Source organism: Ursus arctos, unplaced genomic scaffold, assembly GCF_023065955.2.
Source record: "Ursus arctos isolate Adak ecotype North America unplaced genomic scaffold, UrsArc2.0 scaffold_3, whole genome shotgun sequence".
NCBI lineage: Eukaryota > Metazoa > Chordata > Mammalia > Carnivora > Ursidae > Ursus > Ursus arctos.
The window spans coordinates 5,239,584-5,301,106 of record NW_026622985.1 but is presented as its reverse complement, the minus strand read 5'-3'; the positions used below and the strand labels follow the sequence as shown (position 1 = coordinate 5,301,106).

Genomic DNA, 61,523 nt, shown 5'->3' with positions numbered 1-61,523 from the left:
AATACACCAAAAATTTTGCAATTCTGTGTCAGCACTTTGGTTTTCATTTGTATATAGCAGGAAGTGGTTCCCGAACCTCGGATCTTCAGCTAGCCTGCAGGCGGGCTTCTCTGGGTGAGGTGAGGCAGGCTCTGATGTAGACATTAGTGCATAGGACTGATTGGACGGGTCCTTGGGAGCACCTGTGGAGGGGGAGGGATGAAGCAAGACTGGGTGGATGACTCAGTGGCCCCCATGGGAGCTCGGAGCTGGAGCAGCCCAAGTGACTACCACTCCGTATTGGTCAGCCATGGGATACAGCTGCCGTAGCCCGGGGGCCTGCTCTTGGGCAAGGGGGCTCTTGTCAGCCTGGCCAGGGGTGGGGGGATTGGGCCAGGAGCCCTGGCATGCACATGCTGCCAGATCAAACTAGCTGGGGCTCAGCGTGCAGGAGGGCAGGGCGGAGAGTCATCCCACAACCACACCAAAGCTGGCTACTCAGCATCAGGTCTGAACTTAGCAGCTCCCCTAGAGGGACTGCAGCCCTGCCAGACACCCAGGCTTAGCTGGTCCGATGGAGTATTCTAGCACTGGTGTGGTTAATCCAGACATGGCTGTGAACCCACGTCTCTTACGTATATACTGAGTTTACCTGTAGCAGGCATTTGTCTGAGGGCTTAAATGCTGCTCCTGGATCAGCTGCTTCTCCTCATCAGGTGGCCTCTTCTTGCAACTGATCCCGGGGGAGGCCTCAGGTCTCCAACACTCATGGACTGTTACAAAAGCCTCAAGGCTTGCAATAAATGGTGATTCCCACACAGGTAATGCCAATGAAGGTGGTCTCCAGTGACACCATCCAGAGTCTCTGGCCTCCCCCCACCTGCCCACTGTCCCCTCCACCTACCCACTGTCTCCCCCCACCTGCCGTCTCCCCCCACCTGCCCACCATCTCCCCAACCTTCCCACCATTTCCTCCCAGCCCACTGCCTCCCTATACCCACCCTCTACAGAGGGTGCCAGGACTGGCCCAGGACCTACAGAACCTCCAGGAGGGTCACCTGTGGGGCCAGACGAGGCCGGGAGCTCACAGGGGGCTTGTAAAGAGAGCTTGCAAAGAGTAGGTGCCTGAGAAATGCACCATGTCCCAGAGCTGTCAAAGTTCAGGTGAACACAATTAAGGCAAAGTACTGAGGGCAGATTGTCAGGTGTGTGTCTGTGATGGAAGGAGGGGGTGGAGAGGGTGGTTGGGAGAGAGGGTGGAGAGAACGTGAGTTCTTATGTTCTCTCCCTACCTCTCTTTCTGTCCATCATAGACACACAACTGCCAGTATTCCAGGCCATCTGTCTTTTTCTCAGCTGATAGACAATTAATTCTTCCAGAGTCTTCCATACACCACTGCTCCCCTGTTCCCCGACAGGCTGATGGCTGCAGTCCACAGAGCGCCTCGGCTCAACTGTCTACAGGACATTTCTGTTCTCATGCTTTCTGCTCCGCACATGCTTCAAGCTCAGTATGGCCAGCGTGTAGCTCATCATTAAGACTTGGGGGCCCCAGCTGCTCCCCTCTTTTTTCTTGTAGTCAGACCCCCAGGGCTATGCTGCCCAGAGTAATGTTTCCCGAAGCATGGTCCCTGGATAAGCAGCATCTGCGTGTTCCAAATGTAGATTCTGGGCCCATGCAGACTGACAGAATCAGACACTCGGAGTGGGTGAGTCCTGGGTGTTCTCCCCACACTTGGCACACCGGCCTCGGAGAACCACTGGCTCAGAGACTGGAAGATACAGGACTCGGTGAAGACATGCCCCATCCTCCAGAGCCCACAGCTGTTGTGTCCTCCGATTTCTACTGTTATCAGTGAACATTTGCTTACTGTCCTCTTCCCCCACTCGCCAGAGCTCCGGGGTCCCTGATCCAGCCCCTCTCTAACCAGTATCTCCAATATCTGGCGTGGAGTAGGGCCTACGTGCTTTTTGCCGAAATGAGCTGCCGCCGTGATAATGATTCAAATGGTTAACTCAGTGTCAAAGACGTCCCTGTGTGTGGGAAAAATGGGACCATTTCCTGAGGCCCTGCATTTTATTGGGCTCAGCAGCTGTTGGCGAGGGCAGGTGACAATAGCTGGCCATGTCTGGACACCTCTTTAGGGGAGCATGTCCCCGGAGCACGTCCACCTCCTGAATGCGGTGCACGCATTTCCTGGTACAGATTCTGGATATTTATTGAAACCACATTTATACCCATTGAGACACGTCAGGTGCAAGCACGCACTTCGCCCCGGTGCTGGAGGAAATGGCCCGTGTGACCGCAGCACTCAGCGTCCGGGGTCGTGCCTGTGATATTGGTCCCTCACTCTGCACCTGGGGCGGGCCCCGCGAGCCTGGCCCACGCCCAGCTCTGCAGCAAAGCACACCGCACAGCAGCAAACAGAAAACAGCTGAGTGGAACCAGGAGTGAATTCGCTGAAAAATGCTTGAAATCTCTCAACATTTTTTTAAAAATTTCAATGTCATGCTGATTCATTTAATGCACAAACTCATTGCACACTGACTCGGATGCTGACTTATTCGAAGAGGTTACGCCTCTTTCGCCTACCACAGCTGGTTGGACCAAGGGCAGTCACCTGACCCATGGCAGCCAATCGTGGGGCTTGGGTGTGAGGGATGACATCATCGGGTCCCGGGTGTGGGCAGTGGTGTAGCCTGGCGTGACACAGCGCCCCATCCCTCCGGTTCTTGCTTAATAGCATCTGTTTGGGAAATGTGGAGAAACTGACCTGGCTTGCAGAACAGTGTGCCAAGATCATAGGTGAGTAAGCAGTGGAAACCAAATGAAAGAAGACAAGATATCTGCTGGGATGCAAAGACTCCCCCCCCCCCCCCACCAAGGCAGAGGGTGCAGGAACCTGAGGGAGGGCTCCTTTTCCCGCAGCTTCCCAGTCTGGGCCCCCAGGTTTGCTACTTGTCCTCAGGGGAGCTTGAGTGAACCTCTGTTCTCTACAGCTAAGGAAAGTTGGGTTAACCCAGGATCGGGAACTTCCGCTTTGTGTAACAAGTACTTTGAGTAACATACATTTTATTGCCATTTGTAGGAAAGACAACACCGTTATTTGGGTTCAAATCCTGTTCTTTTTTTTTTTTTTTTAAGATTTTATTTATTTATTTGAGAGAAAGAGAGAGAGTAGGGGGCCGGGGAGGGGTAGAGGGAGAAGCAGACTCTCTGCTGAGCAGGGAATCTGATACAGGGCTCAATCCCAGGACCCTGAGATGATGTCCTGAGCAGAATCATAGGCCAGGGCCAAAAACATACCATCAAGAATAAAAATTCAGGGGCGCCTCGGTGGTTCAGGCCATTAGGCATCTGACTCTTGATTTTGGCTCAGGTCATGATTTCAGAATTGTGGGATTGAGCCCATTGTTGGGCTCACACTCAGTGTGGAGTCTGCTTAAGACTCTCTCTCCCTCTCCGTCTGCCCCCCACCCTGCACATGCATGTGAGCTCTCTCTCTTTCTCAAATAAATAAATAAATAAATAAATAAATAAATCTTAAAAAAAAAAAAAAAGAATAAAAATGCAGGGGCACCTGGGCGGCTCAGTCGGTTAAGCCACTGCCTTCGGCTTAGGTCATGAGCTCAGGGTCCTGGGATTGAACACCATATCGGGCTCCCTGCTCAGTGGGGAGTCTGCTTCTGCCTTTCCCTCTGCCCCTCCCTATTGCTTATGCCCTCTCTCTCTTTCTCTCAAATAAATAAATAAAATCTTAAAAAAAATAGAAAAATTTAAAAAAGAATGCAAATGCAGTCCCAAAGAACAAACTTCCAGCTAGCTACCAGAGCCAGCTGACCTGTCCATGCATTGTGGAGGGTGTAGCAATGGGAACCCCAAGAACAGGGACCCCCATGTTTCAGGAAATTCACCACTCTGGATCCTGAGCACATAACCGTCAGGTGACCAGAGGCCCCTTGTCCTTCCCCAGAGATGGGAAAGGCAGCAGCCCCACCGGAGCGGAGGGCTGCCCTCTGTCTCGTACTATGGAAGGGACTCGGTGAGCTGAAGTGCTCACCTGCACCTTGCAGCACCTCCCTGCCCTGCTGTGTCCTAGGCCTTTTGAGGGGAACTCAGCACCCCCAAACAAGAGAAGCAGCTGATAGCTCCCAAAGAAGTGGGTACCTTCTGTTCTGCACCCTCCCACCCCGCAGAGGGCAGTCCTGCCCTGGTCCCCTGCCCCCTGGGGACCCTCTCTTTCCCACGGTTTGCCCTCTCTGCTGTGGAGGAGAGATATATTCATGTAAGTTCGCAGAGAGTTTCTGGGCACAGGTTAAAGTAAGATGGGCTAAGTGTCCACCAGCTAGCTTCAGACGGTCACGGTGCCAAGCACCCCTCAAAGCCTTGAGGGTCATGCCTGGGACCTGGCAGGACACAGGTAGGCAGGCCGTCCCCGAGCCCCGCTGGACACCCCTCCCACCGGTCACCGCACACATTCCCTGTTGTAATTGTGCTGCACACAGCAGGCCTCCCCTCTCACCTACAAGGCCTGTTAGCAAAGTCTAAAAATTGCTCTGATGTCATCGGCTAGTCTGGAAATCATGTTGGCCCTTACTACAAAGTGCTCGCCGAAGGAATCGAGTTCTGAGAGCAAGAACACTGTGTTGTTTAGAAAGTGCTGGCTTCTGTCCCCTGTCAGAACTACCAGGTCGGTATCCAATCTTCATCGTGTACGAGTCACATGAGAAGCTTATTGAAGGGAAAAGTCTGATTCAGTGTTCTTTGTGGACCAGCGTGGAGTAGCATTGTCAAAAATTGCCATCCCTGATTCACAAGAGAAAAAAAAAAAAAAACAGGTTCAGAAATATTGATTGACCTTTCCATAGACTCTCAGAGCTCACCAGGAAACCAGTATTTCAAACTAATTCCTCCAGTCTAAATGCAGAGTCTTCCCCGACCAGAAGATGAAGATATCGAGGTAATGCTGGTCCACTTCACCTTTACTAGAACCTTCTCTGTGGTCAGGACTTAACTTCCATGTATGCTAGAAACCCAATAAGAAATCTATATTTGTTGGGGCACCTGGGTGGCTCAGTCGGTGAAGCGTCTGCCTTCGGCTCAGGTCATGATCCCAGGGTCCTGGGATCGAGTCCTGCATCGGGCTCCCTGCTCAGCGGGGGAGCCTGCTTCTCCCTCTACCTGCCGCTCCCCCTGTTTGTGATCTCTCTCTCTCTCTGTCAAATAAATAAATAAAATCTTAAAAAAGAGAGAAAGCTGCACTTGTTTTGATTCAGTCAAGTATCCTTTAAAGACTTAATAAAAACCAGAAAAAAAAATCTTTTCTCTTTACCCATATTTATTTCTGATGCCCTCCATACCTTTTTGTAGACACACATTTTCATTTGCTGTCATTTTGCTTTTGCCTGAAGGAAGGACTTTTTTCCCCCTGGTACTGTGACTGTTGTGATGAGTGCTTTGAAAACCTTTCCATGTCTGAGAGTTTTTATTTGCCTTCATTTTTGAGAGATGTTTTCACTGGACTTAGAATTCCACAGAGAGTTTTTGTTGTTTTTCTTTTTTTAGTATTTTGAAGAGGTTCCAAAGGTTCCAGACTGGGTGTTTCTTTCCTTTCTTTCTTGTTTAGAAGATATATTTGGTTTATGACATTGCATAAATGTAGGGTGTATGACTGTTGATTTGATGCATTTATATGCTGTAATACAATTGTCACTGTAGCGACAGTCAGCACCTGTGTCGCATCATGTTGTTACTTCTTTTGTGGCGAGAATAATTAAGAACTGGTCTCTGAGCAAGTTTAAGGATTATGATACGATGCTATTGTCTATATTCACTGTACTGTGCATTTGATTTTCAGGATTTGTTTATTGCTAGTTGTAAGTTTTTCCTCTTAAACCATGTCTCTCCTATTCTCCCGCCTCAACCCTGGCAACCACAACTTCACTCTGTTTTTTATGAGTTTGGCTTTTCTAGGGTCCACACCTAAGTAACATCATACAGTATTTGTCTTTCCCTCACTTAGCTCTGGGTCTCTCTCCCTTTCTTTCTTTCTTTCTTTCTTTCTTTCTTTCTTTCTTTCTTTCTTTCTTTCTTTTATTCATTTATTTATTTTAGAGAAAGAGAGAGGGAGCATGCGAGCAGAAGGAGGGGCAGAGTGAGAGGGAGAAAGAATCTCAAGCAGACTCCACACTGAGTGCAGAGCCTGATGCAGGGCTCGATCCCACGACCCTGAGATCGTGACCTGAGCCGAAATCAAGAGTCAGACGCCTAACGGACTGAGACCCCCAAGTGCCCTTCTCTGTGTGTTTCTAACAAGGAATCTAGAGTCTGCTTCTCTGTGCGTGATGTGTCCTTCCTTCTCTACTGCTTTTTAGATTTTTCTTTATCGCTGGCTTTAAGCAATTTGATTATGATGTGTCTTCATGTAATTTTCTTCATGTTTCTTGTGCTTGGGGCTCTTTGAGATTCTTGAGTCTGTAATTTTATCATTCTCGGCAGATTTGAAACATTTTTCGGCCATCAAATATTTTTTCTCCCCTCCCCCCACCTCTCCACCCTGACCCCAATTACACGTGTGTTAGACTTGTGTCGTCTTACAGCTCACGTTTGCCTGCTCTTTCCCCTTTGCCTCAGTCTCTGTGTTTCATTTTAGGTAGGTTCTCTTGTCATGTTTTCAATTTATTCGTTTTCTTATTTGCAAAACTATCTACCCTGCTGTTGTCCTATCTAGAGTTTTCTCATCTCTAGAATTTGATTTGGGTTTTTAAAAATATCTGTTGTGCCATCCATAGCATGCTTGATCTTTTTTATTCCCTTCAACATATGGGATATAGGTTTAATAACCTTTTAATGTTAATGTTAATGTCTTTCAGGTTTTTTTTTTGTACTAATTCTATCATCTGTGTTATTATGGGTCTGTTTCCACTAATTGATTTTTGTCATCATAATGGGATATATTTTTCAGATTCTTTGCAAGGGGGATAATTTTTTATTGGATGCAGACTTTGTAAATTGTATGTAGGTTTTGCATGCTAGATATATTTTTTTAAAAATATTTTCTTTGAGAGAGAGAGAGAGTGAGTGGGAGAGAGAGGGCTGAGCACAGAGCCCGATGTCGGGCACAATCCCATGACCTCGAGATCATGACCTGAGCCAAAATCAAGAGTTGGATGCTTAGCAAGGTGAGCCACCCAGATGCCCTGCATGCTAAATATTTTTTTTCATTCCTATAACCGTGTTTGATCTGTGTTTTGTGATGCCATTAAGTTACTTAGGAACAGTTGAATACTTCTGAGGCTTGGTGGAAAGCTTTCTTAGGTCCAGAGAACTTTTTATCTGAGCAATAGCTCTCTCTCCCCCTTTCTTTCTCTCTTTTTAAGGCAACAAACGTTCTGGAGTACTCTCTCAGTAAACCTGTTCCACTCTGGTTTGGGGGAACATGACCTATTCCTGCCTTTTTATCAACTGCTGGTGGTGTCTCCTCTGTACCGTTCAGGTAGGTCCTTTTACTGGCTTCAGTTCATTTCCTACACGCATGTGTGTTCCGATCAGTATTCAGCTGGGTTCAAGGGAAGCCCTCTGCCAGTCTTCCAGCCACCCCTCCATCTGCAGCACTGTCCTCCCTGGCTCTGTGTTCTATGCACTCAGCTCCAAGTCTCGTCTCGGGGAGACAGCTGGGCTTGGCCTGTGATTTCCCCCCTGCACTGATGCCTGGAAGTTGTCCAGGTGGTGTTCTCTGTCACCTGTGGAGCTCCTCTCATTTGCTCCTCTTCTCAGAGATGACTGTCCTGTGCTGCCTCAAGTTCAACATCGGAAAACCCTTGTTTTGTGTATCTTGTCCAGTTTCTTAGCTTTTTACATGGGTGCATAAATCTGGCTTCTGTTCTTCCATCTTGCCCAGAAGCCCAAAGCCTTGGCTCAGTTGTGCATTCCGGTCAGCAGTGACTGTTTGCATGACCCCAGGCCCCTGTCAGCTGGTTGATGCTTCAGCATTGTGTCCCTCACTCGGGTTCTCAGGACTTGCTGGCTGCTTGTGTGACCCCGCGAGCCATAGGCAGCTAGGAGAAATGCCATGAGCTCAGCTATCTGTACACCCACCATGGTTGTGGTCATGCGCCCACAGGCAGGGCTTCCCCCAGGGACCCCCTGCCCTCCCTGGACATCCTCCCCACGGACACGCTCCCTGAAGCTCGCCAGCAGCACCCATGTTTTGGGTTCAAGCATGCCTATTTGGCTGATTGTTGTAGCTGTCTTATTGCCTTTGAGGTTCAGTCTAGAGAGAGCCAAGGAAGAGAGCCCTGGGGGTAACCCCCCATCCTTCCATCAGACAGTAAGAGAGGGGTTTTTGCTGTATTGCTTCTCTATCCTGTTCCTCCTCAGGCTGTGAGTCATGAGAGGCAGACATGGGCTTCTCCGACATAAGGAGCCCTGCGATCAGAGCCATCCAGTGGTGGTTCTTGCTGGGGTAGACATCCACCTCCCCTCCTCTCCTCTCCTTCTTCTGTTCCAATTTGTACATTTCTACCAATTTCAACTTATTTTGAAATGAATCCAGACTTACACTAAAGTTGCCAAAATCGCATACAGAATTCCCATATCCTCTTCACTCAGCTTCCCTAAAGCTTATATAACCATGGGCCATTTGTCAAAATCACGAAGTGAGCATGGATGCAATACTGCCAGCTAATCCACAGCCTTATTTGAGTTGCAGAAGGTCTCCCACTAATATCCTTTGTCTGGTGCAGGATACAAACCCAGGATCACACACCACACTCACTCGTCATATGCCCTCAGGGCCTATGGCTTGCTGTGTAGCTCATGACCTCAATCCTTTTTGCAGAGCACTGCTGGGTTATTTCCTAGAACGTCCGTCACTTTGGGTTTGTCTGGTGTTTCCTCCTGATGGTTTCAGTGTTGCATTTTTGGCAAAAATAGCACAGAAAAATGATGTTTGTTCTTCTCTGTGGCTCCTGTCTGGAGGCCCATGCTGTCACCATGCCTCGTCACTAGTGATGTTGGCTTGGACCTCTTGATTAAGAGGACGTCAACCGTCTTTCTCCACTGCAAAGTTATTATTTTCCTCTCTGATATCAGTAAGTGGCTTGTGGGAAGTGTCTTCAAGGGTATATAATATTCTGTCTCACACCATCACTGTTTCTCTTCCCCACTTGTGCTCTCACTCTGACTTTCATGTTTTCCTTCGGAAGAGCCTGGCTTCCAAGAGAGAATCTATTCACAAAAGGAACACAGTGGGGGTGGGCTTCATCATGGGTTCTTTTCCCACTGCGTGCCTGCCCTCTGGATACCAAGACCCCTGAGCTCTGTTTGCTCCTGGGCCATGCTGTCCATGCTGCTATCCCATGTGGTCCCCCAAGGGCCAGTTTCCTTTTGACAACCTGCGTCCCCTCTCCCTGGTGTCCCAGGATCAGTCATTCATCCCCTGTCCCCAGCTTTCTCAAAGTCCATGCTCCGCCTACCTCCTTCTTGAATTTTCCTAGGAGTGGAGGCCTGCTCCTGAGCAGGGAATGGAGTCCTCTTCTCTTTCCATTCTATCTCTTCCTTTCTTATTTTGGTGTGGTGGATGGTTGCCCTGTGCATGGCCCCCTGTCCACCTGTCCTATATGTGGGTCCTGTAACTTCCCATGTTAGGAGTCCTGCCCCCAGGAAAGGAGCTCAGACCTATTCTCCCAGGCTCCCTTATAGCTCCAGTGCACACCTGTGAGTCAGGCAGACCTGGGCTCTGGGCTCTGCTGATCCCGTGCATTTGCAGGAGACTGTAAATGGAAGGAGAACAAGAAAAGGCATCAAATCTTCTGTAGACCCCAAGAGAGGGTCACTTCTAGCAGTAGCTAGTGGAGCTCCTGTGGTCTGAGGGTGGTGTCAGTGTGGCACTGGGGGATCCGTGCCCACAGAGGACCAGGAATGGCTGCTGTCTCTGCAGCCACTGAGCTTCCAGACCTGCCTCTCCAGCCTCCCGGAGAATCCATGGGCTACCCGATGTACTGCAGAGTGCCCAGGCTGGCTGCAGTGGGCTCTGTTGGTCATGTATGCCTGATTTCCTTTAAGCCTTCCCATTGAGTCTCAGACCCTTGTTAACAAAATAACACACGCAGACAAATATTAGATTTCTCTCTCTCTTTATCCTTTGCTCCTCCCTTCCTTTCTCCCCTCCTTTCTTAGCTGCCCTGAAATGATTCTGTTCTTCTTCGAAGCACTGTGGATGTTCCTAATGACTAGAAGGAGGTCACACACAAGGAGGTGGGAAAAAGAAAAGCATAGAGATAAATTTTTCAAGGTAGCGTCTCCACTATTGATGGAAAGTAACACGCCGCTGTCCAGCATGTTCCCGCGCGCTGTGTCTCCTGTCCTCCTGAGGACAGTGGGGACCGTCTCCAGCACACTCGCCTCCCTGTCACCCGGAAAGACGGCTCAAGTCCACACAGAGCAGAGAAACCACAGCATGAATGTGTGAGGCTTACGGAAGGCCACAGGCATCTGAGCCGTTGGAACACACAAAATCATAAAATCCGTTGAACTGGAAAATACTCTTCTGCACTTCCATTTGCTTTGGGTGTGTCTAACAGGCGTAGGCGATGCTCTCAAACCTCGAAATAAAACCCTGCCTTAGGATTAGGAGGCCCAGCAGAGAGTGTCGGCTGCCCGACCCACGCTCTGCTCACTTCAGGCTGTGGTACCGCTGCCTCTCAGAGCGTATTCACCCTTCAGTGGGGGCAGCCTCCATCAGCTGCAGGAAAACACCCCAAACAATCACCTTCTCGGACCTTGGACCAGGGGAGGGAAGTAGGAAATCAGGTACAAATCAGAAGACAAAAACAGGTGTCCTTGGAGGAGAATGTGGCCCCTGAGTGTGCACTGGGGGATCTTCACTGTGTGTAACAAATGCCCCGAGGTCATCAGGCAGAGGCTCAGGTCCAGCGGCAGGTGGCTCACCTGCTCCTTTGCCTGCTGCACATGGACCTGCTGACGTCTAAGGACATCAGACCCCGGCCATGGCAATAGAGGCTGTTTTGCTAGGGGTTCCCCAAGGAAGATTCACTCGAAGGCAGTCCGTTCGCTTTTGTCGTCCAGCAAAAGGAGGAGGGACTTTGGTTCCCCTGTCTCTTCAGGTCCTGTGGTTTTCCTCTTGCCACTTATCAGTTTGCATTGGAGGCCACCCCTGAGCAGTAGGGACAGTCACAGAGATGTCTCTGCTTGGATGGTCTCCTAGCTGCCCTGGCTGGTCTACACCTGCTCATCTTCCCAAGCTTACTGGCCAAGGCTTTTTTGCCCTGCCACTCTGGATTGGGACTCTCCTTTGTTATTTTATTTTATTTTATTTTATTTTATTTTATTTTTTATTTGAGAGAGAGAGAGCACAAGCAGGGGGAGCAGCAGAGGGAGAGGGAGAAGCAGGCTGCCTGCTGAGCAGGGAGCCCAATGCGGGACTTGACCCCAGAACCCTGAGATCATGACCTGAGATGAAGGCAGACGCCCAATCGACTGAGCCACCCAGGTGCCCCTAGGTCAGAAATAACAGTCAGTGCTGCACTAGATGGAGAGGTTTTTATTTGTGTGTTTACCCTGAATCATGAAGACCAGTGAGAGACTGTCTTCTTTAGGGCCCATTCCAAATTTCAATGACTTAACATGAAAGAGAGAAGGAATGCCATTTTAACATCTGATATTTCTGGAAGGGACCAACAGTTCCTCAAAGTCTAGCCTAACAACCCAAACCAAAACATCAACAACAAAAAACCCACATGCACAAAAACAGTAACAAGGGGAGGTGGCAGACGTTTACAACCTTATTGCTAATTGTTTTATGGTGTACACGTATGTTATGTCATTGCCTTGCTCGCCCTAAACTTAACACAATGGTACTTGTCCATTGTATCTCAGTCAATTGGGGGGAAAATAAAAAAATACAAGAAAATAACTTCTCCATGCATCAGGCTCCTTTGGGGCCCAGTCATGTCCTCCTAAAGTGCAGGAATCGTGTAGCAAGGGGCACTGCGTGTCTGCCCCCTGTGAGAGAGGGGGTACGGGTGGTCCGCGTACGACCAGCTGTGCAGGTGTGTGCACACTCATAGACTGTGCTCTGGATTCCACCCACGGCAGGGGGTTGGGCAGGAGGAGATCGCCTGGAGCACCACCATAGGGACAGGGCCATCATGTCACTTGAATTAGGGGACAAAACCTCTCTTGGGCTGTTCACAGGACACACTGGAGTTTTAAATAGTGACAAACCATTCAAGCAATAAACACCAAAAACAAAAAGAATTTTGAGCTTTTGGGAAGTTAAAAGAGGCAGCTAAGATAATGTCTTCAGTGATGGTCACACAAGCGACTGGTGTCAGCCACTGCCTTTACTTGCTTGTCCTCCAGACTGCTGGTGCCGGTGTCTAAGGTCAACATTGGGATCAGCTTTAGAAAAAACTGGACCTTCGGGGAGCCTGGGTGGCTCAGTCAGTTAAGCATCTGACTCTTGCTCTTGGCTCAGGTCATGATCTCAGGGTCATGCGATTGAGCCCTGCATTAGGCTCCACATCGCGCCTGGAGTCTGCTTAAGATTCTCTCTCACCTTCTCCCTCTGCCCTTCCCCACCCCTCTTCTCTCTTTAAAAAGAAAAAAAGAAAGAAAAAAATTTGAAAAACGGGACTAAGGAGAAGATTCTTTGGTCAAAACTATCGAAAAGAAGACTAAAAGATTCAAAGTCTGTAATTTCCACCTACATTAAGTTATTTGGGTAAAGCTCTGCTGTCATAAGCAGACTGACTTCATTAAACATAAAGTGCCCCTGAGAATACCTCACAGGTTTGACCACCGGTTTGCTGGGGGAAAAAAGCAGGGATGTTTGGGGCCCTCTGCAGAGCACAGCCCAGGATCAGAAGCTGTTGGTCTTTGTGGAAATTTATTGCAGGACATTTATTGACTTGTGAGATAAATATTGACCAAGTCAAAGTCAAGGTTATTACTTATCTTTGGGAATATAAATCTTGGTCTTCTCAGTGACTCTAAGTCAATATGTGATTTGCTGCATAAATTCCAAAGGAAGAGTTTCACGGGAACATCTGTAAATTTCTCCATCATGACCAGGAGAGTAGCTTTTTAAAACCCCTACTGAAGAAAGATGGGTATCCAGGTCTGCCGGGAACATCTGCTGTTCTCCTCTGAGGAACTCATGGAGCAGCCCAACTTACACTGTGATGGAATCCCTGATTCGTTCACTGGAAGCATAGTCCAGAGGACTGTGTGTTGGCCTCTATTATCACTGATTCCGGGTAAGGAGAATCAAGATTTTCTCATCCCAGGCAAAAGGCGAAATGAGCTCACATATTCCTGACAATGGCTGCCTTTCAGGACAAAAGATAGTTGCATTTTCTTACATGCAATAGAAGAATTCTAGCAAAGTTAAAGGGGTGGAAGGAAGGAAGGAAGGAAGGAAGGAAGGAAGGAAGGAAGGAAGGACGTGAGCAGAGGGTCCTGGTGGCACATGGCAGAGGAGCAGCAAGGGACTTATCCTAGGATTTGGTCCTCCTCTTCCTCTTCAATTGCAATCTGCAAATAAGCATTCGTCATTTACTAGGATGTGCAGAAGTAACAGTCTGAACCAGAACAACTAGTAACTACAGTCTGCACCCAACCCTCTCTACAAACTGGTGAAGATGCAGACACATGGAAAACCATGCTACCTGCCCCCAAGAAGCTCTCGTTCAGGGAGCCCTGGGAGTGGGCAGGTGGAAAGGATATCACTTAGGTCAACGCCAGCAATTGCCATCTCCTCCCGTAAGCTGGATCTCATCATTTTCGACCCCCCTGGGGGACAAATCTGTAAGGGCTGTTGGGTGAGCAGCCTCTCCATGTTCCCAGCATGGCACCTGCAGCACCATTTCTAGTTGGAGGCAGACCATGCGGTCTTTGAGGAGTGCTGCTCAGGAACTTTGTATGATGTCCGTCACATTGTGTGTCTGGTGTTTCTCATGATTATGTTGGGCTGTGTCTGTAATGAATCCCACAGAGGTGAAGTGTCCTCACTGTGTCCTCTCTGGGGAATTGTGTAAAATGAGAAAGATTTTTAGTGCATCTTTATACTAATTTAAGTACCATACATCCCTTTAATAAATTAAAAACAATATTACCTAATGCTTGCAAAGACATGGTGGGACAGGTACATTCATATCTTGCAGGTAATGAGGTGAAAGATTGTACAAATCCACATCTATACAATTATGGATGTTTTGGTCCAGTAATATCAGTTGGGGTTATAACCCAAGGAAATAATGCAAAGCAGGCAGACAAAGCTGTAAGCATCAAAACGCTTATTGCAGTGTGATTATTTAATAGAGAAAGGTAGGAAACTTTTTAAATGTTCCACAAAAGGATCTGGTTAAAAAAATAATAAAACTTTCACTCTTTGAAATATTATATGATTTTTTAAACATACTAAAATGAAGTCACTCAAGGAAGATAAAAAATATTTGTTATGGAAGCTGCATCAGTCAGGATAGGTTAAGTTATCATGCAGTAACAAACAATCCCTAATCTTGATGGCTTAACACAACAAAAGTTAATTTCTTCCTCATAGCACATGCTTACCATGGCGGGGGCTTTGCTGACCAGAGATATTCAGGGACCCAGGCTGACCTAGGCTTCATCTCCACACATGCTTCCCGTTTCTACAGCTGCAAAAAGGCTGTGACCAATCATGTACTAATTTGTATGGCTTCCAGAAGAAAGTGCATATGCCATCTCCCTTCCCAATTCATTTACCAAAGCAGGTCATGTGCCCACTTCTTTTTTTTTTTTAAGATTTTATTTATTTACCTATTAGAAAGAGAGAGAGAGAGAGAGAGCAAGGGGAGGGGCAGATGTAGAGGCAGAGAGAGAATCCCAAGGAGATTCCCCACTGAGTACAGAGCCCAACGCAGATCTCGATCTCATGACCCTGAGATCGTGACCTGAGCCAAAAATCAAGAGTCGGATGCTTAACCGACTGAGCCACCCCAGGTGCCTCAAGTCATATGACCATTTCTAATTTCAAAGGGACAGAGAGGTACAATCCTATTGTAGCCTTGGAAAACACTGGAAACAACTGATGAATAGAATTGATGACAACTAAGGGGGATAAAGTAAAACCTACAAGGAAACAATAACAGACTACGTGCTTCATATAAGAACCTTGCAATAGCACAATTTCAATTCTTTCTTTCTGGCCTTTATAGTATTCTTTTCAAAAAAAGGTTGGTTTTCTTGAGATAGAATTCACAGACCATAAAATCCACCATTTTAGAATATACAAGTCAGTGGGTTTTTCTGGCACATTCACAAAGTTGTGCAGTCCTCACCACCATCTAGTTTCATGACATTTTCAACACCCTAAAAGGAAACCCCATAACCATTGGCAACCACTCCCCATACCCTGTTCTCCCAGTTTGTGGCAACTAATTTACTTTCTATCTCTGTGGTTTTGCCTGTTTGGGAAATTTCATATAAATAGAATCACACAGTACGTGGCCTTTTGTGTTTGGCTTCTTTCATCTGGCATGATGAATCCAAGGTTCATCTCTGCTGTAGCATGCGTCAGTACCTCATTCCTTTTGTGGTCAACTAGTATCCCGTTGTATGGACATACCACAATTTGCTTATCTGGTCATCATTCAGTGGACATTCCCCACCCCACCCCCGCTCTTTTGGCTATTGTAAATCATGCTGCTATAAACATTTGTGTGCAAGCTTTTGTGTGAATAGGTGTTTTCATTTCTTTTGGGTTTACACTTAGGCGTGGCATTACTGAATCATTTGGAATCTCTATGTTTAACTTTTTGAGGAATAGCCAAGCTGTTTTGCAAAGCAGCTGCACCATTTTACATTCCCACCAGCAATGTATGAAGGTTCCAATTTCTCCACATCCTTGCCAGCACTGGTTGTTTTCCATTTTTTTGATGAAGGTCATCCTAATGGATATGAAGTAGTATCTCCTTGTGGTTTTGATTTCCATTTCCCTAATGAATAATGATATTGAGCATCTTTTCATGTGCTTATTGGTCATTTGTATAGTTTCTTTGGAAAAATGTCTATCCCCATCTTTTCCCTATTTTTAAATTGGCTTTGTTGTTATTATTTTTAAGACTTCTTTGTATATTCTGAGATGTCTTTCCCTAGTTTTGGTATCAGGGTAATATTTGTCTCATGGAATGGCTTGGGAAGTGTTCCCTCCTCTTCTATATTTTTGTAAGGACTTGTGAAATATTAGTGTTAATTCTTTTAATGTTTGGTAGATTTCACCAGTGAAGCCATCTGGACTTTAATTTTTGGGAAGTTTCTGACTACTAATTCAATCTGTTTGTTTGTTATAGGCTTATTGGATTTTCTACTTTTGGAGTCAGTCCTGGTAGTTTGTGTCTTTCTAGGAATTTGTCCATTTCATCTAGAATGTCTAATTTGTTGGCATACAGTTGTTCACAGAATTTCCTTGTAATTATTTTTAGTTCTCCAAGGTCAGTAGTAGTATTCCCCCTTTCCTTTATGACTGTAGAAATTCCAGTCTCCTCTCTTTTTTCTTGGTTAGTCTAGCTAGAAGTTTGTCAGTTTTGTTGATCTATTCACAGAAGTAAATTTTGGTTTTGTTGATTTCTCAATTGTTTCCTGCCCTCTGTTTCAGTTATTTCTGCTCCGATCTTCATTCTTTCCTTCCATCTACTTGCTTTGGGTTTAGGTTGCTCTTCATTTTTCCATGTGTTAAGGTGAAAGGTTTGCTCTCTCCCTCTAAACACTGACTTAGCTGCCTCACATAGTTTTGATGTATTGTGTGTTCATTTTCTTTCCTCACGAAGTATTTTCTAATTTCCCTTGTGACTTCTTCTTTGACCCATTAATTATTTAGGAATGTGTTGTCTATTTTCCATGTATTTGTGAATTTCTCAAATTTCCATCTGTTATTCATTTCTAATTGCATTCTATTTTGGTCAGAGAACACACTCCGCATGATTTCAATCCTTTAAATTCTATTTAGATTTATTTTATGGCCTAATATAGGGTCTACCCTGGAGAATGTTTGATGGACACTTGGGTGGAATGTGTATGCTGTGGTGGTTGGGTGGGGCACTCAGCAGATGGCTGTTAGGTCTGGTTGCTCTAGAGTACAGCTCACGTTCTCTGTGTTCTTGTTGATCTTCAGTCAGGTGTCTGATCTACTATTGAAAGTGGGGCAGTAACATCCCCAATTATTACTACTGAGTTGTCTGTTTCTTCCTTGGGTTCTTTCAATCTTTGCTTTGTGTATTATGCGGCTTTTTTGTTAGGCCTCTGTGGTTTATATTTGTTATACCTTCTTGATGGATCTCTTTTTGTTATAAAATGCCCTTTTTGTCTCTAGTGACAATTTTTATCTTAAATTCTATTTTTCTGATATTAGCATTACTGTTCTTAGCTCTTCAAGCTGTCCTTGCCAAACATTTTACTCCTACCTATGTCATAACCCCACAACACATTGTTATTATTTTAGCATATATAGTCAATTATCTTTTAGAAATATTTAAAAATATTAAACAATTTTTAAAAATTTAATTTACCTACATGTTTATTATTTCTGGTGATGTTTATTATTATGTATAGATATATATTTCCATCTAGTATCATTTTTTGGAGGTCTTTATAACTGAAAAGTTTTTAATTTTGTTTCTTTTCACTAATTATCTTTGTTGGGGATAGAATTCTATATTGACAGGTATTTTCTCCATACTTAAGAGCATCATTCCATTGTCTAGCCATTTACGTTTTCCTGACAAGAATTCTGCTGTCATCCTTATCTCTGTTCTTCTTTGTGTAATGTTCTTTTTCCCCTGCCTGCTTTTAAGATTGTTTTTTTCTATATCACTGATGTTAAGCAATCTGGGTATGACGTACCTTGGCTTAGTTATTTTTCATTTTTCTTGTACTTGGAGTTCATCAAGCCTCTTGGATCTGTGGCTTTATAGATACATTGAATTTGGAAATCTTCTGGGATGCCAGAGTGGTTCAATTGGTGAAGTGTCAGACTTTCATGAGCTCAAGGTTGTGAGATCAAGCCCTATGCTGTGCTCTGTGCTGGGACTGTAGCGTGCTTGAGGTTCTCTCTTTCCCTCTCCTTCTGCCCCCTCCCTAAAAAAATTTGGAAATCTTCAGCCAGTCTGTGCCGTCTCTTTGGAGGACTTCAAGGGCACCTATGTTGGCTGCTTGGAATTGTCTTACAGTGCGCTGATACTCCATCTTTTTTTTTTTTTAAGATTTATTTATTTTAGAGAGAGTAAGAAAGAGAGTATGGGGAGTGGGAGAGGGAGAGAAACTCAAGAGGACTCCATGCTGAGTGTGCTACCCAGGAACCTGAGTCGAAACCAAGAGTTGAATGCTCAACTGACTATGCCACCCAAGTACCCCTCCATTCATCTTTTTAAATTATTCTTTTGTCTCTTTGAGTTTTATTTTGGAAATTTTCTACTCACTACTATTTTCTTCTATAATGCCTAATAAACCATTAATTCCATCAGCGTATCATTTATCTCAGATATTATAGTTCACTTGGGCCTTTAAAAGTCTTTTCCATGTCTCTATTCAGCTTTTTGAATATACGGAATACAATTATAACTTTTAATGTCTTGGTCTGCTGATTCTCACGTGTGTGTGTTCCAGTTCAGTTGCCATTGGTTGAATTTTCTTCTCATTATGAGTTGTATTTTCTGGCATCTTTGCATACCTGGAAATCTTGTTTAGGATGCAGACATTATGAATTTCACCTTGTGGAGGACTGGATGTTTTTGTATTGTCATAAATATTCTTCAACTTCATCCTGGGAAGAAATGATGCTATGAAAACTAAAATTATTAAAAACATTTGGTTCCTTCAGTTCTTGTTCTTAAGATTTTTCTTAGGTAGAACCAGGGCCATCTTTAACTGGGAGCTAATTTTTTCCTATTATTGGGTATTGTACCCAATGCCCCATGAGTCTTGAGGTTTCAGATCTGGCTTGGGGGAGCAGACACTGTCCTTTTCCCTGTGTGAGTGCCAGGTAGTGTTCCCTATAATTGTGTAAGGGTTCCTACCCTGGCCTCAGGTAATCTCTTCCCTGCATTCACTCATCAGTGCTTGTGAGTTCTCCCTCCCTCTTTTGTCTCTCCCTCCTTCACTCCGTCCTATGAATGCCTTGCAGCTCTGTCTCCTCCAACTAGGGAGTCTTCTGGCACCAGGGTCCCTCCCTGTGTGCTATAATTTTAGGGCTCATCTGGTTTGTTTCCTGTGTCCACCCCCACCTGAAGCCTGCCTATGTGCTGTTCTTTGCGTTTGCTCAGATAACCCTATATTCTACCAATGTTCCATTTTTCGTAGCAAAAGTCATGGATGGTGAGTTTGTCTTTTGCAACAGAAAGTCCTAAGGTCAGTGGGGATGGGGTGTCCTGAAGAGTGAGCACCTACTCAAAGGTAGGGAGTCTGTTTCAGTGGAGAGAATTACTCCTTTTCCTTCCAAAGCCCCAAGCAAGTGGCAGGTGTCTGTCTAGAGAACAGGTATTGCTCTTTGGTTTCCATAGATCAGTTCCAGTGAGTAAGATGAAGCTTTGTTTACTGTCATGTCCCCACCCCAGCCACACTCAAATAAGCAGTGAAAACCCCTAGACCTTCGTCATCAGTTGAGGCAAATTATAAACTTCTAAGCGTGTGGCTTCTCATAGATGCCACATTTCCCTTGTATAATGAGCCTGCAGTTTGTGGCAAAGAATGACTTAAGAACAAGTGAACTCACTGTCTAAAAGGAGAATTTTTATCACTATCAATTGCTCTCTGACTGACAGGGCTGTTATTTTGTTCAGGATGAGAAAGAGCTAAAGTACAGAGAGCAAACCTAGAAATAAACACAGCCCGCCTAATGGCAAGGTTTTGTGTCGCCAAAGTCAAAGAGCTTAAGCCCCTAGTTAAAAAACCTCATATACTCCTGCCCCTTTCTCAGTGAGTTTTATCATCCAGGTCAATGTGAAGGACAGCCACTGTGCCATCACAGCTGGGGTCAGCTGGGTAGGGCTGGGCTGAGGGGCAACCATAATGCAATGCTGTCCGTGCAACAGAGGAGCTCAGAATTGAACGGAAGATGCTGCAAACAAAGCATTAGGATTCCACGTGACGAGCCCTCCCATAGAGGGGATATATATGGCTTCATGCACACAGACAGAGGGCCAATTGATTCTGTGGGCAGGAATCACAGAGGTGACGTTTGAGGTCAATGTTGCAGGATATGTGGGGGTTGCCACACAGAATAGGAGAGTAAAACATGGCTCTTCAGAAACAACGTGGAGTGTGGGGAGAGCTATCCTGAGATCAGTCAGTAACCAGTGACCTAGCCTGGTTAGAATGAGGGTATGGGGGGTGGGCTCTGGGAGGATAGCCTGGAGCAGGGGGCTGGGTCACAGAGCATTCCTGCTGGCAGTGGTGAGGAGAGGGAATGTCTCGTAAGACTTTTAAGTAGTAACTCATATAACCAGGCCTAAGATTTAGCAAATAATTCTGGCAGCAATGTGGAAGACGTATTTGGAACATACAAAACAGCAAGAGATCCGGTAGCAGGCTGCTGTAGGAATCCAGGCGAGGTGTGCGGACGTGACTTTGAGGGGCGGTCTGTACTTCTTTGAGGGGTGGTTTTGTAAAGGCAAGAGGAAGTTGAACAAGTTTTCCTTTTTATATGTTTGCCCTACTGTGAATTTCATATTGTTACCGGTTAAATTCATAGAGGCAGCAGCAGAAGGCACATTGCAGATGGCGGAGATATTTTTCACAGCTTTTACGGTGGATAACAATATACTTGACATTTTTCTCATTAGATGTGAGCTTTGCTGTATGATTACACATGCTAGGCATCTGTGGTCTAAAATTACAAATGTGAAAAGCAACAGCTCAAATGTTTCAGTCAATAAATATACAGGAGACAGTCAACATGAAACAACTCCTTCATATGCCATCTTCGAGGAAGACATGAGTTGACATCAACAACATTTTTGGCAATGGCTTTGCCTTCCTACTAAGGCAAGTCCCAGACTGCTAATTACCCCTGAGATTCCAATAGAAGTGAGTGGCTTCCATTAGGAAATCTCAAGGCTGAGGGCTGGCAGGGCTGGGGAGGGAATGCAGGTTTTTATGGTGGCAATTAGGGGATTTCCAAATGGAGTCAGAGAGGGGTAGAATTTCACTTGGCAGTCCAGACATCATGGAGACATGTGTAAGCTCAGCGGACAAGTCCAGTGACACCAGGCAGCAAAAATGCTTGTCTTTTTGATGGAGGCCAGGCTCATCAATGTGCCTGCGTGTGAGTGTGTGCACGTGTGTGCATGTAAGTGCAAACTGCACTCTGCCGAGGGAGAAGATGAGGATTCGTGAGTCACAACTCTCTTCTCACAGACTGAGAAGATGGAGAACTTTTCTCCTTCCTCAACTGCTCTGCTCCATGGGCAGGGCCACTAAGGCTGGGCAGGACAGATCAATTAGTGATGTCTGCCATGGGTACAGAATACTGGCACATTGGGACCACTGCCCCTGTGCCATTTAACCACACCTACACAAACAGTCACTGTGAAGGTGCAAATTCTAACAGATCAAAGAGGATTCAAACATGAATAATGAGAATGAGTGAAAGAGTAAGTCCCTGATGAAGAAATTCTTCTGATGTCATGGAATAAGGATGAAGCTTTTTATCACACTGGGTGGGTCTGTGCGTTGCAGAGAAGATATAACATGATGTGTTCAATGTATGATGATGGGGGGTGGTCCCAGTGGAGTCTGGATGGTGGAGGCAGGGGTCACATGTCCATGCAGGGGAGGCAGTTCTGGATGTATGAAATTCAGCAATAGATATTGCGACTGCAAGACCAGACTTGCAGCAAGGAGATTCACAACCCTATGCACAAACACAGCCCTATTTCTTGATATGGATTTCATCTCTTTTTGAGCGTGAGAGCCACCAGGCTGCTTAGAAACCCAAATTACCCAGCATCATTGTCACATGGGGCTGTGTTAGTCTGCTGGGACTGCCCTAACAATGTTCCACAGACCAGTCGGCTCAAAAAACATCTATTGTCTCACAGTTGTGGAAGATAGAAGTCTGAGATCCAGCTGTTGGCTCAGCTGGTTCCTCCTAAGGCCTCTCCTGGGCATACAGATGGCCGTCTTCTCCCTGTGTCCTCTTGTGGTCATCCCTCTGTGTTTGTGTCCAGATCTCCTCTTCTTATAAGGACACTAGTCAGACTGGAGTAGAGCTCAATCTAATGACCTCATTTTAACTACCTCTGTAAAGATCCTATTTCTTAAGACAGTCACATTCTGAGGTACTGGGGGTTGGCCCTTTAACACATGAATTTGGGGGGAACACAATGTAGCCCATAGCAGTGACCCAGGGCCCTCACAGGAGGCCCAATGTTTCATCTCCCAGAGCTTATTCAGGATGTCCATGTCGCTGCAACCCTGGCTATTCTCCCCTATCTGGGGGTTAAGACTCTAGTCCTGAGATCTCTGGTAGTGTCCCCATCACTGGCAGAATGCAGCTGCCTGTCATGGGCTCTCATGACCCCTGGCAATCAGCCAGTAATGGAGACACATGTTGGCCTGACCTGCAGTTTATGCTGTGCCTAGGGCGGCAGGTGGGGATCACAGAACCACTCTTCTCCTCGGCACATTCACATGAAAATTCGGGCATCTCAGAGAGAAGGGGTGGGGTCTTCCAGACAGGGTGGGTGTTAAAAGCAGCATAGGCATGGCCCTCCAACCTGACCTCACTCACTTGTGTCTCTCATCCCATTTGACCCAAGAAGAAGAGTCTAGCCAGTCAGAGAATAGCGGTGGTGAGATCCTAACAGCCTTTATAGCATATTTTTAATGGCTTAAAATTTCTGCTCATGAGTGGCTCCACCTTTATCTTGTGGTTGGCTCCCTGAGGCAGGGCTTAATTTAGCCTGTGACCAAACGGATAATCTTGGGTTTGTCAGCTCCTGAGGTCTCAACTGGAAAGTGAATTGTGAAGCCCAATTTTGTCCCCTAACCTACCTTTCAAGGGAGCCCCATACTTTCAATAAGCAAGTTAATAATGTGCTGCACTTTTACTCAGATCAGTGAGACCCCAAGAGCGTAAGAAAGGAAAGGGGTGGAATTTGCTCGCCAAAGTCCAAATTGAATCTCCAACCATTCTGTATTTTATAAGCTGCTGTAAGGATTAAATTAAATAACAAATGTGAAGTGCCTAGAACTTGTCAAAGCTGGCGGAAGGTTGATGTTGAGCCGTCAGTCCTTCCCTCTGTCCCATCCAAGAAGACCTCTTTGGCGCTCTTTAGGCCCTGCTTACAGCTTTCTTTGTTCGGGGACTGCCCAAAATGAGGAAGTGTTAGCTCAGAGGAAGAAGAGTCTTGGCTGTGAAATCCCAGATGTGATTGACAGGAGACCACCTATGGTGGGACTCCAGCATGGGTGCCATGCCCAAAATGTGTATTGCAGAAAACATGGAGGATGGGGCTGAGAGATGGGGTCAGAATGAGTGCTCTTTCAGGTTCAAACATGCTCACTTATTGTCTGTTCTCTACACTGCAACAGAGTGGTCCCATTACATTGCCAGTTACAGCATGTCTTTTCCTGCTAAAAACCCTCTGGTGGCATCCCTTCATATTGAGGTGAAGCAAAAGTCTTTACAATGGCCCATAAATCCCTTCCTGACCTCATACCCCTTGATTTCTCTGACTTTGCCCCTCACATTGCTGTGCCTTGAGTGTGCCCGGCAAGCTCCCCTGCTTAGCTTCCACCCTTGCTCTTCCCTCATCTTTTGATTTCTCTTGTCAGTAATGGCACACTTGCTCGCTTACTTGGACATCATTAAATAGAACCATGGAATACCATATGATTTCACTGATACGTGGAATTTAGGAAACAAAACAGATGAACATAGAGGAAGGGAAGGAAAAATAAAAGGAGATAAAAATAGAAAGGGAGGCAAACCATAAGAGACTCTTAACTCTAGGAAACAAACTGAGGGTTGCTGGAGGGGAGGTGGGTGGGAGGATGGGGTAACTGGGTGATGGACATTAAGGAGGGCACTTGATATAATGAGCACTGGGTGTTATATGCAACTGATGAATTACTAAACTCTATCCCTGAAATTAGTAATATGCAATATGTTAACCAAATTGAATTTAAACAAAAAATAATTTAAAAAAGAACTGTGAAAGTGGAGCTACTTGGTAGGAATACAGTGGAACTACCATTAAAACAGGTAGTCCCTTGGATCGAGCGTGTGTATCATATGTATGTGATGCGTGTGAAGGAAAGTTCACAATGACTTAACCAGTGCATGCGGAAAACAAGGGATGAGTCTCTCTTTTGACCACTATGTTCCCATTGTCAGCACAAAGCCTGGCATGTCATAGATAATCAATACTCATCAAATGAATACATGTTAAAAATCAGAGTCTACCACTCATGTAAAAATTTTCAGTAAGCTAGCAATAGAGGGGAACTTCCTCAACTTGATAAAGAATATCTATGAAAAAACCTAGAACTAAAACAACAATAACAACAACAACAAAACCTATAGTTAGCTTCATGCTTCGTGGTGAGAAACTCAGAGTTTTCTCACTAAGATGAGGCACAAAATAAGTGCCTTTTCAACATTGTACTGGAAATCCTAGCTAATGCAGTAAGACAAGAAAAGGAAATAAAAGATACATAGATTGGGAAGGAACACATAAAACTGTCTTTGTTCATAGATGATATGATTGTCTATGTAGAAAATCTGGAAGAATCAGCAACAGCAACAAAAACCTCTTGGAACTAATAAGTGGTTATAGCAAAGTTGCAGGATGCAAGGTTAATATACAAAAGTCAATTACTTTTCCTAGATACCAACAATAAACAGAATTTGAAATTAAAAACACAATGGCATTCATAGTAGCACCCCCAAATGAAATACTTAGATATGAATCTAACAAAATATGTATAAGATCTATATGAGGAAAAGTACAAAATTCTGATGAATAAAATAAAAAAAATTAAATAGAGAGAATTCATGTTTATGGATAGGGAGACTCAATACTTTTAAGATACCACCTCTTCCCAACTTGTTCTATAGATTCAATACAATCACAATCAAAATCCTACCAAGTTATTTTGTAGATATCAACAAACTGATTCTAAAGTTTATATGGAGAGATATACCATGTGGTAAGGTTTATGTGGATGGTAAAAGACCCAGAATTGGCAACACAATATTGAAGAAGAACAAAGTTGGAGGACTGATACTACCTGGTAGCAAGACTAACTATAAAGCTACAGTGTGGTATTGGTAAGAGTAGACAAATACATCAATGGAACAGAATAGAGAGCCCAGAAATAGACCCTTAGAAATATAGTCATCCGGTCCTTAACAATGAGGCAAAGGCAACATAATGATGCCAAGATAGTCTTATCAACAAACAGTACTGGAACAACTGGACATCCACATGCACAAAAAAATGAATCTGACCCAGACTTTATATCTTTCACAAAAATAACTCAAAATGGATCACAGAACTAAATTAAAATGTAAAACCATAAAACTCTTGGAAGATAACATAGGGAAAAATCTAGATGACCTTGGGTCTGGCAGTGACATTTAGACCCAGTGCCAAAAGCATAATCCATGAAAGAAATAATTGATAAGTTAGACTTTGTTAAAATAAAAAAAGTCTGCATGTGAAAGGGTCAAGAGGAAGAGAAGATGAACCGCAGACCGGGAAAGAGTATTTGCAAAAGACAGTCATCTGATAAAGAACAAAATATACAAGGAACTCTTAAAACTCAACAATAAGAAAGCAAACAATTCAATTTTTAAAATGGGCCAAAGACCTTAACAAATACCTCACCAAAGAAGATATACAGTTGGCAAAAGAATAGGAAAAGATCCTCCATGTCATATGTTATCAGGAAAAGGCAAATTAGAACAACAATGAGATATCATCATCACACACCTATTAGGATGACCCAAATTCAGAACACTGACAGCACCCAATGCGGGTGAAGATGTAGAGAAACAGGAACACTCATTCATCGCTGGTGGGAATGCAAAATGGTGCAGCCACTTTGGAAGACAGTTTGGCAGTTTCTCACAAAACTAAAGACATCATATGACCAAGTGATTGTGTATTTACCCAAAAAAGTTAAAAACTTATGTCCACACAGAAACCTGCACATGGATGTTTATAGGAGGTCTGGTCATAATTACCAAAACTTGGAAGCAACCAAAATGTCCTTTAGCAGGTGAATGAATAATAAACTGAGCGACATCCAGACAATGAAATACTATTCATCTCTGAAAAGAAATAAGCTGTCAAGCCGTAAGAAGACACAAAAGAACTTTACATGAATACTGCTCAGTGAAAGAAGCTAATCTGAAAGCACTCCCTGCTATATGATTCCAACTATATTCTGGAAAATGCAGAACTATGGAGAGAGTAAAAAGATTAGGGGTTGTGGAGATACAGTGGTGGGGGGGAATGAATAGGGGATACACAGAGAATTTTTAGGGCAGCGAAGCTAGTCTGTATGATACTATAATGATGGATACATGTCATTGTGCCTTTGTCCAAACCCACGGGATGCACAACACCAAGAGTGAACCATATTGTGAACCATGGACTTTGCTCAACGGGTGTCCATGCTAACTCTGTCCTTTGAAGAAGATAAAGGACAGGTATGTAATATGAGTCCTTCATTTCCTCCTGTCAAGCAAGACAGGGAAGAAAGAGGTGGGGCTTGTCTTGCCAGGTGGAAGCTGGGAGTAGGTCAGGGCTCAATTTCTTCTGGAAGCAGAAGGGGGTTTGGAGTTCCTTCCAAGGATATCCAGCACTAAAGAAATGAGCCAAGATGGAGCCTACCAAAGAGAGCCACGTTCAAAATATGGGTGGGCAGAGCCAGGTTTGTGCCCAATGCCACGGGACCAGACACACATTAAAGTTTAATGAGGAGCACAGAGCTGAAGTAGAAAGAGAGGCAAAGAGAACCCAAGTTAGGAAGAGAAAGGACACAGGTGGTGGAGCCGGTCCTGACGTTTTACCTGGAATGCCATCTCCTCCTGGCTCCTCACTGGTTTGGGCATGAGTCCCACTCACCCAACCACATGGATGACCCTACAGGATATTATGCTGAGTGAAATAAGCCCGTCACACAAGGAGAAATGCCTCACAAGCCCACTCACACGAGGAATCAAAATAGTTAAACTCAGAAACAGAGAGTAGAAGAGTGCTTGCCAGGGGCTAGGGAAGGGACAATGGGGAGATGCTGTTTGAAGTTGCAGTTATGCAAGATGAATAGATGTCATGTTAAGTGCTCTTAGTGCAATTTAAAAAAAAAAATAAAGAATCACTTAAAAGGTCAGGGACAGGGCTCACAAGGAATGAGAATGGCAAGGCAGCCCAAGGAATTCTAGTGAGCTCAGATTTAAATATAAGCGCATGAATAAAAGATAGAAAAATGGCATCATGTTCCACAGGGAATAAGAGAGAAGCGTGAGTTTATAAGAATAGCATCTGGGAGACTTGGGCCTAATGTGTGTTGCACGTTTCAGAAATTCCTAAAAGCAACAGAAGAGGTCAGGGTCAAGAACTAGGAGGAAGTAGGCCTGGGCCTGGGGCCAGGGGCACTGCTGTGATAGGTGGCAAAGACAGACAGACAAAGCAAAGGATAACAGTGATAAAACATGTCTTTGGCCCTACCTCCAGAACATACTAGTGCTAGCATGAAGCTGGATGAGAGGGAGAGGGGATCCGGAGTATCTGCCTCTCCCGTCCATCAGTAGGTTTTCTTTTGACCTGTTACCTCCAGTTAAAAGTAGGAATCAAAAATTTAAAAATCTGCATATTTTTCCTGCTTGGTTAAAATTATAATACCTAGAATGGGGAAGAAAAGTCCTGGTCCGCTGGGGACATATGCCAACCACAGCAGATGCTTTCCTTTCAGACATTTTTATTCTGCTTTTTTCCCAACATTTTTTATTATGGAAAAGATCAAGTGTACAGAAAAGTTGAAGTTTACAGTAATGAATGCTTGTGTATTCACCACGCAGATTCAACAATTTATAAGAATTTGCACACTTGCTTTACTCATTTATATATGTGTGAGAATAAATGTGTGTGTGTGTGTGTGTGTGTGTGTGTTTGCACATCTTTTTCTGAGCCATTTGAAAGTAGATTTGCAGACATCAAAGCACTTCATCCCGGGGCAGCTCAGCCTGCATCTTCTGAGGACAAGGCTCACTGTACTACCAACATAACACAGGAAAATTGACAATAATTCCTAAATATCATCTAACATCCATTCCACAGGAAAATTTCCCCAATACTCTAAAATGTTTTTTTTTTTCTTTCAAGATTTTGTTTATTTGAGAGAGAGGGCAGGGAGAGGGAGAGTGAGAATCTCAAGCTGACTCCACACTGAGCATGGAGCCCAGTGTGGGGCTTGATCCCACGAACCTGAGATCATGACCTTAGCCGAAATCAGGAGTCTGACACCTAACCCAACTGAGCCACCCAGGCGTCCTGCCTCTAAAATGTCTTTTATAGCTATTTTGATCATTTCTTCAATAAGTGAACTAAATCTGTTTGTTTCTTACTACCTGGTCTGGCCATGAATTGGGTGGATGTCGGTAGAATTCACTGTGAATGGCCTTGTAGGAGGAAGCACGGTTTAGGGGACAAAAGTGATGAGCTCTGTTTCATAAACTTTGGCTACTGGCCTGGAGCTCAGACGAACAGTCTGTACTGAAGATATACATTTGGGAGCTCTCAAACTATGGGTAGAAGCTGAGATGCTGGGGGTGTATGAGGTCATTGTCACCATCATCCCTATTTATTGAGACACCACAATCTGCTCGGCCTAGCACTAAGCACTTTTTACCATTACTTCATTTTCTTACTGCAATCTTGTATTCATGACTCCATTTTTCAGGGAAGGAAAGAGTCTCTGAGTGGCCCTGTCACTGCTCGGGTGTGTGGGGGCTGAGGTTGGCGCTCCGACTCTCAGGCACCTGTCATGGGGCCTGTGTCTGACTGCTCCCGCAGGGCACAGAGGCCATGAACGCTGAGCACAGACAGGGGAGGATCCAGTCAGTGAGCCTGAGAAGAAACGAGCAGAGAAAATCCGGAAGGAAATGATATCAGGGAAACCAAAGGGGGAACAAGTTCAAGAAGGAGGCCGCAGCACCTACACATTTCTCCCTGAGTTCTCTCAACAGATACTCAGGACCTGCGCTTCTCACGTACTGAGAGCAGCCCCCAGGTAGGCAGGTGGATAAGACTGACATCCTCAGGTGTAGTGAGGAGGCACCATCAGTTAAAACCCAGAGTGTGGACCTGAGCAGCACACGTTCCGAGCTGTGTGTGTGAGGGGAGGCCCCAGGTGGCTTCTGATGGAGTGGTTCTAGAGCTGTGCTGGGGCCATGCAAATAAGGGCAGGTGTAGGTGGTCCAGAATCCAGTCTTGCTGGATGCTTGGTGGTGAAGGAAAGAGAGATACAGGACAGGAGATTGATGGGAAACTGGAGCCCAAGGCAGGTTTGGTTTGCTTGTTAAAGAATGGGAGAGGGTTTCTAGTTGGATAAAGAAAAGACAGTAGACAAGAGGAGCTCAAATATAAATGCTAATCAGAGAAAAGTGAGAGAGAAAAGTGTCCCTGGGAAGGCAGGGGTCCTGGCTGAGCAGGGGAGGCATGCCTGTTTCTCTGAAATGGAAGCAAGGGTAGATAGAAAGAGAGGCTTGGGGCTCGAGGCTCATCATTGTGGGAGCAGAAGCCCACGGTCTGCCTTCCCATGCAGTGGCCTTTACTGTCTTGTCAAGCAGGAGGGGAGCTCCCCCAGCTGACAATGGGGACAATGGAGGTTGGCAGGTCCAGAAAACATGGCACAGTCTGGGAGAAATGAGAGGGAGCTGGCCCCCAGCAGGGACAAGGAATGGGACCAGGGCTATGATGGAAGGGCCACCACAGTCTGGGGCCAGGACCCATGGAGTGCGGTCTGTGGGACAAGCCCATGCCAGTTTCTGTTGCTTGGGGCTAGGAGTGGGGGACAGCAGGAGACATGGATGGTACCCTTGTCCAGATGTGGGCACACCACAGATTGCGGGTTCCAGGGAGTTCAGAAGTCGGGGCAGGGGAGCAGGTCAAGGTACTGATCAGTGGGAGATGACAAGATGAGGGGGGAAGCAAAGGCAGAGGACTAAGGATGTAAGAGGAGTATGGGGCCTGAAGACTCCCTGAGTGGGGACCGGAGCCTAGGATATGACTTCATCCCATTGGTAGAAATACGATAGTATCAGGTTTCCAAGGTACAGTAGCTGAGGTCATGAGGAGGTACAAGAGATGTCCATGGGTGTGGGTTGTTAAGTTGGGGGGAAATGCAGGTCTGTGAGTGGATAAGGTTGAGCTCTGGGATGCCAGTTCCTCCCTCATTCCCTCCCTCTTTCAGGGTGTGGACGTTTGAGAAATATATGTGGGGAGCCAGCAGGCCATTCCCTTTGTTACTGGATGGATGGATGGATGGATGGATGGATGGATGGATGGATGGGAGAAAGCAGGAGTGGCTCCCCCTCCCTTTGTGAACCTTAACCTTGGGATTGGCACAGCTCTGACTTTCACACCCAGGTTTGGGCAGAGAAGCGGGTCAGCAGGACACAGGATGTAGACAGGTCGGCTACATCCCACAAAGCAGAATGAGCCCACCAGCTCAGGTGCAGGTCGCTCCAGAGGGGAAGTGAAAGGGGCTCCTACTGCCGTCAGGTGGGAAGGAAGGAGGGAGAGAGCCTGCAGGTTGCTCGTCAGGTGGGAGGGGTGCAGTGTGGGTATCTCTCACCCTCTCTGACATGTGGTGTTGGATGCTATAAGGGTCAGATTTCCCAGTGGGGCTGGGGCTGGCCTGGCAGAGACTCTGGGCCATGCACAGAGACGAAGCCCTCAGTGAGCACTACCTGGCTGACAGACATCTGCAGCTCCTGGGAAGGTTCCAGGGACCAACTCACATGCTGAGGTCTTCAGAGCAGTGATGTGCATGGTCAGGAGAGAGTCAGGGTCTGGGATGAGGACAGGAGCCCCAGACTGGGCTGCTGATTTCTTCTTATCAATTCCTCTATGGTAGAAGTGTTCTTCCTGTTTCTCTTTGGCCTCCTTTATTTTGCTTTGGAAAATATTAACATTTTTTAAATACTATTTTTTAAATTTGAGAGAAAAATAAGAAATGGTCCATAAAATAATCCCACAATTTTGATTTATTTTGGTGTATTTACTCTTAAGTTGTCACTTTTTAAAAACCTGAGCTTAATTTTGTGTCATTTAGGAAGGATGCTTTCAATTTCCCCATCCAAGGAGCTGATGAACACTTTGCATGTTTTTGGTAACAGAGAAGGTTCTAGCAATGCATCGCTGGACCATCCACTTCCCTGTCTGGATGGGTGTCACTGGTCGCTGTGAACTGACGTCGGGAGGGTGGAACAGCTCCCGTGTTCTGATGAGGCGAGTGGTGCAGGGTCCACACTCACATGCTGTCACCCTGCCACTTCCGGTACTTCTACCCAGAAGTCACCTTAGCAGAGGAGGAGGTGAAGGCAAAGTTACCTGTATTTGAGGTTAGCTCCCAACAGCACCTGTATCTCTCTCTGGGGGCCCTTACATGCTAGACTGCATTGGCCCATCCTCAGGAAGTCAGGTGCTGGGAAGGGAGGTAGGAAAGTGTCTCGTGGCATGTCAGGATGTGGAAATTGACTCCCTTCAATTGATTGTCCCAGGGTCCTTGGAAAGTTTTCACGTAGCCCCAAGGAAACACCTAGCCAGAGAGAAAGGCCAGATGGAGTGTGAGTGAGGGTGGCAAGGACGTGATTATAAGACTTATAAGAAGGGGCACGTGGGTGGCACAGCCTGTTAGGCGTCCAACTCTTGGTTTCAGCTCGGTTCATGATCTCGGGGTTGGGAGATGGGACTCAGTGCAGAGTCTGCTTCTCCCATTCCCTCTTCTTCACCCCTCCTCCTGCTGGTATGGGCTCTCTCTCACTCTCTCAAATAAATAAATCTTAAAAAAGAAAGACTCATAACAAGCTGAGCTATTTGCTGCTTGATGGTATCTGCTCTAAAAAAATGCTAATTTCATAGAGTTCAGTCTAAAAGCTCAACAAATAATTATGGTAGTCTTATTATGGGCCAAATAGTAGGCTAAGAACTTTATAAAATATCCCATTTAAGAGCTCCTCAAAACACCAATGGGGGCACCTGGTTGCTTCAGTTTGTTGAGCGTCTGCCTTTGGCTCGGGTCATGATCCTGGGGTCTTGGGATCGAGTCCCACATTAGGGTCCCTGCTCAGTGGGGAGTCTGCTTCTCCCTCTGCCTCTGCTGCTCCCCCTGCTTGTTCTCCCTCTCTCTCTCTGTGTCAAATAAATAAATAAAATATTAAAAACAAACAAACAAACCACCGATGGCAAGAAGTAGGTATTTCCTTCCATTTTCCAGAGGGGGCAAGACTCGCAAAGAGCTGAGTAATTTGCTGCACGTGACATAGCGAGGGAGGCACAGCTCCAAAGGAGCTGAAACGCACGGTGGGTATTGCTTATATTCATCTAAACGCATTTGTACTCGAGGAGGCTCATCCAAATCAGAACATTCTATGAACTTCTAGGGAAAGAAAGAAAAAAAAAGAAAAAGGAAGAAAGACAAAACTAAAAAAAACATACACAACTTTTTCTTCTTTTTCCTTAGATAACTTTTGTAATGAAAACAAGACAAACCACTTTGCAGAACTTCAACTTGACATCAGTTGAGATAACACAGGCAGGCAGAGCCGTAAAGTATGCGCTAAAACAAAAGCCATAAAAGAGATCACACTCCCTGTCCTGACGATCGCACTGTGGGGAACGGACCTCAGAAATGACCCCAAATCTATCTGCGTGGGGATGTTTACGAGATAGGATTTACAAGCTGGAACTGACCCACACACCCAGCTATGAGTAATGAACACGAGCGCAGCATTTTCTAGTTTACAAAATGCGTTCACACGCACCTTAATCTCTTCAGGCTGCTAAGGTCAAACACCACAGGCCCTGTGGCTGATGCAACCAATGTTAACTTCCCACACTGGAGGCCAGGAAGTCCACCTCAGGGTGCCGGTGGATGTGACGTCTGATGGGGGCCCGCTTCCTGGTTTGCTGATGGCAGCCTTCTGGTTTTCTCCTCAACTGGCAGAGAGAGAGAGAGAGAGAGGGCACAAGCTCTTTGGTGACTTCGATAAGGGTATGGATCCTATCATGGGCTCCACCCTTATGACCTCACTGAACTTTAATTACCTTCCAAAGGCCCCACCTCCAAACACAACACACTGGAGGTTAGGACCTTCAACATAGGAACTTCAGGGGGACACAAGCATTTGGTCCATAGCAACATCGCTGTGTCCTGACCCTCCCCAGGCTCCTGTCAAGGGGAGGTCAAGGATGAGCAATGTCCCCTCCTGGTCTCAGATTTGATGTGATACCAGGATGAGGAAACGGAGCAGAGCGGGGAGAGAAGCTGGGTGAATGATGTGCTCATCCTGTTTCTGACTGTCTGAGGGGCTCTCTGAACCTTACATTATTGGGTGACCGCTGCCCGCCTCAGCACCCTGGACCCACCCCATCAACATATGCTCTGGTGACATCTGGTGATTATGGTTCTCTGCACCCCTTGGTGTTTCAGGAATTTGTGTCTTTACACGTTCTTTCCTTTGCCTGCAACACTCAGTGCCTGGTTAATACCTTCTGGTACTTGAAGCTGCACCCAGGTAACACCTTACCTGGAAAGCCTTCCCTGGAGGACATCCTCCCTTGGGCACGGGCTCCTGCAGGGCCCCTGCTGCGCTGTGAGCTAGCAGAGGCTGGCTCCCCGCTTCCCTCACTCAGTATGGGGATTTCAGCTCCCATGAGGCTCTGAGATTGCACTCCGTCTTGGATTTTCTCCCGCTACACTGTCCCAGGGCTCCATCCTCTGTGCCCTCAGACCACTCCCACAGATTTATCGTTTTATAACTATGCTAACAGCTCCAGCCCAGAAATCTCCACAAGATCCCAGGATTTGTAGCATCCGAGCATCTAGTCAGTTTCTACACTCGATCAAAACCAAACTAATTCATGAGCCTCCAACTGTTTTTCTACAGTCACCCCTTCATCTTGTTAAGTGACAAGCTGATTATCCTAATTGCTCGAGCCCAAAACCTGGGAAGCATGGAGGCAGTGTGGGAGGGGGGTTAAGCCCTCAGGTAGCCTTGGTTCGAGTCCCAGCTCTCCCGTAAGCTGGCTGGGAGACCTTGGGCACCTTTCTTGAGAGCTGGAGTGAGCTGGAGTCTCAGACTTGCGTAGGAAGAGGATAACGCTGATGCCTTCTTCGTGGGGTTGTGATGAGGATGTAACTAATTAATATTTGGGCACCAGAGAGCTGTCTGGCACCTAGGGGGCATATAAATAAATTCATGATTATTTTACTGTGACGTCTCTCAGACCCTTGCTCTGTTAGTTTCCAGGGGCTGCTTCAAGAAATCATCACAAATCTGGAGGCTTAAAACAGCAGAAATGTATTCTTCTTCACCACCCTGAATGCCAGAATCTGAAATCAAAGTGTGGGCAGGGCTATGCTCCCTGTAGAGGCTCTAATATGAAGCTTTTTAAAATATATATATAGAAGATTTTATTTATTTATTTAACAGAGAGAGAGAGCACGAGCAGGGGGAGCAGCAGGCAGAGGGAGAAGCAGACTCCCCACCAAGCAGGGAGTCTGAAATGGGACTTCATCCCAGGACTCTGGGACCAGGACCCAAGCTGAAGGCAGACACTTCACCGACTAAGCCACCCAGGCACTCCCCTCTGTAGGCTCTAGGGAAGAATATTCTTCCCTTCCTCCAGCTTCCAGTGGTTCCTGGCGTTCCTTGGCTTGTGGCAGCTTCCCCCCAAGTCTATACCAGTGTCTTCACATGGCCCCCTCTTTCTCTCTCCCTGTGTGTCTCCTCTTTGCAACTCTTCCAAGGATGCTGGCCATTGGATTCGAGGCCTACCTGGATAATCCAAGATGAGCTCATCTTGAGATACTTAATCACATCTGCAAAGATCCTTTCCAAGATGAAGTCACATTCATAAATTCCAGGATTGGGATGCAAACAAATGTTTTGGGGGTGGTATTTGAGCCACCGCACCTGCAACAATCCTGCTGGGTCCTTCAGGATCTGCCGCCAAACTAAGACACTCTAGTTGAGCCCCTCACATGCAGAGGGGAAGCCCAGGCCCTCCCTCCTCCTGGCGGGTGCACTCTGGCCCCTCCAGCCTCTCCTTACTCAGGCCACCTGCCTTGGCTTCTCCTCCCACCCATTGCTTTCCTTGGTGAACCTCAGGAACAGCAACAACATGCCCATCTCAGGGCTTTGCACTTTTTTCTGATGATGACGAGCTTCCCCTGAGACCTGCCAGTCTCCCCCTTGCTTCCTCTGGTCCTCGGACCCAATATCACTACACCCAAGAGAGGTTTTCCCTGACATCCTGCATCATAAGGATCTACGCTGGCTCTCCCTTGCCTGCCTACCCTGATTTGTGTGTCTTCACACATTTTTTAGAAGTTGACACAGCATTATGTAAGTATCTTGCCCTCATTAGAAACTCGGTGAAGCATGGCGTTTATCACTGTATCCCAGCATTTGGAGAATCCCTCGCTCGTGGAAGATGCTTAATGAGTTTTTGTGGAATGACTTCAGTGAACACTCACATTTTCTCCTTGTCAACTTTGGACTCCCCAGTCCAGAATCACAACCATGGCACCCCAGCACCTTTGGTTCACCTGCAGAGGCCCTACAGCTGGTCTCCCTGACCTCCCACTCTCACTTGGTGACCCTGCTCATACTTCTCTGAGCGAAGAGGCAATGTGGTTGCTTCCTCCATGACTTGACCACCAGCATGCTCTGCCTGCCTCCCGGGACCTTATGTGGCTGGCCCATCTCCAGCTTTGCTGCTCGCTCACCCCATCCACTCCCAGATTCTCAGGGAATTGCCTTCTTCAATATTTCCCTCTTGATCATGAATTACGGACATCTCCCTCTCTACTGATCATAAACAACTTCTAAAAGAATCCACTCTTATTTACTGCGACACTTTTCAAAAGAAGTGTCTATACATGTTGTCTCTACCTCCTAATCTTACATTTCTCTTAACATACTGCAGAATGAGCTTCCACGCCCCCTCCCCCCAAGGTCACCAGTGCCCTCCACTTCATCAAATCCTCATGGCCCCACCTCGGTGCTTACCTTACCTGGTCCTCAGTAGCTTTGGGGAGTTCCCCCTTCTGCTGGGAGAGCTTTCTCCCATGCCCTCCATGATGTCATACTCATCAACCTCTCCTTCTGGCCTCTTCTATGTACCCTCTCCACCTCTGTGGCCTCTGACTACTGTCGTGGCCCCAGGATCCAGCCCCAGCCATCCCCGAGGTCTGAAAGATGATGCCACATCTGAATTTCGACCCTCAAAATCATTTCCAAAACTTCTTATGCGTTCTCTTCAGCAAGCTAAGTCTAATTCTGTACCAAAGAAAAGCTCTTGACTGCCTCCTCATACCGCATGAGCATTTCTTGTGGTCTGTAACTCTTTGGGGAAGGGACGGGAAGCCGTGTATTGGAGGAAGTGTCCTTCCTAGCTGACACAAGAAAAATGATTGAACCTTTCTGGGCCTTGGTTTTTTTCAAGTGTGGGCTATCGTGAGTTTTTTTTTGTTGGTGTTGCTGTGTTTTTTTAAAGAAGATTTTAGTTATTTATTTGAGGGGGGAGTGAGGAGAAGCAGAGGGAGAAGGACACAATCTCCAGCAAACTCCTCATGGAGGGCAGAGCCCGACACGGGACTCGATCTCATGACCCTGAGATCATGATGTGGGCTGAAACCAAGAGTTGGACCTTTGACTGAGCCCCCTCCCCGGCGCCCCTTGTGAGGTAATTTTAAAGAAAACCTTACATAACAGTTCTCAGATGCCCGGAGTCTGGCCCTTTGCAAGCTACCAAGTGTTCCTTTCTATTTTGTTTCAGTTGTTTTGTCTTACTTTGCAGACCCAGCCTCACCTGTGTCCAGCTCCAAACTGGACCCCCTGTTGTAACAGGAGGTGCATGCCTGTGGAGGTAGGAAGTCTCACGGTGGAGTTTTCCCACCAACTCCTGCGTGTCTCTCTGTGACTGGGGGAACTGTCTGGTGACCAAGCACAAACACTCCTTATGGGAAGGTAAGTGAGCCACTTCCCTTGGAGCTGGGCGATGGGGAGCAAAGCAGAAGCCGATTTTCATCACGTGTTTGCCTCTTCCTGGTCCGCATGTGACGATCTGTTGCTTCCACCTACCCCCAATTCCCCAACCTGGAGAGTAGGTAGTGTGGGACAGGTCTGAATATCTCCCCCACCGCCTCCTCCAAGGCATAAGTTTTGACAACTCCAACTATTTGGCACTGAAATTAAGCAGTTCAACTGTAAATGACCCTGGGGGCTCCTGGGTGGCTCAGTCGGTTAAGCGTCTGATTCTTGATCTCCGCTCAGGTCTTGATTTCAGGGTTGTGAGTTCAAGCCCTGCATTGTGCTCCACACCGGGTGTGGAATCTACTTAAAAACAAAACAAAACAACAACTAAAACTGTGCATGACCCGGGAAGAGGCATCTCCTGAAACACCCATTCATCTCTATTTATTAAACAACAGATGTATCCCTACCCTGGGTGCTGAATGCACAAATGCAAATAAGGTGAGGTCTCTCCTTACGAGGGAGCAGCTGAGGGTGCATGCTGAGTGAGTAAATCATGTTGGTACCTGTGATACGCAGAGGTGTCACCTAGGGAATGATCACCTTGTTAGCTGCGGGTGACCACAGAAACGTTGATCTTTATGCTCGAGATTGTCAGTTTCCAGGTGGCATGTGGGCACAGAATTCTTACAGAATTCCTGAACTCTGAAGACAGGAGAACAAAGGAGCAGACCTCTGAGGTCAGAGGGCAAAGCTGCAGCGATCCAAGATTAGAAAGGAAAGAAAGGGAGCGCCGCACTGTGCGTGTGCACGCGTGAGAACAAAGTGCAGACTCTGAACTTCAAATGTGTCCTCAGGTGGCCCACTTAGCGCTCTCCCCTTCGGAGCACGCAGCAAGAATCTGACTCTTCACGAATGTCAGAGACTCAGACTTAACAGACTCCAGCTTCTAAATCCAATTCTTCTGGTAATACTTGAGCCCCTCTGCCCCCCTGCAGTGACCCCGGGCACTTGGTCAAGCCAGGATAGGGTGCCTCCTTCTGGGACAGTATTGGGTTAGATTTGGCTGAAAGGGGAACTTGTGAGAGATTTGAAATCCAGCAGTGTAGCAGCGGCCATTCCTCTGCGAAGGTCTTTGTGTTTGGTCGTGGGGTCAAGCAGGTGCAGAGACACCCTGGATCCCCTCTCCAGGCTCTGCACCCAGCCTTCCTCCCTGCCTCCTGGCCCTGCGAGCCAAGGGTGACCCCAAGCTCAGCAGAAACTCATGCAGACCGGGGAGCCAGGGCTCCCAGGGGCATTAGTGCCCTGCACCTGCCCCACGAGCCCCTCACAGCCACCATTGTGGGCCGGGCATGGTAATGGTCTCTTGGATTCTCCTACAGGCTCCGACCATCTGCCACGTGCCTAACGCAGGTGCTTCCAAACCTTCACTGCTCCAACTTCCTGTGTATCTGGCTTGGGCCTGATTCCAGGAACAAATGCCTTATTTCCGTAATGCTCAGAGCGGCTCTGCTTGCCTGGCCCACCCAGATGGACATGGGGCTCTACCACCCGAGCTGGCACCTTTCTCCTTCTGACTGCTGGTCCCAGTTTGACCGCAATGTCTAGTGCAGTCCTTGCACCCAACTGCCAGTCCTTCCAGATTCGAAGGTCTTCCTCCAGAGATGCTGAGGCAGAGGGTCTGGGCAGGGCCAGAGAGCAGGAGTTCATTTCACCAGCCCCTCCCTGCCCTGCCCCTGTCCCCCTGCCCCCTATGCCAAGTAATTCTACACAAATACGCAGGTGTTCCAGATCTGCCCAGAGACCCTAGCTCCCTGCTTTACGTCACACAGCTACGGATGCCACACCATAGCTCCTTGCTCTTGTGTCTACACCCAGCTGTGCTTATCTGGTCCTTGTCAGCCTTCCCTTCCAGATTTAAACAGACCTTTCACCTCTGCATCCTCAGGAAGCCGTTGCTGGTGTGTGGCTGTTGCAAAATACATAAGAAGAGGAAGAAGGCTGGAGGAGTGGAGATAGTGAAGAAGGAGCTTGGGCCAGTCCTACAGCGGGGTCTGGTTCTGCGTAGGCCCTGCAGGGAGAGGGGAGGGGAAGGGAGGGCATTTGCGGCACTGGGACATTTGTCCAAGTCCAGTGTCAGGGTGGGCAAGTCACATCCGCTTCTCCATCCACCATCCAGGAGGCCTGACTTCACGTGTGGGAAAAGGGGGCTCTCGGGGGTGTGCATGTCCCTGCTTGAGCCCAAGAGCTCTAAACTGCAGGGTGGCTACCTGGGGCCTGGGTGCATCCCCCACCTGGCCGATGGAGTACCCCAGGGGAGCAAAGGCCCTGAGGCAGACAAACATGCCGCTCATTTTAGACAAGTCAGAGAACTGGATCGCTGGATGTCTGATATGGTACCTCCCCCGCCATGGGTGCTCTGAGGACTTGGTGGAGGTCACAGAGCTGCATGCGCCACGCCTGGCACGTGGCAGGTAAAAGTGGATTAACTTGTGGCTAAAGGCTGATCCCAGACAAGCGGTGCTGGCTGTCAGACCTATCGGGGGAACCCCGTGACTGGTACTACTTAAACATTCGAGGGGGAATTTGAGGATTTCTGATTTCTGAGCCTGGACATTTCTCGAAGACTGTGGTCACTACATGCACAGCAGGGCTTGAAGATCTGCCCTGTGTCCTCAGGCAGACACCCGCCCTTACCCCGACGTGAGTGGTTCTCCCGCATGGATAAGGCTGGAATGTTTCTCAGGAGATACCTGTAAGCAGAGTGGAAACAGGAGTTTCTGAGCAGTCTGTGGAGTGGGTGTCTGAGGGAGAGGACAGCTCAACAACGTGACGCGGTGGCCGATGGAGCCGGAGTGAGGGCTCCCGGGGTTTCCCATGAGCGTGGCAGGGACGGGGCTGGGCATCCACCAGCCGTACCGCAGAGCAGCTCTGTCCTTCCTCCTGAGAGCTCTCAGCACAAGTGATGGGGTGTTTCCAGCCCCTCAAGCATCCGAGGCAGAGCCAGGCCTCCCTGTTCCTCAGTTCAAACGTCCCAAGGAGAAGGAAGCTGCTAAAGCAGGCAGTTGGGCTCCAGCTCCGGGCCTGTGGCAGAGGCCTGGGATGGCAGTGACTCACGGTGCTGCCCCCCTCCCCCCCCACCACGGGCCAGGTCCTTGGAGCACAGGAGTTGTCCAGGTGAGCCACCACAGGTTTGGTCTTGGAGGCTGCAGCTAGGACACCTTGTTCACCTCCTTCTCCTTCCATGTAAGTATCCGTTCCCATGTGGCACCATGAGGGGTCTGTCCCAGATGCATGGATACGGGACGGGTCAGGCGCAGCGCTCATTCCCCAGCCTGATGAGCAGCACAAGGGCCCCATGTTGCTCCCCTGGCCTGGCCGCCACCCACACCACAGGGTTTGGTTGGGCTGTGAAAGCCAGTGCACCTCACAAGCCAATGACTTGAGGTCCCCTCCCTGCAACAAGGCAGGTCTTTGAGAAGCCCTGCTCTCCTGTTTCAGGTATCTTGGGGCTGTTACCTGTGGTCACAGATGGATCCCAGGTCAGGCCAGGACTGGACTGCAGCCAGTACAAGCAGCCTTGGGACTGGGGACACCTTGCCTGAATCAGAGCTCAGCTGCCACCTCTTGTCCTACACTGTGCCATCCTCTTCAGTGACGCTGACAAAGCTGGCTGCACAGAAGCGTGGTCTGTGCACTCCCGCATGCCCTGCACAGGCCAGCCCAGATCTCTTCTCTGAGGAGAGGCAGGACCGTCCCCTCCATGGTGACCCTCCACCCTGGAGCGCCAGCCCCCGCTCTAGGTGGTGTCTTGCGTGTCAGCCCCGCCCCTGGTCGATGGAGGCAGGATGAGCTCGCAGTAAAGCTGCTTCATACTCTGAATAGATTTTGGCAGCACATATTCACCCCGAGGGAACAGAAACAACAGGAAAGGTTTCTAAAAGACCTGACTTGTGTAGAGCAAGCACTTTGTTATGCTCGTGAATTCATGAACTAGGAATTCATAAAGGACATGGGTGGGGGGCAGGTTCCCCTGGGCTTCTTGAGGACTAGAGCCTCAGCTGGGAAATCTGGAATGACAGGGATGACTCAAGTAGCTGGCCTGGAGGGTCCCTTCCCAGATGGCTCCCTCACTCACCTGTCTGCTGCCAGCTCCAGGATAGCTGAGGGTGGGCTCCTCGGGACTGGCACCCCCATCTGCAGCCTCCCCCAGGGCCCGGGCTGCTCAGAGCAGGCAGCCAGTTCTGAGAGGCACATCTAGAGAGGGCTTTCTGGAGAGAACATTCAAGAGAGCTGTGTGTACCTCCCCGGCCAACTCCGGGAAGCCACACCTGACACTTCTGCCTTACCCTGCTGATTGAAGCAGTGACAAAGATTCTCAGATGCAAAGGGAGGTTGACCCAGGCCCCACCTGCAATGAGAGGAATGCTCAAGTCACACTAGAGGACAGCGTATGGGATGACAAACATTATTAAACTGTCTTTGGGAAACATATAATCTACCATACCCTGGACCTAACAGTTTCTCCTGAGTGAAGCCCAGGAAGGATCAAGACTCAGGGCAGGGTCTTCCCCCACTGTGGAAAGAAGACACACATACACAGATGTCTCCACCAGCACCAAGGATGGGTCAGCTGCTTTCCCTGATGTCCCCTTGCTGACTGATCCAACTATAAGGTTCTGCAAACCTGCTATGTCATCTTCCTGCTAGGGAGACACAGAAGGTCCTAGAGCTTTAAAGGTTTGTGTGTGCGTGTGTGGGAGGGTGGTGGTGGTGGTGTGCTCCTTTGGTTTTCAGAGTACTGAGTCCATTTCCCTTAGGAGTCAGATCAGAGTCCCCTACATCTCTGTGCCCCCAGCATGGCTAGATGTGTGTGTGTAGGGAGCTTGGTTGGTGGGTAAGGTGATCAAAGAATGGGGGTTCAGCCTTGAGGTTAAAGTGCCAAGACTTTACCTTCCCCTCTACCAGCAATCCCTATCGGAACCCTGACACTTGTCACCTGAGGCTCCTGGGGGTTCAGTGTGCCTCCTGTGAGAGGCTTTGGGGAGCCATGACCGGCTGTGTGTATTTGGACTCGCCAGCTCTGGAAAAACACAACAAAGCATTGGGTGTGGATCCAGAATTGGACGCTCCCCTTCTGGAAATGTCAATTTCAGGGAAGATACGCGTGTTTACTCTTTGTGCTGGATTTCTTCCATTTGCGTCTCCAGATCCACCCGCCTTCTTTCACTGCTGCTCCCTTCCCAGCTCCAGGAGGCTGCGGAGGATGGGCGACATCAACAGACCTTGACACCAGGATTCCTGTCTGACGCACACCTCCCCGAGATCCGAGGAGGGAGGAGCGTGAAGCCAGACATTTTTCCCTGGCTTCCTCCTTTTGGTGCCATCTGAAATCAGATTACAGCTGCCCTGCAGCCCCACCCAGGCTGGACCTAAGAGCAGGGAGAAGGAAAAGTTTCCTCAAGGGCAGAGCTGTGGGCAAAATATGACTGCTCACTTCATGTGGCGAGGTATGAGTTCTGGGGTACAGATGAACATAGACCCCAGGACCTTGGCACATGAATTAGCTAGTTGCACCGGGCCTGGGAAGGAGCAAGACTGGAAGAGTGGGGTCAAGGAACACTGCAGTGCATGTATACCTCTATGCATCCCACTGACACCCACCAGGGATCACGTGTCCCAGAGGAAGTGTTCAACAACAGCTGCACAGCATGGCTCACACAGGGGGTGCCAGCCAGGCCCTGTCCTTGGCCACTCCTCACTACACTGCGGCTTTCCCTGAATGGGGTGGTCATGAGAACACATGTAGCAGCTCTGTGTGAGCTCACTGAAGTCTCCTAAAGTCTTAACCAGGTATAGCTAAAGCCAAATGCCCGAATTGTCAGCAGGCATGCTCAATGCTGGCTCTCAAAGGTGCCATTTCTTGAGGACACCAGGTTGTCAGGTAGTGAAAAGTCAATGACATGGACACCTTCTACCCTATCCACTCCTGTGAGTTTGCCTTCCCTGTCTCCAGTATCTCCATCAGCACCACCAACTGAAGACCTACAGAGTTTTTCGTTCTCATCTCTCTCTCTCTCTCTCTCTCTCTCTTTTTAACCTATAGCGTTTCTAATCATCTGACATGATGTCCTGCACCAAGTGCTGTGGGTTAAATTGTGTCCCCTTGAAAGATGTGATGTCAATCCCCACTATCTGAAAACAACCTTATTTGGAAATAGGGTCTTTGCTGATGTAATCAAGTTAGGAGGAGTGCGTATTCGAGTAGGGTGGCCCTTAATCCAATATGGCAGGCGTCCTTATGAAAAGGGAAGATGCCCAGACACACATACAGGGGACAGCCCATATGAAGACAATGGCAGAGGCAGGAGTGATGTGTCTCCATGCCAATGAAGACCAGGAACTGTTGACCACCAACCACTGTTGGCTGGAAGAGAGGCTTGGAACAGATTCTCCCTCAGAACCTCCAAAAGGAACCAACCCTGTTGACATCTGGATTTCGAACTGTGAGGGAAAATTTCTGTTGTTTTTAACTGTCTGGTTTACTTTGTTATAGCAACTCTAAGAAATCAACACACCAAGGAACCCATTTAACAGCAAAATAAGTAGAACAATAAGCATGTGGTCACAGGATCCACTGACCTGACCACACACCCTCTACCCAGAAGCAATGGCCTGGTGGAACAGAACCATGGCCTGTGAAAAATCCAGCCAGGGGACAAAGTCCAGTGTGAATTGGTCACTTTTCTACAAGGCTGATCCATGTGCTGACCAATGGCCAATATATGGGGCTATGTTTGTAATAGCTAGAAGACACACATTGGGGAAAACAAGGGGTAGAGATGGGATGGACCCCTTCACCATGTCTTCCAGAACCACCCTTTTGGAGTTTGTGATTCTTGCTCTGGTAAACTTAAAGCTCTGCTGGGTTAGAGATCCTGGTTCCAAGTGTGGAAATGCTCCACAAGAGGACAGGGCACAGTAAGGAGTCCACAGGACTGGAAAGAGTAACCATCACTTGGCCATTTGGGGCTTGGGTGGAGTTATAAGGAAAGCCAGAACTTACCTTCCCTGTGGGGTAATTTCCTGGCATTGCTACAGGACCCAGGGCTGCTGCCCCACCACGGGGCAGCCAGGCATGTGTCTGGAATAGCAACTCCCATTATGGGAACCTTTGTCCAGGGGAGTTGGTAATCAAATGCTCCTCCCATCCTCTCCCTGAATGGGCTCTCCTGAGATCCAGTGGTACTTAGAGCCTTGCTGAATATGGTCTAGAGACTGAAGGAGCAGTTGTCCTTGATGCAGAGTCATGGTCAATTTGGGAATGCCTCTTCTCTCTGCCCTGCTCTCCCAACTCCCACCCCAGCCGGTCTCACTCCTGCCTCCCAGGCTGGCCATCTCTAATCAATTACTAAAATTCATAGTCATTAGCTTTCTTAGGGACCAGGCCATGACAGTATAAAATGGTGAAGGGGACGTGCCAGTTTGGGGAGAGAAGCTGCACAGGACTTAAATATTCTGAATAGTGATGAGGTCAGTGATTTTTATTCACATAAAATCATGTTTTCTTCACCTCCCTTATTGAACTAATATTTCAGGTCACATTTTGAGGGGACACCACATCATTGGCTTCATCTATGTTCCCCTATACCTTGGCCATTTTTCTCTCCCTTGCCCTCACCCAGGCTTCCAGTATACTATTTCCAGCCCAAACATTGGTGACACCAAGACCCTCCTTGTCTGGAAGTTGATATAATCCTCCCCCAAGGCGGGAGGCAGGGCTCCTGGTGGGAAATGGTGCCACCTCCAGACCACTGGAGAGGGGAGAGCCTGCCAGGGTCTCACCAGCAGCCTGTCTGGGACCCATAGGGCCGCTGGAAGCCAAAACTCCAACACAAGTTGTGGGGGCATATAAGATCAGGCAACCAGGGTTGCCTTTTGTCAAAGCCAATGATCTTGTACATGGAAAGAAATGGCTTTCTCTCCTGACCCTCCTGGGTGGGAATCCAGCAAACAGCCCTTATGAGCTGTGTGACCCCAGACAAGCGTCCTAGCCTGCTTTCTCTGGATGGTCTTCACAGAGCTGATGGAAGCCTCAAGGAGATGATGTGCGTAAGGCACTGGCACACATAAATCATAAATAGCAGGAGTGGGGCTGAAATGTCAGGGAGCAATCTTCCATTGAAGGCAGAGTTCGACCACAAACATGGTGAATCCCCACTCGCTGGACAGGACCGTGTCTGTCTTCCAGCATCATCGTGAAGATGAGCGTAGTACATTAGAGAGTGTTGTCCGTACCTTCTAACTAGATGCTTGTTTGCTGTTAACCAGTGATGCGGTCTCTCAACGACCCTGCATGAAAGTGGCTCAGAAGGAACAGCGGAGCCCTGTGGCAGGCTGAGCTGGCTGAGTTCCCAGAGGGACAGATTTCACTTCACCTCTGCCATTAGGCCATGAGGCATCACAAGGAGCCATTGGAAAAAGGTTTGGGGGAAGTCCCCTTAGCCTCTGGACCAGGACAGCAGTGAGTGGCCCTGGGCAGGATGAAGTTCAGAGTTGGGCAGTGTGGGACTAATCCTGGCTCCACAGGCTGATGGCTATGTGACCTTGGGGGAAGTTATATAATCCTTTTACCCTGACATCCTCACCTGCAAAAAACCATACTGATTTCTACCTCAGGAAGGGCAGTGAAGATTAACCACCAGAATAGACCAAGCTTCTAGTGGAGTGGAGGGTGTATGCAGACTCTCACAAAGAGGGCGGTGCAGTTCTGCTAGCGGATGGGGAAAATGAGCCGTGTATGAGGTTTTGTAAAACCTAGTGCACAGAAATGAAGATCCCTCCCAAATCCCCTTGAAAATTTCAAAAAGAGCAGTTGGGAGCTTTGCACTTCCAAATTTACTCTCTAGTTCCTGCAAAGCTTAGCTGAAGAAATATGCTCCCGTGTCTCTTATTTAGTTCTCCAAATACAATCAGATTTTCATGGCACTGTGCATCCTCCAAGATGGCGAAAGACTTTTGGGAGTTTCGTGATTCACAGGTTTCCTTTGACATCTGGGGCCCTGCTGACCCTGGAGTCACCCCCGTCCCCCGGGGCTAGCCAATTCCCAGAAGCAGCAAAGGACATGTCTGGGAACACTCCTTCCGGATGGAAACCAACCAATCCCAGCTCATAGTTCCAGCCACCTTCTTTATCGGGGTCTTGCACTCTGGGCCATGATGCCCCCCGAACCACTGTAATCACCCTGGATCTCTGTGCCAGACAATGGAACAGACCCTCTGCCCCAGGGCCCACTGAAATTATTCATACTAGCCAATTCTAAACCTGCCCACGCCACTTCACCCATTCCTCCCTGTGGAAACCACAGTACGGGCTCTTGTCTGCATTTTCCTAGGCTCCCTCTGTCCCCCGGCGGACCCTGGAGCCTCCCCGTGTGGCCTTGCATGGGGTGCCTCCTGCTTCTCGGGAACCATGAGTATCATCTTCTTCCTTACTGATGGTCATTTCCATGCCTGCCCATACCTGATAAAAACAAATCCCAGATATCCCTAACATGCCTTAATTAGATTCTCTGCTTTTTAGAGGCAGAAGGGCACATATGTAATTCAAATGACACTAAGAAAACCCATAGTGAGGGAGTGGCTAGACTTTTCAATTACATCCTGCTTCCGAGGGCCAAGTATCGCTGCTGAGCTCGGGAACTGCAGAGACTGCCGTGTCCTTTGTCACCATCCATTATCATTTCTTCAGTAACACGTCCCACCGGCTTCCTGAGCCAGCTCTTCCACTGGCTGAGGGCTTCCTCAGGACTGAGTTGCTAGGTTTATTCAACTTGTGCCTTCCTGATGGCCCAGCGCTCCACACATCCAGAATGTGCTTGTGAATCCAACGCTTGAATGACCATGGCTCCACCCCTGGCCCTGAGGACATGGGTCACTGTGCTTCTAGATAAGGTAGGAGGAAACAGCCTTTAACCCCAGAGTTGTTACATGCTGGTGGGTCATACTCACCTGTCAGGTGTGTCAAGGTGATTAGTGAAGTACCACAGTTTGCAGGTGATTTACCAAAAACCAGAACGGATTTACAGTTCACTGTTTCCTGAAGTCCTGCTGCTGGCCCACACCCAACTGCACTCTGCTGAGTGATGCATCTGGAATGCGTGTAGCTTCGGAGCGCTCAGGGGAGTGTAGTCCGTGAGCAGGCGCCATTGCCGTGGTGGTAAAAGGCCGAGAACCATTGGTTTAGGGGTTCTTCGTCACTGAGACAGGTGTGGACCTGAGTGGCAGGAAGTCACAGGATCCGTTGGGTTCCTGTGGAGCAGGCTGCTTGGACGCTGCTGGCCTTCGGCAGGGTATTTCTCACGATCATGCCAACTGTCGTTAGTCTTCTCAATGCTCTGTTGGCTACAAGGACAACATGAAGAAAACTGAAATTGGCCACGAGATGGGTACAAGCACTGTGCACCTTGGCAAGTGCTCACATGGGATTTTCCAGAGGCTGTTTCTGTCCCTGTTGACTTGCCCGATCAGCCCTTTGATTAGGACATATCCTGAGGAAGTGTGTCTGAGGTCCACAGGGTGAGGTCGCGGTAGATTCTAGTATCCGAGAATGAGCCGTTACCCTTTAGAACTGTTGATTACAAATGGCCTGGCCTAGCGTGCCAGCAAAATATTAATACCTTTGCTTTCTCTGTATTGCTGTTATTTTGTTTCTGGAAACAGAATTCAAATCTTGCTTGTTTAGTAAGTCATTTACTACAATTTATTGGTATTACATGCTGACCAAATTGCTTTTTGTTTAGGTTTTATGGTGACTAACTTTCTAGCTCTTAAGAACACTGCTCTTATGGCGGAAAAACCTATGACACAAAGGGCTTGTGTCCCGCTGGGAAACTTGCAACGGGAAACTTACCGTCTCAAGATCACACTGACCTCATGTGTATTGAATAAATAATGATGTAGTTCTCACTCAATTCCTGTTTTTTTTTTAATTTGTTTATTCAAGCGATATTATTGCATCTATTGATAACCCACCATGGCTCACTGTCTTTGCCACTACTCCTTGCTGAAGGGAAATAGGGTGGTGATGTTCAATTCTCTGTAGGGAAAGATTAACCTTAATTTTTGATACATTGCAGACCAATATTTTTACAAAATATAATTGAAATGAATTCCCAAATAAATTGAAAGACCTTCAAATTATACACCCCAACTTACTATTAGATTCAACAGACATTTCATACAGCTCTCGTTAGAACAAACATGACATCACTGCTCTAAAAATCTCTGACCACTCTCAGTATTTCTGCAGTTTCGTAATAGACTGTTCTGGACTAGCATGGGTGCCTGTGTTCTGAGGAGCCTGGAGCAGAGGTCCTTCCACCGATTTCCTGTCACAGCAAACGGTAAGTCTGTGCTCCAGACCAAATCCATGGAGCCATCTTGGGGATATTTGACTTTCTCTGGTTGGGCCTCAGTTGAAGTGGAGCAAGCATCGGAGAGACAGTGAATCATGCACAAGTCCTAGCCACGGGGCTCATCATCGCAGGGGTTTTTGTTGGACTTCCCAGGCAGGTTGCTGCAGGTGTGGGTCAGGGTTCTGTTTTTATATACTTTGTGCCTGTTGTCCATTTGTATATTCAGTCTCAGGAGACTTGAGGGTGGGGACAGGCAGCACAAATGAGAGTGAATATAGTGACATGGATTTGGAGACAGAGAGGCTGGCCCAGCATTGACAATACCCATTGGCAAGATGAGGCTGTTTGGGTGAAGAGTTTCTAAGAAGATGAGTGTTCATTTCTAAAAACATGATTGGAGCAGGGATGCCATGATCTCTGGGTATGTGTGTGTGTGCGTTTTGGGCAGGGAGCAGGGTTTACTAGGCAGGAGGCCTTGATATGATGGGGAGCAGGGACAGAGAGGCACAAATAAAGAAAGCAAGACTGAAGTAGGCTGAGTCTGCAATGCAGAGAAGCTTGGGCGTTCTGGGGCAAGACCGCCATCCATGTAGCACTTCGTCCCTCATCCAGAAGACGCAGGGTTCCACGTGTGGGTCTAAACCCACTGCCTCCTCCAATGTGGGCAAAAATATCCGCATTGTGTCTTGGACCCACCTAATTTAGAAATTAGCAATACATATGTCATGGAGTCACTCTGGATACTTTGGACCTCTCTCAGTCAATTTTTTGCCAGAATCTACTGGATCTACCATTTCCTCGGGACCCGAGGAAGGAGCAAGAGGTGAAGGGGAAAAGCCAGTCCTGGCAGAGGAGATAACAAAGGCCGACGGGTATGAAGCAGTGTTGTGACTTCTGAGAGCATATGCTGGGTGTAACTGGAGTCTAGAGTATGCGAGGAGAACAGGTGAGTCTAACAGAGCCATCCAAAACCAGATGCAAAAATGTGCCATAAAAGACATGAGTGAAGACATTGGGCCGAGCCTCAGATTACTCCAGGAAGGAATTGTGCTCTTGTATGTCCCTAAAATATTGACTTGATGGCCCAGTTCCTAAGAGTGTTAACAATGTTTGCCAGGTGTCTGTTCGGCAGTGTTCCGGCACTCCAGAGGATGGGTTGTAAACCCCTGTCAGTGCCCTGGTGTGAACTGTTTCACACCTCCGTGAGGATCGTCAGGAAGGACACTGTGTGATGTGCAAGGACAAGGGTGGAAAGCATGATTTCCCACAGAGGAGCAGATAGGGCCAAAGACAAGCTCTACATAAAGTCATTCTGGTCCTTTAAACAAACAAGAGGAATTCATTACTAAATCCAGCTGACGGGAGACAGCTATGACACAGAAGATGAAAGCCATTAAAGAAACAAAAGCCCTTGTAAATACCCTTAAAGGCAAAAGAATTATGTTTAATTCAAATCAATTCTCTTTATCTATTCAATAGGGCTTTTAAAAAATGTCAAGATTCTACTTCTAAAATCTCCGATCAACGTACTGTCCGTGGAGAAACGCAACATCACTTCGCTGGTAGACTACTTTCTATGCTTTAGCCTTTAATTCAATTCAATTGTGCTTAATCAGACTGGACAGCAGAGAGCAGGGACTCTGGAAGCACATGTACCTACGTTTCGTCCCCATGCCTCGCTCTGGGAGCTGGTCAGATTACCCAGCCTCTTGGAGCCTCCAGTGTCCCCTTGTGCAAAACGAGGACAATAGCGGACTCATCCGTAGGGATCCCATGAGGGTCATGTGAGGCAATGTGCCCTACGTGCCTAATGGCCCAGTGCATTTCAACTACTCTTATTAAGGAAAGTTTGCTCTGTTTTTAAGATTCTTTGCTGACTTCCTGGTTCTGAGGTTCAGGCTTTCATTTCTATGCTAATATTCTTTCTACCACTTATAAAAGAGGTGTGTCTAAATCCCGCTACATCATTATGAAAACATGGCTCACAGTGGAGTCATGTGGGTGCTAGCCAGACACTGTGTCTTTGTTTGGTCATTTAGTGATGTAACCCTTGAAAAATCCTCTCTCAGATCATTCTGTTGGGAACAGTTTCCAAGCCATTAAAATGTTATTCTTCCAAGTCTTCCCATGCTGCTAACAGGGGAATGGAGACAAAATGCAGTGTCACTCAGGCTTTGCCTAAAATGAATGGGACTGTCCTCAGCAAGACACAGTGTGAGATCCATCAGGAGGGTCTAGGCTAGGTGTGGTGATGGACTTCAGGTGACCCTGAGTGACGGGGAGCAGACAGCAGGTGTGGGAGCTCCCAGAGCCCAGGCCCTCCATCACCTCCTCCTACTTTAGAGAGTCTTGTCATATGAGGGAGCACATCTTTTTCCAGTTAGGATGTAGTGAGTGTGGGAAGGGGCTTCCCTGATGGTCACACAGGGAACCACCGATGAACCTGGGGAGGAAGAGCAATATGATGTCTCCTCTGTGAAAGAGAGATGAGACCCGAATTTGTCTGGAATAACTGAACTTGCTGTGTCGGTGAGGGTCCTATCTGAGAAAGAAAATTGGCAGGATAGATTATAGCTGTAGAGAGATAGATGATAGATAGCTGATAGATAGATGATAGATAGATAGATAGATGATAGACAGATAGAGAGATAGATAGATGATGGAAATAAATACAGATAGCTATAAACAGATTTAAATAGAGATAGGTAGGAAACCATCTGTTTCGAAGATCACTGACATAACGATGATCTGTTAGATGTCAGGTAACTGACAGTGACTGCATGTTTTTCTGCATTACCAAATGGTCCCCACCTTAAAGCTAGTTGACATCTGTCATCATACAAAACTACGATGATATTATTGACTACATTTCCTCTGCTCTATGTTACATCCCCATGACTTCTTTCTGGAATAACTGGAAGTTTGCTCCTCTTAAGCCTGTTAACCTGCTTCAACCATTGTTCCCAACCCCTCCCACCAATTTGTTCCCTGTTTTCATGAGTCTGCTTCAGTTTTGTTGTTTGTTTTTTTGATCCCACATGTTAGTGGATTGATAGAAAACTGACCATCACACATCACACTGAGTTTAGCAAGAAAGTTCATCGAATCCTATAAAAATAACATTCCTACCCCAAACGGCCCATTTACATCAGTGGCACCACAGAAATTCCAGTTTTATAGGGTTTTTTCCTCTTCCTGGTTCCCCAGTTATAATTTTCAAGTAGCCAACAATTCCTGCAGATTTTTCTGAGATTTATCATTTGAGTCTCCCTTTTTCTCCAGTCCCATACTCCAGCCTCATGCAGACCCTTGAACCCCAACACCATAGCTGTCATGTCCTCCTCACGAGAGTCTGCTCTGGTCTCATTAACTCTGTACCAAAATGTAGTGAAACACCTTTCCCTGCATTTCTCCCCTGTGTTGACAGATCTACTAAGCCTGAGTTCCTTATCCCAGCATCTTCATCCCTCCGTCATCATGGACATAACTCCTTCCAGCCTGTGGTCCTCAGAGACCCGCCTTCCCTCGTCATCAGGGGTGCACACCTGACCTTCCAGCCCTTCATCTGTGCTCCTGGTGATCCTCGAGACTGCTTCCCTTGAATCTCTGCTCCTGTGTTGGTTCTCCACTCTTTTTCTTCTGCTGGGTGTTGAGGAGTTACCAGCAGAGCGAACCCCTCACAGCAAAGTGCAAATGTTAGCGTAAGTCAGATTGACATCCCAACAAGGAGTGTCTGACAGGAAGTGAGGAAGGAATGATGGAGAGTTTCCTGTCAGGTTGAACCTCATGAAATTGCTTTTTCTGCGTAAAAAACAAAAAACAAAAACAAAAACAAAAAAAACCCAATGAACCAGTTGAACATTGACCATTTCAGGTGGCAAAGATGAGTCTAGGGGCAATCCATGGAAGAGGTCAGGGGTAGAGGGCATGGGGAAGGCAGAAGGGTGCCGTCCCACTGGCTCACCTTCCTCAGGCTGGAACACAGGCCTCCTCCCCCGAAACAGTGGGCATGAATGCCGTGACATTCGTGGTGGAGTTGCCAGCAAGTTGGCAGGTGGAAACCTCTAAGCAATGGTGCTGGTATGGGGTGCAGGGACACAGGGAAACTGCCCAGGTCCTTCGAGGAACTGAGCACACAATGTTCCAAAAAGAAATAAAAAAAGACCAAACCAACTACAACACACAACGTGCATCAATATTTAACTATTCTCCCTTTTGGGACAGGTGAGGGTCTCAACTTGCTTTTATTTACTTGCTTACTTACTCATTTCTTGCTATCAATAGCAATATGCAATGAATATCCCATTACCTAATCTTTGTTCGTATTCATGATTATTTCTTTAAAATGAGAACCTGGAAATGAAACTGCTTGGCCCAGCCATATAAAATATGGCAAGGCTGTACATTGCCAGTCACTCTCTGGTATGTCCTGGGACACATCAGCTTTGCCACCAGCCACATGTGAGAGGGCCTGTTTCTTCATCTGTTGGCAGCAGGATTAGCATTTGTTATTGTGATGAACAAATAAACATTTATTACTTTTTAAATGAGTTTCTAATCACCAATGTGGCTGAACATTTATTTTGGACATCAGCATTTCTTTTGTAATTCTATTTTTTACAATAAAGGCAATTTATTTAATATAAAATACGATTCCAATTTTATGCCTTTTCTGAACTCCAAATTGGCTAGATTAAGAAAATAAGACTGTTGTCATAGATACCACCATAGAAATTAAGATTGCTAAGGTTGAATTCATATTAAGGTTAATACTAGGTGACATGTCAAGTTCTAAGTATTTCTCCCTCTCTTTGCATTTTGTTTTCATTGTGTAGAAAGCTCATCAGGAAGTTAGGATATTCACCAGCTAATGTCTGAAAAATGCATTACCATCCTTATAAAAATATCCTGCTTAACACAATTTTATTGATTCATTTGCCCGATATTCAAATGGTCTATATTAAAATACACAGAGAGTGAGGATCTCAGAGAGACAGAGAGAGACAAAGACAGAGAGACATGCATACAGAGAGAGAGAGAGCAATTCTAGGAAACAGAGCATTTCCTTAGACAGAAAATCAAATCCCTGTGCTGGCCCATGTGACAGGTGGTGCTTGTAGAACTGTATCCTTGCTGCCTAGATTTCTTGTTTGGTTCTGGGATGAATATTCATCATCCATGAGCTCTATCCATCAGCCCTGGCTTTTAAAGTACATCAGATTGGTCTGTAATGGCTCAGAGAGGAGAGCGAAAGTACAGGAGAGACAATTGAGCATAATTTACTTAAAGTGATTTTTCCCCCTTTAGGGATTTGGTTATGTGAATTCTAACTTTCAGAAAGAATGTTCTGTCTGTTGATCTGAAGTTACAAACACATGCTATTTACTCTGCAAACTGCAGGGAAGGATGAATAGAATGGAAGGGACCTGGGTAAATTTTTTGCCAAATAATAATAATGTTTGCATAAAATCATCCAGGATCAACACTTTCCTCTAAAGAAGTAATGAATTTAGTGTGTGGTGTTAGGTTACAGTAGACTATGAAAAGGCTCGGGGGTATACCTGGGATTCAAGAGAAGCACAGATCTTGGAATGGCTGAACTAGGTGTTCTGAGCTTACTCTGTGGGTAAAGGTCATCTGGATTTGGAAGCAATCAATGCACAGGAACAACATGGAAGATGTGTGGTCTGGCTGGGTTAAGACATGGGACATTTTTCAGATGTTCACCAGTTGAATGGCACAGAGTTCTTCTCAATGACTCTGTGGCAGAGTGAAACCTCTACTGACTTATTTATCATAGGACTGTAGCCAAAAAAAAAAAAGTTTTTAACATTCTGGAACCTATGATGGGAATAGTTTTATCATTTTGCAAGTCAAGGGAATGCTTGCTTCATTTATTGTAACAAAACATTTTCATAATAGAAATGGTAAATGAGTGTACTGGTCTAGTTCAGAACTGACTTAGCAGTCCAAAGGTGGAACTTCTGAGGGTGGTGGTTTTTGCAAAGAACACAGAATCACAGGGATGTGTGAAATAAAAGTAAGGAGTCTACCCTGCCTCCTCCCATCTCTCTGAGAACGAGAAGAGTCTCTAATAAGAAAGGAGAAAGAATAATGGTGGTATAATTCGGACACCATTTAGGTCCCCAAAAAATTGGGTTTATTTCTTTTCTGATCTGGAGATGAATAATCACAACATTGATGGTGTCAGAGAGCAGGTCCTGTTGCCTCAGAAAATCATAAAAAGATGGCATTATCAGACCCTGTCCTCCTTTGAGAGCACTCAGGGGCTGAACATTAGCCTGTCATCTTTGACAATTATGTACCTGGAACATTTGGGGAAGCCAAGGCAAAAGTGGCTGCCTACATTCTAATGTTGCATACATCTTCCAAAAACAATACAAGTCAACAAGAAAAACAGATCAAATCACACAATGTTCACTCCTTCTACACTTTTATCAACATAACTAGAAAACAGAAAAACACTACAACTTCATTACTACTCAAGTAGAAACATAACCACCAATTTCAATGGAGCTAATTCCTTAGCTTGTGAACCAAGACTTTGCAGAGAACAAGGCAGGGTCTCAAAAAGCTGCACAGAAGAATGAAGAAGGAAAGCAGGACTACAGTAAATCTACCCTGAAAGAGCTAGCTTTAAGTAGGAAATAAAACCCTCCCCAAACCCAAAAGGGAGCACTAGTATTTCAGGGTGTTGACCTCAGGAAAGGGACTCAAAGGGTGAGGGGCGGGGCATTTGAAACCTAAAGAGACAGTCTTAGAAAAGCAACACTTTCTAGAGAAAGGGAGAGGCAATTGAGTTTTAAAGGGCAAAATAAGCAATAAGAAGGAAGTTTGGATCCTACAAGCAAACAAACAAAACAACTCCAATTACACATAACAAATTCCACCATGGCTTTCCAGAAATGAAAGCATACCTTGAAATTTTCTTGAATTAGGATTGTCACACATTCCCCCAAACCACCAGCCCTGTCCACCGAATGCAGAGGTGTAAGCAATCTTCATTGCTGCAATGTCATTATCAAAATAAAAAAATGCAACAGGAGGATGAAATACTTAAGTTCATGAAAATATTCTCCTTCCCCAGCAATTAAGCCTGAAACTAAAGAAAATGTATTTCAACACTCCAAACTGAATTAAATATTCCCAAAGAAGCATTTGAGGTATGCAAATAAATTCATCTTGACCCAGAAATTTAAAAACTAAGAACACAAATGGACAGAACCTTGGAAGAAATAAAATGAGAGTTTCAGGAAGAGAACAGAAAAAAGAAAATCACATCAGTAATATAGACTAAATTAAAGTTCCCAAGGAAGAAGGGATTCATGTAAAAATTAAATAAGGACAAAGAAGAAGTAGGACAATAGTAAAGACAATGAAAGTGAGATAAATAAGGTAGAGAAATGCATCAGAAAGTCATTGAAATGGAAGATACAAAGAATGCAGCTTCTATATGCAATTTAAGTCCCTGAAAAGGAAAAAGAAAACAGTGGGAAAGAATTACTATTTAAAACCACAACTCAATAAAACATTCAAGAAATGAAGGAAAACCTGAATCTTTGTACTAAAAAGACCTAACAGGTACTTCTGAAAATTGATCCAAAACCATCAGCTCTGACACAAATTCTAATGAAATTATTGACCTAAAACATAAAGAAGAAATCCCAAGGCCTCCAGGCCAAGAGATCAAATAACTTCAAGGACAATATAATTAGAGCGGTATCATGCAGCTTAAAGGAAAAATCCAAACCAAATAGTAATGGAGCTGCATTTTTAAGAAGTCAAGGAAGGAACATGAACATGCAGGCTGAGTACTTTGTATTCAACCAAGCTATTCCTCAAATAGCAGAATCGTAGACCAAGATTGAAGTATGCAGAAATCAGGAAATGCTATTCCCATGAAGCCTTCTTGGCTGATTTTCTGGAAGGTAAGCTTCCTCTAACCAAGAGATAACCAAGGCAGACTTCTCAAGCATTCAGGTAGTGAGCATTTAATACATTTTAATTGTAGATCTAAGCCTTAATCAAAGGGGATGAGCAGGGAGAAGGAAAGAGGAAAGTACAATGGTCTCATTGATTGTTAAATAGATGGGAGTCAAATGGGGGGATTAAAAATGGAATTAACAGTTAATAATAGCTTAAGCACAATACGAATGTTCTTAAATAGTAAAACTATATAAAAATAAAAGTATACAGACAAAATATCATGCAAAGAAATAACAAATGTAATATACAATGTAATTACAACCAAAATAATGTGACAGAGTTGAGGCCAAATATAATTGTCCTATTAATAACTGTGAATGGGCTTAATTGACTCATTAAAAAATACTTTAAACTTGGCTTACAAAACAAGATACAAGTCTGGTACACAAAAACCCCTCCCTTACCACCAAAAAAGTGAGTGACTCAGAAAGACTAAAAATAAAGGGATTTTTTTTTCTACCAGGAAAATGGAAACAAGAATGTGGAGGTTGTAATCATGATGTTAGCAAAGCATAATTCAAGCCAAGCAGCATTAAACTTGACTAATAAGGACACTTGTTAGTGTCAAGGCACTTGACTAAGGACACCACTATTCACGAAGAAGACGTAACATTATGATCATCTATAGGCCAAGTAACATAGCAGACATCTTTATAAAGTGGAAACTATAGGATGTCCAAGGAGGCAGGAACATTCTAATGTGGGAGAACCCAAAACTCACTTTTAATAAAAGGCAGACCAAGTGGACAAAAAATAAGGATATAAAAGATCTAAATGATACAATCAATAGGTGGGGCTTACTTACATGTGATTTTTTACATCCTTACAATAGAGAATAAACCTTTTCTTAAGCACACATGCAACACTGACCAAAATAGTCATATATTAGGTTATAAAGAAAACACTATAAAGGTCCATAAGGTAGAAATATTACAATGCTCTCTGATTGCAAGGTAGTAAGATTAGAAATTTATCACAAAACAAAGAAAAGGCTCTTCCCTCATCTACCTGGAAATTACAAAAATAAAAAATCCTATTAGACAACTATTGGGTGAAAGGGGAAATACAAACAGAAAGCACACAACTTCTAAAAAGTAATGACAGTGAAAACACTCCACATGAGAATCTAGAAGATACGTGCAAGTCAGTTACCAAAGAAAATTCATTGCCTTAAAAGCAACAATGCAAAAGAAAGAATGAAAATTAGTTTATGGAATTTTCAACTCCAAAATTTAGAAAAGGAACAATAAAGACAACTAAATGAGAGGACAAATAAGGGAAAAATAAAGATAAATATGTAAATTAATGAGACAGAGAATAGAAAAACAGTAAATTCATTGCTACACCAAAATTTTTAAAGAAATGAACAAAACAGACAAGGAATTAGCCAGCCTAATCGAAAAAAGGAGAGGAAGGAAAAAATACAAAATAGCATATAAAGTATGAAAGGACAATACTATTTTATAAACTTCTATGGAAAGAAAATGCAAACCTAGATGTAATTGATAACTTTTTTAAGGAAGAGTTTGCCAAAATTGTGCCCATTAGAAATAGAAAGGTTAAAAACATCAATTTCTAAAAAAGAAATAGAGAAAGTTTAAAGGAACTGAAGAATGAATTTAAAAAGCAGCAAGCCCAGATGTTTTCACTTGTTAGTTCCACCAAATGCAGGAAACATGTTCCACCTTACTCCTAATAAGAGAATTGTAAAGACTTGTAAAGAGAATTATAAAATATCAAAAATCAATATGTCATTTCTCACTTATCAGGTGGACAAAACTGAAATTCATGACAACACATCGTGTGGGTGCAGCTGTGCGAATGGGTACTCTCATATTTTGCCTCCAAGAATGCCATCGGTGTGACAATTCTAGAGAGATTTGGCAATATCTAAAAAAACAACATGTGCATTTCCTTAATGACCCAGCAATCTCACCTGTAAGAATTGACCTGCAAGATACAATCCCAAGGATGCAAAAAGTACATGTGCACAAGGTGATTCCTGAACAATTGTTTGTAATTGCAACGTATTTGAGACAACATAGATACACATACATAGGAGAGTCCTCAGTCCGCAGTCACAATAAAGAATAAAAGAATGAAGAAGAGCACTGTGAACTGAAATGAAGTGAATTCCAAGACCACTTGTTAAAATAAAAAAGTAAATGGAAAAAGAGTAGCTAAGGTATGTTTCCTGTTGTGTAAAAATGAAGAACAGGAGATACACATAAATGTACTTATTTGTGCATGAAGAACCATGGTAGGGATAAACTACAAAGTTATGAGATGGGTTACTGATGGGAGATGGGATGGAACATACGGGAAAAGATGCGGGTGGTGGGCACAGCACAGAAGAAATGGGAGAGTGAGTGTTGCTTTTTCTGCGACTTGGACTTTTGCAACTATGTTAATGTTTCACATACACAATAAACTTAAAGATCAACAAAGATGAATTAAAACCGTAAAAGGTATACGAAGTGAAACAAATCAGCTTATCTGTATTTCAAAGTAATAACAGAACCACACTGAGAAAAATAAACCAAGTAATTTTTAAATAAAATATGTTGACTGTATATCCTCAGGTTGAACACAAAAAAATTGCAAAGAAAGATTGAACTATGATAGGAAGTTTGGCATGGCTTACCTTAGCAAATAACTGAAAGAATTTTTTGTATATTCTGGTATATTCTGAGATCAAGCAGTAAATAAATACGTAGTAGAGAGTGGGAACTAGTTTCTTATTGTTCAAGAAACAATTACAACTGTGAATGTAGGAGAGTTGGAATTTACTGGAGTGTAATTGGGTATTATATTAGCATGGAATTGGAGGATGCAGTAAGAATTCATGGTATATATTATCTGTCTGTCTCTATCATCTATCCATCTATCTATTGATCTAGCTATTTATTGATCTATCTATCATCTATTGATCTATCAATCTACTGATCTACTATTGATGTACTATCTATCATCTATCTATTGATCTATAGGTCTAATATCTATCATCTATCTATTGGTCTATTGATCTATTGATCTACTATCTGTCACCTATTTATCTTTCCTAGCTCTGTCCACTAAAAGAAAAAAATAATAAATAAGCAATGACACTCCAGCAACAATAATCAAACTTAGTACAAAGATCTTGATTTCTAAACACATTTGTCATTAAAAAGAAAAAAGCCTCGAGGTGCCTGGGTGGCTCAGTTGGTTAAGCATCCGACTCTTGATTTTGGATCAGGTCATGATCTCAGGGTGGTGAGATCTAGCCCCATGTCAGGCTCCATGCTCAGTGGGGAGTTTGCTTGAGATTCTCTCTCTGTCTCCCAAATAAATGAATATTAAAAAAAAGAAAAAGAAAAAAGTTTCCTTGGATAAATAAGTTCATTACAGACCTGAAATTTGGAAAATAAAAGGCAAATACAGAACATCTTATTATTCAGGAAAGTAAGGAATTGCTCAAAAAATGATGGAGACTGGGGAGCCTGGGTGGCACAGCGGTTAAGCGTCTGCCTTCGGCTCAGGGTGTGATCCTGGCGTTCTGGGATCGAGCCCCACATCGGGCTCCTCCGCTATGAGCCTGCTTCTTCCTCTCCCACTCCCCCTGCTTGTGTTCCCTCTCTCACCGGCTGTCTCTATCTCTGTCAAATAAATAAATAAAATCTTTAAAAAAAAATGATGGAGACATTTCAAAAGGGTACACAGCCAGCTTTAAGAGACTTTACCAGAAAGGTGGGAATAATTTAAGACTCAGAGTCAATGTTAGTAATGGATTATAACTTACTGAAGAAAATAAGAATCCATAAATTGATACCAATAGAAATGAATGAATGAATGAATGAATGAATGTGAGAATGGAAAAGTATTTCTTACAATAGAATAACAATAGGAGTAGAAGGAATGATGGAATTAGAATTGTAGTAATAATTGCTTTAAGCAAGAATCAGGAGTGGTGTTAGCCACTTCTACTACTAGCGGGTAGAAGTTTTTTGGGAAACACAACATTTACATAGTCTCAAGTGTCTTTCCACAGAATAGTTATCAATTGCAAAGGGAAAAACCTTGCAACTTTACAGTAGAGAAAATTGTCAGTACATTCCTTAGTCAGTGTGATCAAAGTGAACTTCACCAGTATTGGGACAATCCGTTGTCATGTCTTCCCAATAATATGCAGCATAATAAATAAATATAATAAGTATAGGCAATATGGTGTAATATATGAGATGGATATCATCTCTTTTGTGTAATTACTGCCCAAAAAATGTATAGTTTGGGTCAAATTATAAGGAAACAACAAGTAAATTCACTCAAGGATATTTAATCAAAAAATAGTTTTAATTTCTTTTAAAATGTTGATATTATGAGTTTGTTTCTTGTTTTGTCTCTCTTTTTTCTTTGTTTATTTAGTTTCTCAAATTCCACATAGGAGTGAAATCATATGGTATTTGTCTTTCTCTGACTGACTTATTTCACTTAGCATTATACTCTCTAGCTCCATCCATGTTGTTGCAAAGAGCAAGATTTCATTCTTTTTTATGGCTGAGTAATACCCCATTGTATACATACACCTCATCTTTTTTTTTTTTTTAAGATTTTATTTATTGGGGCGCCTGGGTGGCACAGCGGTTAAGCACCTGCCTTCGGCTCAGGGCGTGATCCTGGCATTATGGGATCGAGCCCCACATCAGGCTCTTCTGCTATGAGCCTGCTTCTTCCTCTCCCACTCCTCTGCTGTGTTCCCTCTCTCGCTGGCTGTCTCTCTGTCACATAAATAAATAAAATCTTTATTTTTTTTTAAAGATTTTATTTATTTATTCGACAGAGATAGAGACAGCCAGCGAGAGAG

The 61,523-nt window shown here is 45.7% G+C and overlaps 1 long non-coding RNA gene across 1 annotated transcript; it reads left to right on the top strand.

The window, feature by feature from the left end:
- Positions 1 to 2,671: 2,671 nt before the first annotated feature.
- On the top strand, positions 2,672 to 42,430 carry LOC130542107 (uncharacterized). The gene is made up of 4 exons (XR_008956422.1): positions 2,672 to 2,785; positions 7,360 to 7,475; positions 37,081 to 37,250; positions 39,205 to 42,430. It is a non-coding gene; the product is annotated as an uncharacterized LOC130542107 (long non-coding RNA).
- Positions 42,431 to 61,523: the final 19,093 nt, after the last annotated feature.